Source organism: Dendropsophus ebraccatus, chromosome 10 (genome assembly GCF_027789765.1).
Source record: "Dendropsophus ebraccatus isolate aDenEbr1 chromosome 10, aDenEbr1.pat, whole genome shotgun sequence".
Classification (NCBI taxonomy): domain Eukaryota; kingdom Metazoa; phylum Chordata; class Amphibia; order Anura; family Hylidae; genus Dendropsophus; species Dendropsophus ebraccatus.
In genome coordinates, this window is record NC_091463.1 from 68,357,440 (window position 1) to 68,429,528 (window position 72,089).

The 72,089-nt window shown below is 43.5% G+C and overlaps 1 protein-coding gene across 1 annotated transcript; it reads right to left on the minus strand.

Annotated features, from left to right (window-relative positions):
* Positions 1-364: 364 nt before the first annotated feature.
* On the minus strand, positions 365-26,514 carry CD40LG (CD40 ligand). Its single transcript, XM_069986686.1, has 6 exons — positions 26,353-26,514; positions 23,886-24,023; positions 16,077-16,122; positions 13,172-13,243; positions 8,035-8,088; positions 365-1,250 (listed from the first exon to the last, which is right to left on the minus strand). The coding sequence occupies exons 1-6, from the start codon at positions 26,512-26,514 to the stop codon at positions 865-867; spliced, it is 858 nt and encodes a 285-aa protein (XP_069842787.1). The 3' UTR covers positions 365-864.
* Positions 26,515-72,089: the final 45,575 nt, after the last annotated feature.

Below are 72,089 nucleotides of genomic sequence, written 5' to 3' on the forward strand. Positions count from 1 at the left end.
ATATATTGTTGCACAAGTCACAGTGTTACCCCAGATATACTGTGTCCCAGTCCGCTGGCCTCCCACCTCACTCCAACGCCGTTTCGCACCGCTTCCTCAGGGAGATTCTGTTCAGTGTACTGAAGCAATATAGCATTGGCACTTTATTTCATATATGCATTTATGCTGAATGGGCTTATTATGTGGTTTACAAACATGCACATGCACTTTAATTGATTTTCTAAGTTACTTTAGTCCCAGTAGTGGGGTCTCCCACCTCCTAAGGTTTAGATTTTATGTTTTTGTTCTTTTGTGATGGTATAAATAAAGCTTTGTTATTTGAAATTAGAATTTTTGAGTAATTCATCATCATCTTCTTCGATACACAGTACGTTTATTGGTGTTTTCAACCATCTAATGTGATTAGGACCTCCCGACTCTCCTCCGATGGTAGATGTCAGGGAGGATAAGGATCGGGCTGTTGGCTTTCAACGGCCTCATCTTTTTTTTTCTCAGGTAGACAAGACAGCACAATTTACAGCAACTTTCTCCCCTCTCCTAATTGAGAACACAAGCTCAGTTGAGCCTAATGTATGGTTAAATACTCTGGGTCCTACCTCCACATGCCATATTATTGAGGTATTCTTGTATGGAAAAGCAACATGGATGACAGAACTGTAGGGACTTTTCCTGCTGCTATATAGGTGTCACCATGTAAATGTGGCCTAAAAAAATACATTTTATTGCAAGTAAAACTGCACTGAAAATGTTTTCATACTCAAAGTAATTGCCTTATGAAATTTGTTTATCTGGCAAGACCAAGAAATCGGTTTTTAACTAAAACTCACATACAACAAATGAACTTCTTACAATATAGCTTAAAAATCATGATGTTTCTCCGAGCTTGAACATACCGAAGTATGTATATTCAGGGCTGTAATCGATGCGTGAGGGATCTGTCACGTTGACAAATAAATAATCGTTTTTCTCCAATGTAAACACAGCTCCCACCCGGGATGAGTGCAGGCCAGAATTGACAGGTTGTGATGCAGGCGTATTCGCTCCTTTTACCAGTAACCTTTCTCTTTCATGCGGTTTCTGCATATAGAGGTACAGCACAAATGGAGCCTTCAGGGACTCGGCAGAATATACACTAAAAGTGACTTGAGAGTACACATAATATACTCCAGGCGTTTCCACTCGTAATTTTCCGTTTGCATATGATATCTCTGATTTTGATGTTAGATATCCTTTTTGTTGCCAACGAAGAGCTGAAAAGAGAGAAGTCGATACAGTTTAATTGGCAAGTTGCATTATTTCCATTAATTTAATGTATACTCTGCATAACTTCATGTATTATCCAAGCATGGGGGCAGCTACTGCCAAGAGCATCCTGGTTTATTATAACTTCTTAGATTCTCCTTGTACAGATTCAGTTGGTAGGACAATGCTCCCTGGGTAAATATTTCTCTCTAGTGCCACCTATAGGCAGCCACCCTGTCTACGGCTCCGTTCACAAAACTGGCGGAATCCTCCGCCGCGGAATCTGGCCAGCCTCCCTGTCATAAATAAAATCTATGGGAGGCTCGTGCACCTCCTTTCTTTGCGTCTCTTCGCGCTGAAGAATGGACATGCCCATTCTTCAGCACGGAGAGAGAAGGCACGTGAGCCTCCTATAGACTGTCATAATGACAGGGAGAGAATTCCTCCAGTTTTGCTCCGTGTGAACAGAGCCTAATTCATGATGAGTAATAGAAATATGTTCAGACAAATCAAAGACCTTACCATCTATTAAAAGCATACAGTACATTATTTTGGAGTTGCTAGTCAGATGTGAATGGTACTGTATGCTAGGACCTAAATGGGCACTGTCATTACTAATAAATAATCAGCAGAGGAACCATTTTTTATGACAGAAAAAAAAAAAAGACCAAATGCAGGAAGTGATGTCATTTTTCCTCCAACTCTGCACAGACTGGCCTATTGAAGATGAATGCTGATTGGCCGGCAGCTGTGCACACTCCTGTGCAGTACAGCAGCTGAGGAATCTAACTGATCTAAGGGCCCTATTCCACGGGACAATTGTCGTTCGCATAATGGTTAACGATAAATGATCCAAAGGACCGCTATTGCAAAAGACCTGAAATCGTTCACCCATGGAACGATAATCATTACTTATGATTAGAGATGAGCGAACTGGATTCTGGTTCGAGTCCAGCCGAACCCGAACGATCGGCATTTGATTAGTGGCGGCTGCTGAACTTGGATAAAGCTCTAAGGTTGTCTGGAAACATGGATATAGCCAATGACTATATCCATGTTTTCCACATAGCCTTAGGGCTTTATCCAAGTTCAGCAGCCACCGCTAATCAAATGCCGATCGTTCGGGTTCGGCTGGACTCGAACCCGAACCCGGTTCGCTCATCTCTACTTATGATCGTTCTTGCAATCATCTTGTCGTTGCTATTGCGTTCGTCACTACTGCGAACGACCGAATGACGTCTTATTCAATGCGGACGATTTGCGAATGAGCAACGATAAAAATAGGTCCAGGTCTTATTAAACGATCAACGATTTCTCGTTCAGTCGTTAATCGTTAACTGCTATTCAAACGAACGATTATCGTTTAGATTCGAATGATTTAACGATAATCTGAATGATAATCGTCCCGTGGAATAGGGCCCTAAGGGCCCGGCCACCAGCTTAGAGTGAAATGCAGAAGCAGAAGCAGCACAATGAGGCACTATATGGACCACTGGAGCAGCAAAATTCAAAACTGATTGCATACATAAGGCAAGCAATAACTATATATTTTATGTAGTTTCTATGTTTATCTTTTATATGTCTTGATTAGAGATGAGCGAACCTGGAGCATGCTCGAGTCCATCCGAACCCGAACGTTCGACATTTGATTAGCGGTGGCTGGAGAACTTGGATAAAGCCCTAAGGCTATGTGGAAAACATGGATATAGTCATTGGCTGTATCCATGTTTTCCAGACAACCTTAGAGCTTTATACAACTTCAGCAGCCCCCGCTAATCAAATACCGAACGTTCGGGTTCGGATGGACTCGAACCCGAACCCGGTTCGCTCATCTCTAATCTTGATGGATACACTTTAATTTTTCAGCATTGCTATAGACACAGGGACAACAGATGACGTTTATAACATCAACAACAACTAAAGATTTTTCTCTAAAGAAAAAAATCCAAAACTGGCCACTGTTCCTTATATAAGACTTTCACATACTCCACTCCTCGTTTCATGAAAAAAATAATGCATAGTAAGGATAACCTAGATATAACCCCTATGTATTGATAGGATGGAATACGTTATCACACAAATAGAATTAACCGCAAGTTGCAGTTTTGCATATGGTATATTTGTGAGTCAGTTTGGTGACATATCTAAGCTTTGACCTAGTTTTAAATTGTTTCCATTGTTTTGTTTTGTTTTTCTCTGTGTTTTTGTCCATTGTGCAAGGTCTACTTGCTGTTTTCAGCCCAATTGTTGACCATGGATTTTCTATATGCAAACTAAGGCTATGTTCACACTACGTAAAAACTACGGCCGTAGTTCTCCGGCCGCTTGCTTCACTGTGGGCTATGGGAAGCTCTGGTGCGGGCGCGCGCTGATGCGCCCGCATTAGAGCTCCGCGGGTGGACGGGTCATCTGGCCGGTAGTTAAGTACCGGCCGCGATGATCCGGGCACAGACCGGCCGTTCCGTAACCCGGCCGGGGTCACGGAACAGCCGATCTGATACGCCGTGTGAACATAGCCTAAAGCTGGCTAGCTTTTAGATTATCCCTCTCTATCCACATCCCAGTCCACCTATACAGCTTCTTGAATAAAGATGTCCATGGACACATTCATATAAATGTGCAGCTTCACTACAGGACGGGTTCTTGTCGGTTTCTGGCTTCACAATGTTTGTCAAATTGTTTCTGTCGTATAGTGGAATGCCTAAACTACTTTGACAGTGAAAGGTCTAAATGTGGCAAAACACCATCAATAAGTGACAGACGAACTATCGTTATTTCTTCCATCCGGCCCCTGTCCTCCCCATACACAGGAATGTTCACGAGTAGAGATGAGCTAACCCCAAGCATGCTAGAGTCCAGTGGTGGCTGCTGAAGTTGGATAAAGCCCTAAGGCTATGTGGAAATCATGGATATAGTCATTGGCTGTATCCATGTTATCCAGACAACCTTAGAGCCTTACCCAAGTTCAGCAGCCCCAGCTAATCAAATGCCGAACGTTCAGGTTCAGATGGACTCAAACCCGAACCCGGTTCGCTCATCTCTATTCATGAGTCCTACTTATGGGCGACAAGTATAAGTTGCAAGGGGACCTTTAGGTTCCTATTACAGAGAGCAATAATAAGCCGAATTGGCCCAATTCGGTTGATTATTGCTCTGTGTATTAGAGACAATGATCAGCCGAGGAAACAATCATTTCTTTAGGCCCAGACCTAAAACCATAGGCCGACAACCATGCATTGCTGCGTGAAATAGCAATGCGCGGCTGGTGGCTGATGATTGAACAGTTTACATTACCTTTCCACATTCCCTGTGTTCTCCTGCTCTCTGCTTCCTCCTGGGTTCAGCACGCTGAAGCTTCAGAGTGGCCTGTCTGACCTGACAGACAACTCAGCCAATCACTGGCCGCAGTGGTCCTGGCTAAGTGCCCTGTTCTGAAGCTGCATAGTGTTGGACCGGGGAGGAAGCAGAGCGCAGGAGAACACCGGGAGCATGGACAGGTAATATAAACTGTTTGGGCAAAGGCTGCACGGACATCGCTAACGATGTTTGGGCAGCCCTTGCTTAACAATTAAAGGCCCAGTAAACGAGCACTGATCTAGCAGATTGACGCTCGTTTACAATATTGATCGGGCCGTCATCTTAGCCTCAGTCAAAGGTACAGGTGATCATGGTGATGGGGGATAGGGCGCTGGCATAGCATACTCTCTAGGTTCTGGATGCCGGAATGAAGGAGATCAACAATAAGCCACTCTACTTTGTTGAGGTGATTTAGATACGGGGTACTGAATCTTTATCAGACCTGCCTCCTATTAACAACTACTAGAAGCCAGAAGTCATGAAAGAACATTGCCAGCCTTGACTAAATGATGCAACCTGCACTAATCATTTCATCTAAGATCATAGTTTGCTTATTGCATATATATATATATATATATATATATATATATATATATATATATATATATATTTGAGGCACATCTCAAGCCTGAGGCATCACATAACAAAGTTGCATCCTGTTTGATATATCATTTACAGAATGAGCTAAAAAAAAGTACCTATAACTACACAATGCATCGTACCGAGGAGCAGAGAAAATAATAACCATGTGTGAACAGTTGCCGAATCCTATTTACAGTCTATCTTACTTTCACAATTACTAGACGCTGCGGTCTCCGGTGTTATGGACATAGCACACGTGGTATATGTGGGCTTCGCCTCCCACTATTATATTTCCTAGTAACAAACAATCGTCAAAACCACATTGTTAACATTTTGAAGACCACCTACTGATAAGTTGTGAAATGAAAGTGTTTACATTTTATTGTGTGGGCCGATCAGTGTGTACTATAAATCTCCTCTACTTTATTCCTCTGACTCATGAGAATCATTTGGGTAGATTTTGATGGAGTGGTTGTGAAGATAAAAGTCAGCCATTACCCGAGATTTAGGAACTCACAAACAATAGCTTATGAATCATATACAAAACTAACCATGGGCTGTGTAGTATCACTGCATGGGGTCCATGCTTTATATAGAAACATTTATATAGAATTTTCCATTCATTAAAATATTAAGCAATTCACAACATCTTAATAGTATCTGATTTGTAACCAATCTCTGGCTGCTATGGACAAGTATTATGGGTTGTACTAAGAAACTGGTTGGTACCAGATACTCATGGAAAGCCAAACCACTTACTATTTATTAAAACCTAATAGAAAATTATTTCTATAAAAAAAAATCTCAATGCTTCCAGTACTTATCAGCTGCTTTATGTCCTGCAGGAAGTGGTGTATTCTTTCTAGTCTGACACAGTGCTCTCTGCTGCCACCTCTGTCTATGTTAGGGACTGTCGAGAGCAGTAACAAATCTCTATAGGAAACCTTACCTGCTCTGGACAGTTCCTGACATGGACAGAGGTGGAAGCAGAGAGCACTGTGTCAGACTGGAAAAAATACACCACTTCCTGCAGGACATACAGCAGATGATAAATACGGGAAGACTTGATATCTATTTAGTAGAAGTAATTTGCAAATCTGTATTCCATTCCGGAGTAGCCCTTGTCCCTGTCATTTGCAAAAACTTTCACGTGTCAAAATACAAGACATTCTGATTTATAAAACCTCATGTTTTTTTTTTATTCAGTCTCACATATTTTAGACTTTCTTATACAGAAATGGTGAGTGTATGATCACCAATAGAGGTGAGTGCAACTCGTGCATGCTCAAATCTGGTCTATCTGCATTTGAACAGCGGTGGCTAAAGAAGTTGGATGCAGGCTAAACTATGGCTCTAATTCTATGGTTATAACCTGTGCTACCGCCTTCTTGCCCATGGACGTCCTACTCGGACTCACCACACCATTGAAAGTGCCTCATTACCATGTAAGTATATAGGGGGAGAGTTATCAAACATGGTGTAAAGCAGGGGTGTCAAACTCAAATACACAGTGGGCCAAAATAAAAAAATTGGAGAAAGTTGCGGGCCAAGCTAGATAATTATTGACGAGCGAATGCCGCGGTGCTGGCACTGTCAGAGCAGCGTGCGGTATTGCTGCCACTATCAGTGGTGTGCGTCTCCCAGCACTGTGCACTATGATTAATGACATGATAAATTGCTATGAAATGATTAAACCCCAACCCATGTAATAGTAAACCTCCCCCAATATTACCCCATGTAGTAGCCAACACAACCAAAATTGCCTGATATAGTAGCAAGCCCTCCCCCATAGTCTCATACAATAGCCAGCCCTCCCCCATAGCCTCTTATATAGTAGCCAGCCCTCCCCAGTAGTCTCATATAGTAGCCAGCCCTCCCTAGTAGTCTCATATAGTAGCCAGCCCTCCCCGTAGTCTCATATAGTAGCCAGCCCTCCCTAGTAGTCTCATATAGTAGCCAGCCCTCCCCAGTAGTCTTATATAGTAGCCAGTCCTCCCCATACTCTCATATAGTAGCCAGCCCTCCCCCATAGTCTCATATAGTAGCCAGTCCTCCCCATACTCTCATATAGTAGCCAGCCCTCTCTAGTAGTCTCATATAGTAGCCAGCCCTTCCCCATAGTCTCATATAGTAGCCAGTCCTCTCCATACTCTCATATAGTAGCCAGCCCTCCCCAGTAGTCTCATATAGTAGCCAGCCCTCCCCCATAGTCTCTTATATTGTAGCCATGGTGGGCCAGATGTAATTCAAACTCTAAATTGCCTGAAGGGCCAAAAATAATAGGACCACGGGCCAGAGTTTGACATGACTGGTGTAAAGTGAAACTGGCTCAGTTGCCCCTAGCAACCAATCAGATTCCACCTTTCATTTTCCAAAGAGTCTGTGAGGAATAAAAAGTGGAATCTGATTGGTTGCTAGGGGTGACTGAGCCAATTTCACTTTACACCATGTTTGATAAATCACCCCAATAATGTACATATGAGTTTGCAATGTTCCACGTATTCCAGGGCTGTATTTACCACTAGGCACCCGTGGTCCGGTGCCTAGGGCAGCACCAGGAAGCAGGGGGACAGAAAAAAATAATTTTTTTGTTTTTATTTTTTTAGTTTCCCTCCTCCTGTTCAGACTTGCCAGTAAATCTGGTGTCTTTTCCAGGGGGGTGGGAGGTATGGTGGTATTGGTCAGGTTTGGTATCGCCAATAGGTGCGTGTAGATGGGGCGTCTTCAGGTTTAGTGCCTAGGGCAGCAACAGCTGTTAATACAGCCCTGACGTATTCCTATGGAGATATTCAAAATCTTCCTTTCATGGCACTGATATAACAATCTGCATTGATTTTCCATAGTGTCACTTACCATCTTTGGTGCTGTTGGGTTTGTCTCCCACTAGATGTATAGCAACTGCTTTTTCTGCAATAGAAAACATATTAATAACATTAAAATCAGCAAGGCAAAACACACGTCATGTATAACTGGAAGATTGCTATTGGATATCAACTGCTCAAAGTTATTATTTTTTTAAACCAACCAATAATTGATCAAAAAGCCAAGGACATATATGTTAAGTAATGAGGAGGACGAGATTGAAATTCTGGAAGTTTAATAGAATTGGCAACAGAATATATTTGGTAGCGGACACTAGAAACCAATTAAAGAGCTATCACAACGGCCTTTGAATATTGCAGATACAGATATAGTGTAATGCACACAATTATATTACCATTTCTTCAATTATCTGAAAGGCAGCAAGAGTTTTATTCCCAGAGAGTATAATACCAGAGCTATAAGACTGCATGATAGATAGACAGAGAGAATATACATACAAACATGAATTATGTATATATATATGTTGATGCCCTTAGAGATGGACGTCACACACAGCAGATGTGTTACAGAAATGTCTGTGACCGATAATGAGTTCCATGTTCAGGGACATAACTAGAAATGACTGGGCCCTATAGCAAACGTTTTATTAGGCCCTCCTAACTAATGTCAAGTGCCAGGTGTAGTCACAATTGCATGCACTAGTCAGGAGTGCTTGCAGTTAAAGGGACACTTGCTGAACCCAGGAGGCTTGTTCTGCCACCGGTTGCTGCAAATGATGACAGCTCAGGGGGCCCGGTATATTGCAGGAGCAGCACGCAGGGCCGCCTGATGCAGTGGGCCCTGTAGCAGCCGCTGCTGCACTGGTGGTTATGAACCTGATGAGGTTGTCTTATCTGTAAGCAAATAGGTTGTTGCACAGTCCATTACAATTAAATGATAGTTTCAGAAAATTGATGCGTGTCAATCTGCTAAATGTGAATTCTATCTTATAAGTTTCCACCCATTAGAATCAAAGGGATTTCAGATTTCAGGTAAAGCAAACCAAATTATAAAATACTGAGCTTACTGAGAAAACTTTAGACTTTTTTATGTTGTACTACCACTTCTCAATAAAACAATTTGACACAAAAAAAAGCTTTTGGCATGTCAGACATTGACTGATCAGCAGAACGAGCAGGGAGATGTCTGCACTGCCACATGCTCCTTTTTCTACTCTGTGACCTAGACAGACCCTATAGACTGAGGATCCTATTCCACGGGCGAGCAGGCCCTTATAAACGATGTAAACGAGCGCCGATCTGCTAGATCGTGCTCGTTTACTGGGCCTATTCCACGGCCCAACAATCGTTAGCGAGGGCTGCAGGGACATCATAACCGATGTCCTTGCAGCTCTTGCTTCATACATTACCTGTCCAGGCACAGGTCTTCTCCTTCTCTCGGTCCCGCATCGCAGAATCAGCTTTGGAGCGGCCTGACTGAACTTAAAAAAATGCTCAGCCAATCACTGGCCCTGGCAGTTATGGCCAGTGATTGGCTGAGCATTCTGTAAGTTCAGTCAGGCCGCTCCAAAGCTGATGCTGCGGCGCGGGACCGAGAGAAGACCTGCGCCTGGACAGGTAATGTATGATGTTTTCAAATCGTCCGTCACCCGCCGCGCCCGCTATTGGACGTAGCGATGCGCGGTTGGCGACCGATGATTTTAGGTTTGAACCTAAATCAACGATCAGCCGATGACACAATCATTGGCTGATAGTTCTCTCTATTCCACGGAGCAATAATCGGTCGAATCGGGCCGATTTTCGCTCCGTGGAATAGGCCACTTACATTGAAAGTCTGTCTAGGTCGTGTGACATGGAGCTGGGAGTTAACACTCTGTGCACAGACATCTCCCTATTTGTCCTCCTCATTGGTCGCACTCTGAACACTCAGACCCCAAACAATATGTTGCCGCCATTGTTGAGGTGATAACCAATAGCCAATTCTTACCTTTTCGCACTCCCCCGGTGTGCTCCCAAGTAATATTCACGTCCTGACTGAACGATCCCGCCTCCACTTCCGAGGCAGACTTGTCTGGCAGTGACAGCCCATTCAGCCAATCTGACCGAACAGCAACATGGCCAGTGATTGGCTAAGCAGGCTGTCACTGCCGAGACAAGTCCGTCCTAGACCTGAATATGACGTAGGATACCGTTGAGTCCATAGAGTTAATAATAGGCTGTTTGTTATGTTCTCACCACAGGCAGCAACATATTAAAAGGACATTTTGAGTGGAATACCCCTTTAATAATCATGTCAAACCAAAACCAATTTAGCTTTTATTAATAGAATATGTTAAGATTTTCCACATAGCTTCTCGGTTAAAACGTTCTGCAAACAGGATGTTTAGTCATGACACAGTGTTACTTTTGCATAAAATATAGTTGTATGTTAAGAAAGAAATGCTCATTTGCATGCTTACATAGATTACACTTCCAGTTAACGATATTCTTCTGCTTTAATAAAGGTGTTAAAAGAATACGGAAAATTTCTCCAGCTTGGAGTGACAGTAAGAAAAAGCACAAAACACATAGAGCAACGCAAGGGAGGCAAGACACCAAGGGCAATATCAAGGTCACTTGACCATAAGGAATGAATAGGTCTCTGGGCCAATGTAGGATACAAAGCCCGAGGATATCACAACATGACAGCATGGTTTAAAGGGAATCTTTCACATAGAAAATGCAGCTTGATCTGTAGCCATAATGTTATAGAGCAGGAATAGATGAGTAGATTTATACATATAGAGTTTTGTAGGTAAAATTCCAGGATAACTTGTCATGTATTTAGTTAATTCTCTCCTGATTCTGGGCTATGTAGTCATGTGGGCGGTCTTACCTAATGATTGACAGCTCTTATATGTACACTTAAAAATAGCTGTCAATCACTGAGTCAGACAACCCACAAGATTACTTAGTCCACCATAAGGAGAGATTTTCATTAATAAATTACTAGTTTTTTCCTGTAATTCTTCCCACTAAGATATATATAAGTCTGCTCAGCTCCTACCATGCTCTCTGCAGATTTAGCTGCCTGTTCCCAGTGGCGGATTATAATGTGGGCGGTTTGGGCGGCCGTCCGGGGCCCGAGGCTCCAGGGGGGCCCATGCCACGCCGCCCACATTATTACCAAGGATGTACTTACTACACATCAAGGGCATCCCTGGAGTCTGCCGCGGCGCCGCCCCCTCTCCTCGATTCCCTGCCTGGTGGCTGAACTATGGGAACTCCCCCTCTGTCCCAGGCGTCACTTATCTCTCTGAGTCTTCTTCTCCACGCTGCGCTGTCTCAAGGCCCGCCCACCTGGAGCAGCGTACAGCCGCAGTGTACGCACGCACGCAGGGCAGGGGTCAGAGTCTCTGACCCCTGCCCTGCGTGCGTACGCTGCGGCTGTATGCTGCTCCAGGTGGGCGGGCCTTGAGACAGCGCAGCGTGGAGAAGAAAAAGCACGTCTGTCTGGCGTCAGCTGTCTAAGCACCGTGCACCGCTGTCCGCCGCCCATGCCGAAGACGACGAGCAGAGGAGTGCTGTGCTGTGCCCGTCTAAATGTAAGTTAGCTTTCTCAGGCGCTGGGGTGGTGGGACCGGTCTGGAACATGGACCATTTAGGGCTGTGGGGAGGGGAGGCTGCAGTGGGACCAGCGGACAATGATTATTGGGGTAGGCTGCATAGGGGGGCCAGATGGCCCCATATTTTAATAAAGGTCAATAACAGAATACCAACATGTTAATTGGGGGTGGGGGGGGTGGAAGGTGGCTGTGACCTCCCTTATAAGATCGGCCCCCTCCTCTCCTGACATCCTCTGTGCTGCTGTGACCTCCCCTATAAGATCAGCCCCCTCCTCTCCTGACATCCTCTGTGCTGCTGTGACCTCCCCTATAAGATCAGCCCCCTACTCTCCTGACATCCTCTGTGCTGCTGTGACCTCCCCTATAAGATCATCCCCCTCTCTCCTGACATCCTCTGTGCTGCTGTGACACTGTGCCCTCTCCTATAGGATCAACACCCTCCTCTCCTGACATCCTCTGTGCTGCTGTGACACTGTGCCCTCTCCTATAGGATCAGCACCCTCCTCTCCTGACATCCTCTGTGCTGCTGTGACCCTGTGACCTCCTCTATGAGATCAGCAACCCCTGCCGGGGGGCCCAGGTTGGGTGGACAGCCCGGGGCCCAGGGTACATTTAATCCGCCACTGCCTGTTCCATGTTATCGGTTCCCTTTAAGGTGCTACATGATATAATAGCTTTGGTGCTGTTGGGTTGTAGAAGTACTTTGTAACACTAGCCTTCCTGAATTCTTTGCCATATAATCTAGATCAGCAACTTGCCTTCAGTTACAATGATCCAGTAATATGTACTAAATAACTTGTACATGATTGCACATAATATGTACTAAATAACTTGTACTAAAGAATATGTACTAAAGAACTCGTACAAGTTTGCACAGAACCTGTGAAAACTGAACAAAGCCTTCCAGGTCTCTGAAGCAAGCATATGTGATAATATGGATATATGGCACTTATCTGAGCCCCTGTATCCATGAGAGTTAGTAGTAGCCCTCCAATACCCATCCCTTCTTAGCCTGGTGACAAATTCTACAACTACATAGCTGCCAATAACACTAAGATGAGTGGGCTGGATTAACTGGCTGCAGATTGTCATATTTGGGACAACTATCGGGAAAATATCAGCACCCCTTACATCCACCATGTCCCTGTTTAAGAGGTATTCCTATCTCAGAATGTGAGGGGTATTATGGCAAAATTCTTTCAAACCAATCAGTTTCCAAAAATTATACAGAATTGTAATTTACTTTTATTTTAAAATGGCAAGTCTTCCAGTACTTATCAGCTGCTGTATGTCATGCAGGAAGTGGTATATTCTTTCCAGTCTGACACAGCGCTCTCTGCTGCCACCTCTGTCCTTGTCAGGAACTGTGCAGAGCAGCAGCAAATCCCCATAGAAAACCTTTTCTGCTCTGGGCAGTTCCTGACATGGACACAGGTGGCAGCAGAGAGCACTGTGTCAGACTGGAAAGAATACACCCCTTCCTGCAGGACATAAAGCATGGTGTGACCATATATAATAAGATTGTTTTAAAAAGAGTTAAGTAGAATTTAAACATCTCAATACCTTTCTTTAATGTAATGTCTTTTCCCCCTACGTAAGATGAAGGACTCGGCATCTCTTTTGTCTCTTTTATATCTAAAATTGAAAACAAAATCATTGTTATATTATCATCAGTCACTATAAATCATCACAAATTCTGCATACAGCTCAGGCCTTTCTGAGATGGAAAAATAATGTTGATTTTATTTCCTAATGGATCATATTTTTTTATACAATGGTTTTGTTCTATTTTTTAAGTGACCATTGAACCTTTGTATTGCATGTGAATTAATGGTTTCATATCACCATAGTAATAGCAATTAATATCATTTGTGCAAAAATCTACATTTGTTACAAATCATCCATCACTTATTGAGGAGTGAACACAGAATATGGTATCTTTTACCATTTGGACAGGGAGTTACTATTATACTGGTTTTAACCTGAAATTACTTTTCATATTAGTTTCTTTCATATTACTCCTATTATCTCAAGGATAATGTGTTTTTTTTTCTTACTTTTATTATTATTTTATTACTCAAAGCCATAACAATTGAGAAAGTATAAGTTAGGAACTCTTTGTTCAAGCATTTAACATTGCTTTCTTGTTGATATATATAGGTAGAGATGAGCGAATCACTCGGAAATTTGTTGCACGAAGTTCGCGAATCGCATACTAAAATTTTTTAATAAAACGGGCAAACTATAGTAGCAACAATAATGGTACTATTACAGAGTACCGATTTTTTTAACAGCTGTTGCTGTGACAGTGTCAAAATTGGAAAATAGAATTAAAAAAAATGTCAATCAGCCTCATTTCAATCATTCAATTTCTTCCATGGACAGTAGTGGACGTTGGTGGATCAGCGGCGTAATATTAATCTTTAGAGGACCCGGCCAATTTCAATTTTTGCTTTTTTGTTTTTTCCTCCTTGTCCATAGCACTTGCATTTTTTCACCTAGAAACCCACATGAGCCGTTATTTTTTGCGCCACTAATTGTACTTTGCAATGACAGGCAGAATTTTTTCATAAAGTACACTGCGAAACCAGAAAATTTTTATGTGTGTTGAAATTGAAACAAACAAACAAAACGCATCTCTTTTATTTGGGGGGTATTTGCTTTTACACCGTTTGCCCTGGGGTAAAACTTAATTTTTATATATGTGCCTCAAGTCATTACAATTACAACAATATGTAACATGTATAACTTTTCTTTTATCTGATGGCCTGTAAAATGTCTATGGGGCTGTGTGAGGTGTCGCATATGCGACTTTTTGATCGCTTTTTATTACAATTTTTCTGGATTTGCTGCGACCAAAAATGCGCAATTTTGCACTTTGGGATTTTTTTTACGCTTACGCCGTTTACTGTACGAGATCGGAAATGAAATAAATTTATATTTCGGCGATTACGCACGCGGCGATACCAAACGTGTGTTTGTTTATTTATTTTTATTTATAACATTTGAAAAGGGAAGTATTTCAAAGTTTTATTAGGGGAGGGGGCTTTTTATTAACAACAACAACCCTTTTTTTTCTTTTTACACTTATACTGGAAGCCCCCTGGGGGACTTCTAGTTTAAGCACACTGATCTCTCATTGAGATCTATGCAGTATAGCACAGAAAGCAATCGAGTGCCGAGCCGGGATCAGCGTCTTTACGGCATAGACCCCGGGCGGTGCCGAATGTGTGGATCGCTCCTCCGAGACAACGTCCAGGGATGCCTTACTGAAAGTAATCAGATGCAGCTGTCAACTTTGACAGCTGCATCTGATTACTTAATTAGCGGGCACGGCGAACGGACCGTGCCCGCTAATAGCCATGGTCCCGGGCTACATGCGGCACCCAGGACTGCAGCGGTTCACCCGTAGACGATCCTGGACGTACGGTAAGGGTGGTCTAAGGGTTAATGTTCTCCTAGGACAGCAGTGGACATTGGTAAATGAGCACCCAGTGAGGTATTAAGATGGACACTGTGTTCACTGTGACTTCCTATAATGCACACCCAGCACTTAGTGACTTGGCATAATGAACAACAGTCACCCAGTTACTTGGTATACAGGACAATGGCTTCACTGCTCCCACAGAAAACCACCCACAATCCTCCTTCCTCTCCTCTCTGTTCCCATGTCTCTGTATTTCCTTCGCTGCTCTAACTGCCTGATGCAACCTGCTCTCCACTATACACAGCCGACTGGCCACTTCCAGGAAGCCAATCACCTTATATAGAGGGGGAGGTGCTGACATCACAGTGGGGTTTGCAGCTGATTGGACGGGCGCAAGGGATTATGGATAGTCCCTTGCTCCCGCCAAAAGACAGTTCTGTAAGGTTGCCATTGCGGCCGCCATGTTAAGTGAATTTGCAAAGCGAATCTGGCAAATTTTGCGAGTGGCTACGAAGTGAATTTAGTGCCGTGATTGGCTGCGAATCGAAATTAGTCAGGGTCACTTCGCTCATCTGTACATATAGGTTTAAAGAAAGCCTGTGGTTAGAAAAAGATTTTTGTTTTTCTAGAAACAGGACAGGAACAATTAAACCATATACAAGTGAATGAGGCTAAACTGCAATACCAGACATAGCCTTTAGACCTACGTGACACTATTTATGGAAAAAAGCAGATAACCCCATTATTAATTAAAACCTTTCCACACATGTCCTGTATACACACTGGTTTGGGAAGATTCTTGTTCATTATATACCTGCTCTAAGCCTTTCAGCTCTTAATGTAATTTATGCGTGTGCTGCTTTTTATTTTTCATACACCAGCAATTGGTTCCCTGATGAATCCTTCTACTTTCTGGGGGAAATGTGTTGATTCTGAAGATGTTTGGGTGTCCAGTGATAACAAACGATTTCCTAGTTTGTCGATAGTGGAAATGCTCCTAAATAGAATTTTAAAAAAACAAGAAAATTAACCTTTAATTACCTGTTAACTTTTCATGTTTTCCTTCAGAAGGTTCTGTCTGTGTGATCTACAGAAAAAAACATCAATTAATACAAAGTCTGAATGCTACTGCTTAGTCAGTACAAAAAGAGGTAAAATCCACAGTAAAAATCCACAACAGAGATGAGCTCGCCATGGATTTTTATAATATGCAGGTCCTGCAGGTCAATTATTATATGAAGGTTTATAAAATCTTATCCAAGTGCCTGATCTGTTGGCGCCATACCGTGTCCTATCTTTCCACTACGGGTTTCTGAGAGGCCACCCTTTAAGGGTGGGTTCATACTGAGGAATTCTCGCAAATAAACTCTGCGGAATTCGGCGGATAGCGGAATACACCGGCCCATAGAATGGTGTCCATGGAGCCGGCGGAAAGGCGCGCGGCCGTGCGCGCGGATATACTGCGGAATTCCGCACACATTATCCGCGAGAATTCCTCAGTATGAACCCACCCTAACAGTCAATAGTAATGGGGGGGGGGGGCAGTCAGTAATTTGTGAAGCTGCAATCAACAGTAACTTCAAACAGTAAAGTCATGAATACTTGTCAGCTTACAAAGTACTATTCTTACTAGAATGGTTCCAGTTGCTCAGGTGGTGGAATGTTTGCTGGGACTAGCCATGTCCTGCCAGGCTACACAGCCAAAGGACCTTAGCAGAATGGTTTCGGAACAATAAATGAAGTCAGGTGTTCATTCTACAAACATTTTACCATCTGCCAATTTCCTCCTATCCAATGACAAGAATTACTAAGGGTCCATTTACACAGAATGATTATCTGACAGATTGTCTGCCAAAGATTTGAAGCCAAAGCCTGGAATGGATTTGAAAAGAGGAGAAATCCAGTCTTTCCTTTATGACCTGTTCTCTGTTTATAGTCTGTTCCTGGCTTTGGCTTGAAATCTTTGGCAGATAATCTTTCTGTGTAAATGGACCCTAATCCTTTCTCTTATATGCACCTGAATTGGATATATCATCATGTACTAGTGACCCAACCAAACAGCAATACAACATTCAAAAACCTACACATTCTATATCCCCCAAACTACCAACTCTAGCCTGCCATGTTGCCTTCCCTTTCACTTCTTCTATAACATTTTTCCTTTTGAAACTATTATACTGGGAGAAAACGTACATCGTTTCTCATATCTGTGCTGCCATTTTCCAAATGCTGTTTACAATTACAGATATACAGGCTCTGTGTCTATATTGTTTCAGAACAGAAAATCTTAACATTAATTATTCCACAGAATTAAAAATTTTTTTTAATCATTAACATCCTTTGTGGAAATGAGAATGGAAACTCTTTATCGACTTTAATTGTTCAATGGAATTATTTATTTTAATTAGATAATATTTTTGTGGAAAAATGGTTAGAAGAAACAAGCAGATCCATTTTAGACGGAAGTTCCATTCTGGATTACAGCGTTGTCATTAGAGCTAGTCTGATACTTTCCAAGCTTGTCATTTCCTTTGCTGACAGGTCTCTATAAGGTGACTTGCAGAATTATCAGCCTGTTCTAGAAGATGTCAGTACCTGTATCTCACATTGATATATATCAATGTATCCCACCTCTATAAAATGTGCTTGAAATAATTTTTTAATAATGAAGACAGGAGCTCCAAATGTTCAAGACCACCGTTTTAGAGTTATCAAAGAATGGGACAGCCTTTAAGCCTTAGACAACAATCCTTGTGCCCATCATCTCTGTCTAGGATAGAGGATATGCCACAAACCAACAACAATTATACATCAGGACAAAATAGAATTTAATAAGTCCAAGTTTAGCATAGAGATCACCAGGCAAGGTCTTTTCCATCATCATTCTCTATAAGGGAACATTTGTGGGGCCACCATAAAGATCACCATAAAGATTTGCTGTTGAATGGCAGCCCTTTCCTGTAGTAGGAACATATCCTCCATGTAGCAGATGCCGGGATGAATGGGTATCTGGGAGTTAATATGTAAAATATGAATACAAAAGCTATTTTCTGCAGTGATGCATGATTTATTGGGAAGGATATTGGCTTCTCTGCTTTTGGCTTAGCTTTATATATATATGAATATCTGCGGGTGACAGGTATAGTTTTTCTCCTAGGTTCCTGGACAAGTATTTATCTCTTTGATCATTTTGATTCATTTTGGACGTTATGCCATGGCGCTTTGCCAAACGTCCAGTAGAGACAATGGATTTACAATTTGTTGGCTCATTTGAACAATTATGTTACCCTGCTAAATGTATGTATCATATCCATGGATAAAAGTAATAAGTAATTCCATACTTTTGAAACTGGTTTAGGGTGGTATTGGGATAATTTTTTCGGAGATTAACGATCTCAAATGACCGCTATGACAGACGATCTTAAATCATTCACCCTATTACACAGGACGATGATCGTTCTTGCGCTCGTCCTTTTCTGGCTGATAGACCAGGGAACGACCGTACAACATGTTATTACATGTTATTAATTTGTAAACAATCAATGATGAAAATAGGTCCAGATTCTATCAAACGATCAACGATTTCTCGTTGGATGTTTAATTGTTGCCTGCTATTACACAAAACGATTATTGCTTAAATCGAACGATCTAACGATTTCCGAAAGATAATTTTCCCGTGTAGTACGGCCCTTACTAAGCCTTCCTTAGTGAATGCCGTATGTAATCAGCATCATTTGCATTACAGATTAGTGCAATAGGCAGGATACGCAGGGGAAGAGTTTTTAAATCTATAGGGGGTGCTGAGGGTGCAATTGCACCCAGACCTGGGTCCAGTCCTTGCAGCAACCCTTTTCTAAATGATATCCCTACTTCTAATGATGTCCCCATTGTTTATAAGGAGTGCCTGTCCTAAGAGCATCTCCTGTTCTAGAGACAGGAAGCGGCGGTTTATTCTTTAGTGATTGTCGGAGGAATAAGGAAGGGAGTACACCTACTTTGTGGTTACTTTACATTTTTCTGAATGGCCATAGTACAACAAACTGAAAACTGCACATAGAATGGAAGTATAAAACATTCAGAAACATCCAGAAATATTCAAAAGACCTACAGCCCACTGCTGATCCCATCAGGGCAAAAAGGGGTCTATCCTTACCTCCCAACATATCGGCGATGTAGGACTCATATATTTAGTAGCCACTGTGTGTGTGCGTGTATAGGGATAAAAAAAAATCTTAATGCTGGTAAATGACTATATTAGACTCCAGAGTGTTCACTAAAGCTAAACAATGGGGTTCAAGATGGACGGTGGAAGATTTGTTTCTATTTTGCTCCAGTGGCAACTTTGTTGTTTCAGCATTCCTATTGTTATAGACTGACAAATTATCTGCCATTTAAATTAGTATTTTTTGACCTCAGAATAAGTGAAGATGTTAATTTGCATAGTCATACTGGCTGACGGCTTGGTAATTGCGAAAACCGACGGTTACTTGTCTTCTGGGGTTAAAGCTGTGGCTTTCATTATTGCTTGGGAACCGGCTTACAGATGCAATTTCAGGGCTGTGGGAGGGATTTTGGTAAATCTTGCCATTTTTAGCACTTTAATTTTTTTTTTTAAATATCTCACTTTTAAAAAGACTCTAATACAACTGTTAAATAGGTTGTCTGGACTAATCTGAAAATATCCAATCAAGGAATTCTCACTTGATTGAGGAGGGTCACCGGTTAGAGACCCTCATCAGCTACTACACAGAACAGCTGCAAGCAGCATCTCTCAATCGAGTGTGCAATGATTCATTGGTCTTATAAACTTATCTTACGGAAAACTGAGATGAGAGAGATGATCGAACAGGGCCGAGGTTTAGGTTCGTACGAACCCGAACCATCGGCATGTGACTCCCGCTGCCTTCCTGTTCCGTTCTTATTACCTAGGCTGTATCCCTGTTTTCCAGGCGGTACTCGGGCTGTCTCCACCTTCCCCACGGAACGAGAAGGCAGCGGGAGTCAAATGCCAATGGTTGGGGTTTGTACGAACCTGAACCTCGGCCCTGTTCGATCCTCTCTAATAGTGACAGGAGCAGGTTCCTTCCATTGTCACAAGCATCATTTTGAAAATCAGCTAAAAGAAGAATCGTTTGGTTTAAATTATTTTTTACATCTTTTCTCTTGTTCTTCCATTAGTTATTACAGAAGTGTCTATTTGTTCTATGCTTTTTTATTTGCTAACCCTTATATCAATAATCAATATATAGATTTCTAACCAAAAGGAACAATAAATCACGAATAACTGATCATTAAAGGGGTTGTCCGGGGGGCAGTAGACAGCTCAAGCCTTCTGCTCCCGAGGTCTCTCCAAGTATTTCCACAATGTGGAATGTCTAATAGTTGCACAATATTGTTGGTGTTACAGCCAATGATGATCGGGATATACACCCATTTCCTCTGGGGCAGGGTGCAAAGGGCTTAAGCCATCTTCTGCTCCCCCAAATAGTCCTTTTAGATGCTTTTCATAAATTTCTTCAAATTAAGAATTTTGGGCAAAGATGGAAATATAACAAACAATCAGATAAACAAATAACAAACCATACAACATACCCTAATTTATTCATATGCTATTAATAACACTTTGGTCTCAAGTTCTGATCTCACAAGATTCCCTATAAAATGCACAAACATTTTCCCCCCTCAATATAAATGACTTGACTTTTACTGAATACAGTGGTACCAGGGTTTAAGAATAACCTGGATTGAGAGCATTTTGCAAGAAGAGCTCACAGTTTATCAAAATTATAACTTTAAGAGCATTGCTTTGGTTCAAGAGCTCCCTGTACTGGGTAGGAGCATGAGTGGGGGAGGGGCATGGTCTGCATAGCATGCAGCCCTGTACTCTGACCCAGGAAGTCTCCCTCACCTTCCAAATCATAGCACTTCAGGCTGGGGCTTGTATCAGGGAACCGGACTATGGAGGTAATCTCTTCATAGCTGTAACCCCTCTCCCCCCAGACAGAGTGCTGATATACTGTGCCCACATCTGCTTTGCTCATTGCTTCACGCTCTCTGCAGTTTCTGTCAGCCTTTGTTTTTCCCATTCTCTACATTCCTGCTATATTGTGCCTGCACTTACACTCAGCCATTCACACTGCTGCTATAATGTGCCTGCACTCATACTCAGCTATACACACTGCTGCTATAATCAGCCTGCACTCACACTCAGCATTCATACTGCTGTATAGAAAAGTTTCTGTCACTGTCCTCCTGCACAGCTCTGTGATTCTCACTTCCTGATTGGTCCAGGCTGAACACACACCCCTTGCCCATTGCTGTCATGTGACCACACAGACCTCTGGTAGCAGCTCTGCTTCTCTATTCTAGCCTGTTGTACTACACTACTGCATTATGGGCATCTGCACTTCCATCCTGTATTTACAAACTGCTGCTGTTTTTCTGGTTTATTCACTTACTATACATTATACTCCACATGCTGATTGCTATACTGTACAGTAACTTATAATATGACATATTCAGCTGTTTCTGAATGTTTGTTTTATTTGTTTTTTATGTTATTCAGAATAAAAAAAATCATTTTGGGGGGAAAGGGAACCAATTTTCTGCACTTTAATGATTTCTTATGGGAAAATCTGCTTTGGTTTAAGAGTGATTTGAATTACAAGCACGGTCCCGGAACGAATTATGCTCATAATCCAAGGCACCACTGTATATTTAATAACAGAGCATCATATAGAAAACCAAAATACAAAACAGTTACCAACTGGTTTATGCCTGTGTTTCTAACCATAGAATAAAGCTGAAATGGTCACTACCATGTGAAATCTGGCTCCTAACACTACTGGCACTAACCCCAACCCTAAAACAAGAACTGTTGGGGTATTTTTAATGACTTATTTTCTTGTTCTACCATTAGAACTATTATATCACAGAAGCCTTCTGCTCCCCCCAGCTCTCTCCCTGTATTTCCACATGCCTTCCAATACTGGATACATATGCCAATCATTATAGGTGGGTAAAATCATGCCCATATGCGATGTCCAATAGCTGTACAATGCTGCTGATGTTACAGCCAGGATATACACCCACCTCCTAACCCTAAAGCAAATATTGTTGGGTTTGGTTTTAACGGTGTTTAAAGAATTTGTCCCAATACTAGAAAACCAGAGTTCAATTATAAGATTCAACTGCCTCTAGCCACCACTAGAGCTTACTGCATACTTTTTATTATTACATTTATAGGAAAACCTTCATCCTCATTGCTATTTTCGTGTAGTCCTTTTGAATATTCATACAGCGCTCTGCTGTGATGTGGCCATAGTGATGCTACAGCGGAGTGCCATCTGAATATTCATGAAGAGGGAGCCAGCGAATCTGTGCACCAAGAGCTGTAACAACCCCCAGTGTACCAAACTGCCTAATTCACATATTAATAAAACAACCGAATGCAGGAAAATGGGGCTGAGGTGGACGGCAAGAAAAATACTTTGCTTCTCAGTGTCCCTGGCCCTATGGGGACATAACAGCATGTTAGAGTCTTCTAACCTGTTGTTAGTTTTTTCTTTATGTCTAAACAGTATGGGCTACGCTCTTTAGCTCCCTCTAGTGGGGGCTAAAGTCACATAGGGGAGATTTATCAAACTTGTGTAAAGTAGAATTGTCTTAGTTGCCCCTAGCAACCAATCAGATTCCACCTTTCATTTTTCAAAGAATCTGTAAGGAATGAAAAGTGGAATCTGATTGGTTGCTAGGGGCAACTAAGACAATACTACTTTTCACCAGTTTGATAAATCTCCCCCATAGTGTCTATGCATTTGTCTACGCAGGAGATTTGGAGCTATAAAAAAGTCTGAATACTATAAAGATATGTTAAGAAGCAAATCAAACAATTATTTTAAAACTATATTGTTTAAAAAATTTTGACATTTTAACTGATAATGGCTTGCCAAATATCGATTTATCGGTGTGCACTCAATGATAAAGACCGTAACAGAAGAAAAAACAAATTACCCCAGTTAATCTCAAGTTTGATGTTGTATTGGGTCAATTTGTATGTATCTATTGGTTTTGTTCAGTCAGAAAAGTGATGGGAATAAAGTTTCTGTGCAATATTTTTACCTAAAATGTGTTATCTAAAAATATATTTAACCATTTAAAGCTGCCCAAAGTGGCAGGAGTAAATAAAAAAACATGTACTCACCATAGATCCCCTACCTGTGTAGGTCTACAATTGCCAATCCCGCTGCTCAGATCTTCCTGTTCTCCAGCTTGATACATACAGCAAGAAGCACCCAATCAGCCAATTACTAGCAGGAGCAGTGACCTGCCTCCACCATTGACTGGCTGAGTGGGAACTTCTGGTGTGTCTGGATGGAGAACAGAAAGCTCTCTGCAGCACGACCGGTATGGTGAAACAGCCCTGATGGGGGAGTACATGCTGTTATATTAACTCCTGCAACATTGAGCAGTCTTAAATGTTAAAATATTTTTCTGGATAACTTCTTTATATATCATCTCAAATGGGAATGACTTCGCTTTAGACACCACTACAAATACATGCAAAATATTCAGTATTGAATGCATGTGGAATATTCTCATAAGTTACATGACCTACACAATAACATTTCCAATCCCACATTAAATGCTACCAATTAATACCGCCATAGAAAAGTATACTGCAGGTTCAGATTCAATAACTTTTTAACAATGGTCTGAGCTTGGCTTTTATTCCATCTGCAAGGGAAAAACTTGGCTTTTAATCTGTCTGCAGGGGAAAAACACACAAAAAAAGGCAAACCACATAAGACTCATTGTGCACACAACGCTGCTAACACCGACACAACTTACCTCTGAGATTAGGCTACGGAATTCATCTAAAACTGCTTTGCAGCTCAGTAAAGAAGTGTCTACGTCTCCTCCTTTCATACATTTCTGTACTTTTCGCAGGAATAAGTAATCATTGCTGAAGCTCATTTCTTCTTCAATCTTTGTTGAAACATACATATGAATATATTAGTGTTCTGTATTCACTGCTACCATGAACAGATCAGTAAATACAAAGTATACAGCGTTCAAAATTACCTGTACTTTAAAAACCATGTGTAAAAACCATGCTGATTTGCAAGCTGTAGAGATGAGCGCAACTCAAGCCTGCCCGAGTCCATTCGTTCGGTATTTAATACCGATAGCTGAAGAAATTGGATAGGCTGTTTCCATATTTTCCTAGACTCCCTAGGGCTTCATCCGACTTCTTCAGCCTCCGGTGCAAAGATTGGGCTCAAGCATGCTCGAATTCCGCTCATCTCTATCAAGCTGTTTTGGAAGCAGTTTTTTCCCCCCAGGTGATTATATGCACATACCTTAACTAGATGGCAAAATAAAATCTTGTTACTGGCCAATGTAGCATATACTAACTCAAACACAAACTACTCATAAGGTTAAAATATGGTTGTATTGTAAAAAGGCGGCCATACAATTTTAATAACTGTTGGCCAATAATCCGTTTGGCTGACACTTATTTTTCCTGACCTCCCCATACACATGAAAGTTTGACACATTTCTTCTATGGGGAGGGGGGAAGCCGCAGCCAGATGGTTCTCTCGCCGGCTAGGATGATAGGGCCAGGCAATGACAATCTTCTCTCCATCAACATCACCCACCATACATCGAAGGCACCTTTTTTGTCTGGCTCTAGCCTAAGGTGCATTTCTTTAGCGAGTAGACAAAAAGTGAGCGTCCTCGATTAATAGATGAGAAAAGGAATAGATCTAGACAGATGAGAAATAGCAAGCTAGGTAGTTTTGACAGTGAACACAAATTCCCAGATAATGTCAAAAATCAAATGTTTTGATGGATAATTTATGTGGATAATTTATAACGAAGAACTAGACCATATAGGAAAAAGTGGTCAATGTATCAAGTCTACAACCAGTTTAAAAATAATAGAATTATATTTGGCATTATATTATGGTTAAGAGAGCATAAAACATATCTGGGTGTGAAGAGAAAGGGGCCCCCAGCATAACCCCATATTGCTAAAGAGGGTCAACAGACCTCCCAGGTGGGTGCAAAATTAAGTTTCAATTCAAGGCTTGCAACAAAAAAAGAACACGAGAGAAACAGAATAGCAAGAGAAATAGAAGAGAAATTGAATCAAACCCAATGTGGTTAACTTTACTCAAGTCTACTATGCCTAGGGTGATCAATAAAGAGCTAAAGATCCCTATTACCCAGTGGATCTGATCACTTATAGTCTCTCAATGAATAGAACAGAGATAAGCCGGCACTCATATCCCTTCTACATTGTTGCTTAGCATGGTGATTTCATGATTTTTTTTCACATTAGAAATTTTATTGCATTGTCTTGAGTTATCTTGGTCGATTCTCAAGGAATAATAGATAAATAAATAAATACATAGATAGATGACTAGATGCAAATACCATTGTGAGATATGATACAAATATATATGTATAAGATAGAGTAATCTCAGGTTTACAGTACTTTTTTTGGTTCTTGAACATGTTTTGCCATGGAATTACATTATTACATACTTTTCTAAATTGCCCTTAATGCGATTGTCATTGAACTCGATTCTTAGGAACAAGAACTCGCATAATTTAATTGGTTTCCTCTTAAACTGCTAATAAGGTTTTTCCTAAAGCAGTAGATGAGATTAAGCAGCCTTGTCAAACACCACTCCATGTCCTATAATTGTCCTCTACAAAAAAAGGCAAGAGCTACGATACGCTTCTCCTTAATTAGTATATTCCTTATAAAAGCATTCAGCGAGGCTATGTTCACTTATAGTCAGCAGAACGGAATGCTACCAAATTCAATTACAGTTAAAGCTTAAGTCAAGACTGCAGAATTCACTTCATATTCATAGGGGTCCCGGAAGCTAAGATATAAGGTGTTCCTAACACCGGAGACCTGGTGGTCCTTTCCCTGCTCTTCAGAATAACCAAAAAATTTGATTTTCAATCAAAATCACTGGTGACCTCCCATGTTGAGAACTCATATCAGACCTGTTGTATCTCATCTTCTAGACATCTGTGATAATTTCAAGTAAAAAATGTAAGTAATAGAATATCTATAATTAACCTTTACGTTTACTGGTCATGAAATGTAAGGCTTTCCCCATAGAAATGTAATTTTTATTTCTACAAAGGAGTACTGACTCTCAAAATTTTAAAAAGTTTCTAAACTAAATAAAACTTCTAATAAATTCTCACCAGGCTCATGTTATCTTATCCATGGACATGGCCAGTAAAATAGCAAAAAAGTTAAAAAAAAAGTATACATTCACTAACTTACCTTATCTACTTTCTTGTGGAAGTATACACCAAAAATACAAGTGGCAACAATCTGTGCAAACACAGAAAAGGTAAAAATCCATAGAGAAATTTTCATGATGGATGAAGGAGACCTTAAGCGGGAGGGGTCTGCTGGGGGGCTTTGGTTGTAAGTGTTGATCATTGTGCAGCATATGAATGATGTCTCACTTCTGGCAGCTGGATAAAGCGTTATCTGCACATTTAAGACAGCTCAGGTATAACTCAGTCGTGAGACCTACACACTTCCTGGAATATTTATCGAGCAGTGTGAGGTATGATGCATGGTGTACTTGCTACATTTTACAACATTTGACTTGGGTTTCACGGTTTCTCAAAGAGCATGTTCCATTGACATTTCTTTCCTATGGAAATTAAGGGTTTGATCAATATTTTAAATAATCCAGATGATCCAATAAATTGTCTTTCCATTAAGGAACCCAAAATAGATTTTGCCCATTGACATAATCAGCTTTCAATACATTTTTTTTTTTTTTTTACAAAATCTGCATAGAAAAAACACAGTCCAAATCTACTTATTTTAGATAAGGCTTATTAATGGTATCCCATCACAAAGTCATCCATCTATATGGTGGATGATAGGAATTACTTGAGTTCTAACAGATTTCATGTGAGGCCCAACTCAGAAAGTGATCCCCTGGATTTCACCATTTATTTCCTATATAGAGATGTAGACTATGCTGCAGGAAGACTCCAGGCCTCTACTCCAAGAATAATCTCATGTTTATAACAGCTGAAGGATCCAGGCTTGATATCAAAGAGGACAAACAGCATAGTAAGACAATCAGAGGTCAGGGCAGGCAAAGTTCAGTCAAATTGGTTGAGGTCAGGCAAAGTTATCTAAATATATAAGGATTCTTTTACACAGGCTGTTTATTGGTAATGAGTAGAGATGAGCGAATCGCTGACCTCAAAAAAGAAAAGCGCTATGTTTGATCAGTGCTCCACTCATTAATCCCGCCAGCTCTCAGCGCTGCTCCGCTCCCTGCCACTCCTCCCAGGATGCCGGAAAAAGCTGGATCCAATGCTGGCAAACTTCTCCCAGTTTCTCAGGATTGGACCAATCTTTTCCCCGGCACCCGGGGTGGAGTGGCAGGGAGCGGAGCAGCGCTGAAAGCCGGCGATGATCAAACAAAGTGCTTTCCTTCTTTGAGATTAGCAATTTGCTCATGCCTAGTAATGAGTGTTCTTAGGAATGCTCATTTACCCAATATTCAGCCTTGTTTATTGACTGAATCTTTTGTGCCACGATATAATCCATCATTACCAGTCGCACAATTACCTGTCTATACAAGGGATAACAATGCATTTAAATGGACGAAATGAACAATCCAGCAAGATTCATTAGGCCTCGTGAAAGCTCTGCAAACAAGCACCAATCTCGCTGATCGAAAATCGTTTCCTGCCTTTCCATGACCGGTGCAAAGAAAAGGCAAAAAATTTCTATTTTTTTTTTATATCCCTGTGTCTTTATTATAAAGCCAATGTAGACACTTCAAAACCTTCCCCTGTTTTGGTGTTCTTGATAGCTGACCTTACTAAAGCTGGCCTTATACACTTTACATAGCTATCGGCTGGAGCCACATAGGGCATAACTGTTTTCAATGGTAGGAGAGAGCCCTGTTATAGATTTGTTTTGGGACCTAAGTGCTTTGAGTTGTTAAAGGGGTACTCCAGCAAAGAAAAAAAAGCAAAGAAAAAAAATCTTTCAAATCAACTGGTGTCAGAAAGTTATATAGATTTGTAATTTACTTCTACTTAAAGGGGAACTATTAGCAGGTGAGACGAATCTAACCTGCCGATAGCCCCCTATTATGCATTAGAATGAAGGGATGAAAGTATGTATCTTACCTTCATCCTCAACACCATTCTGGTGCAGTTAATCGTTTGCTCCACGGTGCGGTAAGACCGTTAGGCGCACTGTCCCGCCCCCATAGTGCTAATCCGCCCCCTTCCCCCTTTTTGATGATAATCAATGTAGTGGGCCAGGCAAGGTGAGTGCCGGATCGACTAACTGCACCAGAGCAGCACTGAGGATAAGAGACATACCATCATCCTTGGCGTCTCCTGCACAATAGGGACATATCAGCAGGTTAGATTTGTCTGATCTGCTGATAGTTCCCCTTTAAAATTGTTCATCAATATTTATTAGCTGCTTTATGTCCTGCAGGAAGTAGTAGATTATTTCCAGCCTGAGACAGTGCTCTCTGCTACCACCTTTTTCCATGACAGAAACTGTCCAGAGTAGTAGCAAATCCCCAGAGAAAACCTCTTCTGCTCTGGACAGTTCCTGTCACAGTCAGAGGTGGCAGCAGAGAGCACTATGTCAGACTGGAAATAATCCACCACTTCCTGCAGGACCTACAGCAATTGATAAGTACTGGAAGACTTGAGATTTCGAAATAGAAGAAAAGTACAAATTATACAACTTTTTGACACCAGTTAATTTGAGAATTTTTTTTTTACTGGAGTACCCTTTTAACCCCTTCAAGACAAAGCCCATTGATGCATGGATGTTAAGGTCAAATTAATGCAATGTTCCTCCTCGCCCTCTAAAAGCCATAGCGCTTTTTTTTTCCACCTACAGGACTGGTTGGGGGGGGGGGGGGGGGGGGTCATTTTTTGCGCCATTATCTCTAAATGTTATCATATTGGTGTAAAAGAAAAAATTTGATCGCTTTTAATTAATTTTTTTCTGATATTTGCCTTTAAAAAATTCTGCACGCTACGATATATAATATGTTCATTTATTTATTTTACATATTTAGATTTTTATAATGGGCAAGGGGGTATTTTAAACTTTTATTGGGGGGTATATACGTTGTTTTTTTAATACCTTTAAAAACTTTTATTTTTTTAATTACACTTCTTTTTTTACACTTTTATTTTACAATTAAACATGCAATCATTTGATTGCATGTACTGATCTATGCTATGCCATAGCATAGATCAGTGTTATCGGTGATCAGTGCATAGAGCCTGCCTGAGAGCAGACTCTATGCATAGACTGCCGATCCGACAGGACGGAGGTAAGTGGCTTAACCCCGCCCATTGGTACAAGCGATCTAGTCCTGTCACTGACTACCTTAAATGCTGTGCAACAAAGATCAGAATGGATAAGCATGATGCCCAGCTGACATATAAGCATCATAAGATCATCACATACTGGTGTAACCCTGGAAAGAAACCAGCTCGGAGACCAAGATTGAAAGCCCTATATAGAACCAATGTTTAATTTTTGGTGGTAGATCGATGTCGCTGCACAAATCCTTTGGTCTCCTCATATAATCCCAGACTCAATGATGATGAGATCAGGGCTCTGTAGGGGCCATTTCATTATACCCAGGACTCCTAAAGATAGTTCTCAATGGCAATGGTGCGGGTGGGAAGGGGGAGAGATTGTGGGAGAAGGCAAGGGTGCTGGTGGCAGCTGGTGCAGAGATTTCTGTTCATCCTTTATATGTATTTATTTACTTATGTTCAACTTTTGTGGTGTCCAAGAAAAAACTTCAGAATGTCCCTCCTCCCAAAACATGGCCCCTATCAGTTACATGTAGGAATGCTGTTGGATGATTCAGCCTTTAGCCCTGATTCACCTGATAACATGCATGCATGCACATTATATTTGTGCTCAGTCACAATGACTAATGGGCTCTCGCCTACATGTTGCCCTTGCCTCTGTCATAATGGTATACCATCAATGTGTATCATAGGAAAACCCCTTGATGGTGCTCTTACACGTTTAGGTTTTGTGATGCAGCTTTCAAAGCAAAACCAGGTGTGAATCATAATGAGAGAGAAAGTAGGAAAGACACATATTGCTTAAAAACTACAAAAAACTTAATGTGTAAGGGTATCCTTAGGGGGCATTCACACGTTCCATAATTATGGTCCATGCAAGGACGAAGTTCTACAGAACAGACTTCAGAAAGCACTGCATCATCATTTATTATGGTGCTGTGAGCACCGAAACTGTTTAAATCTTCATGCCCCTGTACTGACACAGTGGGGCCAATTTATGTGTTCCCCGCAGCAAATTGTCGGGTTTTTGTCCATTTTCCTGTTCCAACATGTTTACTATATGCTGTATACTATACAGCTTAAAGGGAACCTGCCTGCCCGACCCCCGGGTGGAGCCGGGATACTTACCTTGTCCTGCAAGTCCCGCTCCAGATGCCAGTCCCGCCATGGAGAAATCGCTGCCCGGCGGTCTGCGCGCGCGATATGTAAGTAATTAGAGTTGAGTCTGACATCCATAGGAAATCACTGCTCCAGTACACTGGGCCCCCTGAGCCATCATCATTTGCAGCACCTGGTGGCCGAGCAAGCCTTTAGGGTGCTGCAAATGTCCCTTTAACTGCAAGTTCTCCTGAGGAGCGCTTGCTGTTAAAATGTTAAAGGTTGTGACTACACTTGACAGGTTTGTGGGCAGTTGGGGGGTAGTTTCTACCATTTATGCCAATGAGGTACCCGGTGCGAGCCTCGTCCTATGGAAAAGATTTATTGATGATGTTTTTATTTGGAAAGGGAGTGAAAAGTCGTTAGAGGAATTTTTAATTGATATTAAAAATGATTTTTATTAAAATTTTACACCAACTTATAGTCGCGTATCAGTTAATTTTTTAGATTTAAAAATATTTATTGAGGATGGTGCAATTTGCAAATTGATGTATAGAAAAACTGGAATAACAGAAATATCTAATCCAGAAAAAACACATAGGGTAAAAATCAATGACCACATCACATGCCATTCCAAGGGTGTCATATATTATATAAATAAGATGCCCATGTGAGAAGATGTACATAGGGAGGACAAAAAGAGCCCTATGTACACGTATCATTGAACACATATATAACATCCAAAGGCAATATGATGGACACCCTCTATCCAAGCATTATAGAGAAATTCACAAAGGAGAGGTGAAAGGCTCAGAGTTTGGTGCAATTGAGAAAGTGAAGAGTGACTGGAGAAAAGGCAATTATATAAAAAGGATGTCAAAAGCGGAAAGCAAACATATTTTTAACTTTAATACAATCATGCCAACAGGATTGAACTCAGAAGTTGAATTGTTTGCATTTAACTGAAATATGCATACAGTGGCGGATTAAATGTACCCTGGGCCCCGGGCTGTACACCCAACCTGCCCCCCCCCAGTCAATCCACCCAAACCGCCCACATTATAACCCGCTACTGCCCCCCCCACCCCCCCACGCTGTCCCCAATAAACACTGCCTGCCTCCCCTCCCTGCTGGCCCCAATAAACATAATGTTTGGTCCCTTGCTGCTACCCCCAGTAAGCATTGTCCACCCCACCTCCACTGCCCTCAATAAACATATTGCCACTTGTTCACCAGCTGTTGCCCCCAATAAATATATTGCCACCTGGTTTCCTGCTCTTGCCCCCCCCCCCCCCTAAGGTCACAGCAGCACAAAGATTGTCAGGAGAGGAGGGTGCTGATCTTATAGGAGAGGTCCGAGCAGCACAGAGGATGTCAGGAGAGGAGGGTGCTGATCTTATAGGAGAGGTCCGAGCAGCACAGAGGATGTCAGGAGAGGAGGGTGCTGATCTTATAGGGGAGGTCACAGCAGCACAGTGGATGTCAGGAGAGGAGGGTGCTGATCTTATAGGGGAGGTCACAGCAGCACAGAGGATCTCAGGAGAGGAGGGTGCTAATCCTATAAGAGAGGTCCCAGCAGCACAGAGGATGTCAGGAGAGGAGGGTGCTGATCTATAGGGGAGGTCACAGCAGCACAGAGGATGTCAGGAGAGGAGGGGGCTGATCTTATAAGGGAGGTCACAGGGTCACAGCAGCACAGAGGATGTCAGGAGAGGAGGGCGCTGATCTTATAGGGGAAATCGCAGGGTCCCAGCAGCTCAGAGGATGTCAGGAGAGGAGGGTACTGATCTTATAGGGGAGGTCGCAGGGTCCCAGCAGCACAAAGGATGTCAGGAGAGGAGGGTGCTGATCTATTGGGGAGGTCACAGCAGCACAGAGGATGTAAGGAGAGGAGGGTGCTAATCTTATAGGGGAGGTCACAGCAGCACAGAGGATCTCAGGAGAGGAGGGTGCTAATCCTATAGGAGAGGTCCCAGCAGCACAGGGGATGTCAGGAGAGGAGGGTGCTGATCTATAGGGGAGGTCACAGCAGCACAGAGGATGTCAGGAGAGGAGGGTGCTGATCTTATAGGGGAGGTCACAGCAGCACAGAGGATCTCAGGAGAGGAGGGTGCTAATCTTATAGGAGAGGTCCCAGCAGCACAGAGGATATCAGGAGAGGATGGTGCTGATCTATAGGGGAGGTCACAGCAGCACAGAGGATGTCAGGAGAGGAGGGCACTGATCTTATAGGGGAGGTCACAGGGTCACAGCAGCACAGAGGATGTCAGGAGAGGCGGGCGCTGATCTTATAGGGGAAGTCGCAGGGTCCCAGCAGCATAGAGGATGTCAGGAGAGGAGGGTGCTGATTTTATAGGGGAGGTCGCAGGGTCCCAGCAGCACATAGGATGTCAGGAGAGGAGGGTGCTGATCTATAGGGGAGGTCACAGCAGCACAGAGGATTTCAGCTGGTCCCCTCTTCCCCCCTTATAGATGGTCCCCCTCTTCCCCCCTGGTATTACTCCGGCAACACCTCCGTGCATTTTCCTTACAATACTCCCACAACACCTACTGGACCACACTGAGTCCTACACCTGCTCTGTCGCTGCTCGAGCAAGTCTCCCTGTCAGCTAACAGACCACAAGTAAATCGAGCATCATCTTATGCTGCCAGCCAATCACTGCTATGCTTGCAGCTAACATGGCCGTTCACTGGAGCACCACGCGGTACTATCACTGTACTACACGGTCACTGTACTACTCGAGTGAATAGTGAGCTCGAATTTGCATGTTTCTCTGGTAATGCAGCATGTGCATGGATTTATGCAATCACTATTGAGGTAATTTTGACAGTCACAGAAATGTCTACAATAACCCTAAGGTGAACCCTAATGTGTATAGATTCATCTTGGTGCTCATCTTGGTACTTATCTTCTTTATTCCCATAATTTTGTGCATCCTTATATATCCTGTCATTTATCATGTAAATTATTTATACTGTTTTATGATTTATACTGTTATCATGGCTTGTAACGCAGGTTAGGCTAGGTTCACACTGCGTTTTCAGCATCCGTTTAACGGATCCGGTTTTTTTAACGTCCACAAAAATAGGGTCAGCAACGTTTTTTGGTCCGTTTTGGTCCGCCCAAAAAAACGGATCCGTTTTTTTTTATAATGGAAGTCAATGGAAAAACGGATGCACACAAATGAATCAGTTTTTTGCAATCCGTTTTTCATGCGTTTTTTGCAAAAAACTGATGCGTTAAACGGATGCTGAAAACGCAGTGTGAACCTAGCCTTAATCCTTAGGGGCTGGTTGTCAAACTTTAGCATAGTTGGCAGCACTAATAGGATATAGTGGTTAGGTCCCCTATGTGCCCCCAAATAGTGGTTAGGCCACTTTGTGGCCTCAAATAGTGTTAGCCCCCTTTTGGCTTCTGTATAGTAGTACACCCATCCATAATATAAGACTCCTTCTTTGTTATAAATATTTTTAAAACAACTTAACTGTGACAGTGTCAGGAATCTGCAGTAGCCTTGTCTCAACTGGGCCTGGTGTTTTGCTTTTGTGTGCCACACCCGATTGCTTCTCAGCTTCCGGCAATGCAGGAGTTAAGCTGAGAAGCTTCTGGACTTGATTTTACACCTGTCTGGTCTCTGTGATTGACTGGTTTCTCTGCCTGTCTGCAGCCTGGAGAATCAGAGCACCAGTCCAATGAGGATCCGGACCGGGCTCTTGCTCAGTATAAAGCAAAGCTAAGGCAGAGTACCAGTGCTGGTTAATTAGGTTCACTCCTGGTCCCAGCTCCCCTTGTCCTACTCCTGCGAACCCCGTCCTATTCATTCTGCCTGACGTACACGTGTTCTGACCTCCGCCTGTCTTTTGACCAATCTCTTGTGTTGCTGATTTTGTACTTCGTTGCCCGTGTGGTTTGACCTGGCTTGTTCCATTACTCTTTATTGTGTTCGTCTGTCTGTACTGTTCTGTGTGTTCACTTACGTAGCGTAGAGAACGTCTTCGTGGTTGTCCGCGACCGCCTAGGGTCGACTGAGGCAAGTAGGTAGGTGACAGTGGGTGGGTTCAGATCTAGGGCCCACTGTCTCTTGTCTTGTCTTCACCTGCCAGTCCTGACACAGCATTGCCCCTGAGCTTCTCTCAGCTCTCCAATATTCCACAGAGATGCAGCACTCAAAGCTTCCGTGTTGCATCCGTCTTTCAACTGTGTGTGCATCATAAAGGCACACACAAAGTTGAAACCTGCACTTATTCGGGGATCCAGGATATCCAGGAGTCCATGATTCCTGTCACATGTGTAGGACTGGTATCAACCACTGTATGCTGACTGTATGGTGAAAAGGTTAATCTGTGTACCGTGTATTTTATTTAGTAATAGTATAGTAGTAATTTGTGGTTATTTTGTGGTGGTATTATTTAGTAGCAGTATGGTTCCATTATCCAGTGACTGAAGTTGTGGTTTGGTGGCATTTTTATTTTTTGACTGCGCCATCTCCTTGGGAAAATTTTGCATACATACCTGATTGTTCTGTTTTATATGTGTTGTATCTCATAGAGGCCATGTACTTGCCTAGTGTGTTGCCTAAAAGAGTGTGAATCTTTACTTTTTTTAGGGTCACCTTCTAACTTTATCGCTGTTAATAATTCTTTTCTTCTCCTCCGCATTGTGTAGATATTCCCTAATTGCCCCTATGCTAAACAGGGGCTAAGAAGCATTTAGGGGGGGGGGCATCGCCTGTCAGCTCGGAGCCCCCGCCCAGCCTGCCACCCTCCTGTCCCACCAGTGCGCCCCCCTGCTGTCCCAACCACCCTGCCCCCTCCTGTCCTGCCCCCTTCCACTATGCATATTAATATATGCATAGTGGCCTCTATTTACCGTGCATGTGCAGGGAAGATGTCCCGTTGGAGATAATAACTGTTCTGTTAGTTGGTTCTTTATCCAGAGGCTCAAACAGTGTTGTGAGTAGCAGATATATCACAGTACAGTTGACCAATATGAACAATATAAGTAGTGAGACCCCTAGAGGCCATACACAGCATGTACATATTGCTACAATAACTGCTCTTCAATAGGACTGGTTCTAAATAAATATAAAATACTGTACTCTCACCCCCTAAGAACAATTACTGTAAAGCAAATGGATTTATATATATAAAAAAATATTGTACTAATTAACCAGCACATTTAGTACTGATTTTCTGCTTCATGATGTGATTTTAGCCTGGTGGGAGGGTGTTTTGTCATACCTTCATTTTCCAAATAGTAACTATAATGAGGACAGCTAACCCATCACCTTTCCTTAAAAGCATGGATTCGATGTTATACCTGTTCAGAAATTACATATTTAAGTCAATGGTTCATCATGTTCATTGTTTCTATTCCCCACGTTCTGTTTATACTAATTAATATAATATAGGGAGTTATTAATGCCTAATTATGCTAAATCGCCTTATTGCCATGGTGAAGTATTTTTTGATTTATAGCACATTAATTCTACTACAATTCATTGAATATGACTGGCAGCTAGCTGTAATTAAAAGATCACTGACTTCTGCAGAAACTCCTATAATACTGATCGGACAACTTTTTTTTTTTTTTAGCTAATACTGTGTTTGGAATTATTGAAGCTGTATAGAAGTATTGTTGTGTTTTAGCTCGATATAAGAAGCTCATATTTATAATAAACTAACTAAAAAACAACTTTTAAATTTGTAGCCCTGTGTCAAACTGGCGTGGCCTAGAGTGTCTGTGCATTAGGCTGGCACAACCTCTCTGTCAGCAGACACAGGATAATAGTTATCAGCTCACCATAGATAGTTCACTTTTAGTCTAATAGAGGCTCTCCGAGTTGGAAGCACGCAAGATCTTTATTGCGGGCCGCTCCCCGTTAGTCCATAATGTAGAAAAGAGGTGGCGATCTCCAGCTTCATGAAACGTAACTTCTTTATTTAGGCATCAACATATAAAACAAAACATTTAAAAACACACAGACGCGTTGCGAGGTAGACCCTCTCAATCATGGCACATATTACAAGTATACAAGGAAATAAATACCTTTTGCATGATGTGACGCCTCCTGTGGGAGCTACCCACAGGCGTGGGAACCACCTGACTCCTGGAAACCGATTTCTTTGGTTATCCCGGTGTTTCATGCTTTACTGAAAACCCACAAAAATATTTTTCCTCCACCTCTCCCCCCTATTGTCTCTGGAATTGGGTCTCTCCAGGAACGTCTCTGCATCTGGCTGGACAATTTATTGCAGCCGTTAGCTAAAAGAACCATCGTCTATATTAGAGACAGCAAGAGTCTATTGTCCAATATAGAAAAATTGCCCTGTTTTGCTCTGGTGCCTGGCTATCATGTGATGTGGTAGCTTTGTACCCCAGCATACCCCATGAATATGCTTTACAAGTGTTAAAATTTCATTTACAAAAGTATAGCAATTATGACAATGCACTACAAAATTTCCTTTTGTTGGTTACACAGTTTTTGTTGTCCCATAATTTTTTTCAGTTTCAGGACTCATTTTATTTACAGCAAGTCGGTTGCCCGATGGGGGCTAGTTTTTCCCCATCATTAGCATACATCTACATGGCTTACTGGGAGGAGGTCATCCTATACAGCACCCATAACCCCTATTTGGGGGTTATTGGGTGGTACGGAAGGTATATAGATGAACTCCTCCTGGTTTAGCTGGGTACTGAGACTCAAGCAGAGGACTTTTTATGTTCTATTAACCCTTAGACGACCCAGGGCGTATAGTTACGCCTTGGAAGTCTGTCCCCAGACGACCTAGGGCGTAACTGTACGCCCTGGGTGTTTCTCCCGCTATGAAGCGTGCTCCGGAGCGGAGCGCGCTTCATAGCAGGTGGGGGCCGGCTGCAATCAGCAGCCGGGACCTCACCGGTAATGACACGCTGCAACGATCGCGCTGCCGCGTGTCATTAACTCCTTAAACGCCGCGATCGCGGCACGACCGCGGCGTTTAAGTGTAAGTGACAGGGGGAGTCCCCTGTCACTTACCGATCGGGACCCCCGCAGTGTGACTGCGGGGGTCCCGATCGTTGAAACGGACTGCCGGAGGTCTCTCACCTGCCTCCGTGTGGTCCGATCGGCGATCTGCTACACTGAGCCTGCACAGGCAGGCTCAATGAGCAGATCGCCGATAACACTGATCAATGCTATGCCTATGGCATAGCATTCATCAGTGTAGAAATCAAACTAATGTATGTACAAGTCCCCCAAAGGGACTTCAAATGTGTAAAAAAAAAAAAGTTAAAAACACTAACACACAACCCCAAAACCCCTCCCCCAATAAAAGTTGAAATCACCCCCCTTTCCCATTATATAAATAAAACATATAAAAATAAATAAACAAATAAACATATAATATACCGTAGCGTGCGTAATTGTCCGATCTATTAAAATATAACAAGCGTCATTGCGAACGGTAAACGGCGTACACGAAAAGAGGGAAAAAAGTGCGCGGATTACCGATTTTATGTTACATTATATATAAAAAAAAAATAATAAAAAGTGATCAAAACGTCCGATCTTCACAAATATGGTATTAATAAAAACTAGAGATCATGGCGGAAAAAATGACACCCCATACAGCCCGTAGGTGAAAAAATAAAACCGTTAGAAGCGTCACAATAGTCCCATTTTATTTATAATTAATTGCCAAAAAAAAGGATTTCATTTAAAAAAAATATATAACATTAGAGAATCTGCTTAAACCTGCATATGGTTGTGTTCGGGCTGACCTATAGAATAATAGTATCATGTCGCTGTTACCATATAGTGCATTACGTAGACACAGGAACCCCCCAAACGTTACCATATTGCATTCTTTTTTGCGATTTCACCAATTTATATCTTCATAAATAATATATTTGGAATTCCATCATACATGTTATGGTAAAATGAATGACGCCATTACAAAGTACAACTATTCCTGTAACAAACAAGCACTTACATGGCTTGTAGATAAAAAACTGAAAGTGCTAGAGCTCTTAGAAGGGGAGGAGGGAAAAACGGAAACACTAAGATCAAAATTTGCGCGGTCCACTGGGTCATTTTGGGCCTGGTCCTCAAAGGGTTAATGCAAACACACTAAATCTTAAGTTTACACACCAATTTGAACCCCATACTATTTCATTTCTGGATCTGACTCTAAATTTGGTTGAAGGCTCTGTTCACACTAGTTTGTTCAGAAAACCTAGTGCCAGTAACGGCATTCTACACGCTAGCAGTAGCCACCCCACACATGTGACACGCAACCTCCCCATTGGGAAATTTATTTGCATACGACTGAATTGTTCGGATGTGGATACTTACCAAAATATGGCACGCAATTTAGAGACTAGACTAAAAACTAGAGGCTATGACAAACACGTAATCAGCCGTGCCAGAAAAATATCTGAGAGACAAAATCGCACCTATCATCTTACTGATAGGGACAGTCAAAGTAGAAGTGGGGAAATAGATAGCTCTACTAACACTCAGAAAGTGCCCCTTACTTTTTCTACCACATGCAGTCCCCAATAAAACAACATTTGTAACATCATACAGAAATATTTACCCATACTGTATCAAGATCATAAGTGTGAGCAGTTACTTGCTTCTGGTATTAGATGTGTATCCCATAGAGGCCAGACTATAGGTAACTTGCTATCCCCGAGTACACTGCACCAAAAACGGGACAATAACAATCAACATAACTGGCTTTCAGTGTCGGGTGTGTTCAAATGTGCACAGCCAAGATGCGGTTTGTGCGCGTTGTGGCTTCCAGGAGTCAGGTGGTTCCCACATCTGTGGGTGGTTCCCACAGGAGGCGTCACATCATGCAAAAGGTATTTATTTCCTTGTATACTTGTAATATGTGCTATGATTAAGAGGGTCTACCTCGCAACAAGTCAGCGTGTTTTTAAATGTTTTGTTTTATATATTGATGCCTAAATAAAGAAGTTACGTTTTATGAAGCTGGAGATCGCCACCTCTTTTCTACATTACAACCTCTCTGTCTCTTCTCCCCGCCCTCTTCATCATTAGGAATGCCCCAGGCAGATTTTCTCCTATTCATCACCTGTGTGAGCACGGCACAAGGACTGGATCATTAAGGCTCCTGTGCAGTGTTCACTGCAGAGGAATAGGAAAAATCCTGCCAGTGGCATTCCTAATGATGAAGAGGGTGGGGAGGAGGGACAGAGGGGTGGTGCAAAGTTAAGGCACAGATACTTTAGGCCACGGCCGTTTGACACTGGGCTGCAAGTTTAAAAGTTTTTTTTTAGGGCAATAACTGCATCACCTGCCGAACGGACCCCAGGACAGATCTTGGATTAAAAGCAGCTATGTGAAGGTACAAGTGGTTTGGGGGGACAGATTGTGGGTACAGAGTCGCTTTAAAGGGAATCAGTAAAAAAAACACATATAAAGCTAAGTAAATGTGCTGATAGATCACTCAGCTCACATCCCTAACATATGCTTATAACCTCCATCCCTGCCTGCAATAATCTGCAAATTTAGTTTAGTAAATGATCCCCCAACTAGTTATCTGGGCGTCGCCATTTTTCCAAATAGTCACTGTCCCGGGCGGTGTCAGCAGCGCTGCAATCACTTCCCTCTAGGCTGCTCTAAAGTGCTGTTATCCCCAGTACATCATTGAAAGATGGGCCTTTCCTAGCATCGGAGCTCCGAAGTTTTCATTCGGGCAGACATGCGCAGTAGAGCAACATTATATCCATGCTGTACTGCGTGTGTCCACAAGCATGAAGACTTTGTTGCTCTGATACTAGGGAAGGCCCGCCTCTCAATAATGTACTGAGGATAACATCGCTTTGAATCACGCCTAGAAGGGAAGTGATTACAGTACTGATGCTGCCTGGGACCGTGACTACTTGGAAGAATGACAACGCCCAGATGACTAGTTGGGGGATCATTTACATGTAACTGATTATTGCAGGGAGGGATGGAGGCTAAAGGCATATGTTAGGGAAGTGAGCTGGGTGATACAGTATATCAGCATGTTTACTAAGCTTTATATGTGTGTTTTTTTTTTTTTACTTATTGGTTCCCTTTAAAGTAATGATCCAAGACCAACCGACACTACGGTGGCGTCTGTGGTACGGTGCACGAAGCAATCATAATAGCAACAATGAATAAATCCTGACACTCGCTATTATAATGCTTATGGTGAGCTTTATTGCATGAAGCTGCACGCGTTCCAGTTTGTTCCAGGTCGGAACACGTCCAGCTTCATGCAATAAAGCTCACCATAAGCATTATAATAGCGAGTGCCAGGATTTCTTCATTGTTGGTTCCCATAGGTAACCATACCCCTGTCCCCTCCGTCCCCTGTACATAGAGCCCGCAAAGTTAGTTTATTAGTCTCCCGGGCTCTATGCAAATTACCATGTAAGTAGTCACGGTGGGCGGGCGGCTTCTTCAAGTAGTCACGGTGGGCTGGTGTCTTCTTCAAGTAGTCTGTGTCCTGGGCCGGCTCCGGCGCTGTAATCACTCCCCTCTGGGCGTGTGTAGAAAGCGCCGGATGGTGATGTCATTAGGGGGGGCCGGCATTGCACGTCAGCCTGGCCGACGTCCTTACTAAGCTGCTCATGCGCAGTACTGTGGGTAAAGCCGCTGCTGTACTACGCCGCACATGCTCAGTACCGCAGCGTCTTCTCCGGCTGCACTGCGCATGCGCAGCTTAGTAAAGACGTCAGCCAGGCCGACGTGCAATGCCGGCCCCCCCTAATGACGTCACCATCCGGCGCTTTCTACACACACCCAGAGGGGCGTGATTACAGTGCCGGAGCCGGCCCAGGACACGGACTACTTGAAGAAGACACCCGCCCACCGTGACTACTTGAAGAAGCCGCCCGCCCACCGTGACTACTTACATGGTTATTTGCATAGAGCCCGGGAGACTAATAAACTAACTTTGCGGGCTCTATGTACAGGGGACGGAGGGGACAGGGGGATGGTTAGGAAGAGTGCTGGCCGACCCACCCTTAGTGGGAGGAAACCCTAGCCCCTCTATGATAGGGTTCCATTGATTCTAATGGAGTCATGTCATGGAGGGGATTGGGTTTCTTCCCACTAAGGGTGAGTCGGCCCGCCTCCAGTGCTTCTGCCTGGGCCTGGTGGTACAGTCACCATGTATCTAACGTACATAATAGTAGACCAGAGACCAGAAAATGTAATTTACAGTGTTTAATCCTTCATTCATAGATAGATCTGGTGGCTTATCTAATGCTAATGTGGACCAGATAGGAAGAAGGTTTTGTAGGTTTTATAGAAACGAATCCTATACAATATACTTCAGCCTTGTAAAATGTAGAAACTGGTTCCCAGCTTGGATCCCCAGGATAGTAGCCATTTACTGTCGCACAGACATGCCAAAAGTTTGGGTTGGGGTCTTAGTCCAGAAACCTCCAATCTCTTGATATAGCCGTATTCCTCTGAGATTCTTATTGAACGCAGTGATAGAGTAAAGCGCACAGCTGCATGCTTCTCCTTGGCTATATCTAGAAATCAAATTAAAACTTGATATACCTGAGTGGCCTGCCAAAAGCTTTTCAAAATGACAGTAACATTTTAATTTCAATATACAATATATTATATTCATGTTTGTATATAAAACATATAGGATAACGCTACTGCCACCTCTGATGTCAAATATAAATAAGCAGTTCCGACAATACCATATTTACACACAAATTACTATTTCTGCTGTTAATTTCCATATCAAACAAGTTAAAATTAATTTACTGTTGGATTTTGGTGTATTAGAAATTGTGGCTTCTCTATATTTGCTATAATGGTTGGATCCTAAGCTAGTCCTTTTAACTACTTAAGCTGATAAAGGATTAATTAAGATATACATATATATATATATATATATATATATATATATATATATATATATATATATGAAAAGTAAAGTTTGGATTTTGTCAGTTGTGTTGTTCACATTGTGGAAATTTCTGTCGCGGATATGCTTTCTGCCTCAAGAATTAAAATGTCAATTCTATGGGCAGATTCAACTAGAGAAATCCTATAGAGGTCAATGGGACTTGAAATCTGCTCCTATTCTGCCAGAGCTGAATAGACGAGGAATTTAAAGTAGAAAACCTTTCTCTTTAATTCTTCGCTTAATACTTGCCTATTCCTCAGTGTGAACATAGCCTAATGTGGCAGAGCGCTTAGCACTGTCTGCATTATTCTGCTCAGACTGATGGAGGCCAAAGCAGCTAAGTATGGTGCATCCTGGGACAGGTGAGTATTCTAAGGGGGGGCAGTTGGAGAAAGTTGCACAGGGGAACAGTTAATTTGGGGGCACCATGTTGGCACAGTGAAATAGTCTATGGAGTCAGTGTTACAGTTTATACAGGGGGCAGAAATAGAGTTCATAAAGGGGCAGTGGCACAGTCCCTTTATATCCTGTTATTAACATTTAACATTGGGTGACAGCATGAATGTGCATAACTAGTTAAACCGAATTTTCCACCAATTCTTACTGAATCATCTAAACGTTTCCTAGATATTTATCAGATCAGATATTTCTCTGGACCATTGATGTCTTTGTTCAACGGTTTCATGAAAACATATATTTTTCAGTGAATTATATTGGGGGTTGTCAGGGGTCGAAAACTCAATGCTAAAGTTTTCTACTTACTCTCAGAAACTTGTGCTGATTCTAATGTTTTTTGACCTTTATGATTTATTTTATGTAAATATTATTCATTTGATGGAACTGAGTTATTAAAAAAACAAAAAAAATGGATCGGCAGACAACCAATATCTAAAAGACTTTCTTGGTTATCTACACGCTTGTCAAGGGTCAATTGAAAAAGATTTGAATGCTACAGCTTCATATATTCAGAAATGTATGCAGTTGCTAAGATGGATTCTGACCTTCATGATCCGTTTTATGCAAATATTATTCATTTGATGCCGTTAAATTATTTAAAGACTACATCTGGATCGGTAGACAAGCAACATCTATACGGCTGTCTTGGGGTTTGCTCTATATTTAGTCACTATTATTTGTAAGCAGGCAGTAACAGGGAGTGGAAAGAACATAGAACGCAAAGATTCTCTTATGGCCCTCATACACATTAGTCAGAATTTGCCTGAACCCTACATTAGTTGATGGGGTCGTTCGACTGTCCAATGTATTATTATTATTATTATTATTATTATTATTATTATTATTATTATTATTATCACTGTTCAAGTGATGTTGATGTACATAAGAGAAGGGGTTAAAATACATATAATAACATAAAATGAAGTACAATAGACATGAATTAGGTAAATGACAGGCCTATACAGAGGAAGAAGGGACCTTGCCCTTGAGGGCTTACAATCTACGAGGAGAAAGGGACAGTGGGTGAGGAAAGCGGTCATTCACAGAACTGGACAGTGGCAGCAGGGTTATCGTAGTTTCTAGTCTATTTTGAAGAGCTGGGTTTTCAAGTTGCTTACAAAACGTTTTAATAGAGGGTGAGAGCCAGAGATTTAAGAGTTTATATTGAATGCATTGAGCGATAGGTAGCCAATAAAGGGATTGGCAGAGGGGGAGGTAGTGGAGGAGCAAGGTAGAAATGGATTAGTTAGGCAATGAAGTTAACGATTAATCGGAAATGTGCAACAGAGTCCACAACGTAAGATGTGTATTAGTCACGGCCGTTGTTGCCGATGTGCAACAACGGCCCTGATTAATACACTACCTATGTGCAGTGCAGTTAGAGGGAATCCTGGCCAGTGCATATACACATAGTATACACTCCGTCTGGGATCGCCAGCGGGGCCGCAAAATACTGGCATGTCAGTTTTTTGTGGCCGATATTCATTGAATAGTGGCCACAGAAAAATTGTGTGCAGCGGCGAATTGGGATGCGGGCGCACACTGATGCTGGATCCAGATCTGTCTGGCAGTGGCTTACCTCTTCTTTTCACATTTGAGTGTATGGGGAGGTGAGACAGCTGTCAACCACATGAGCGTATTATGAATAAACTTTTAAAAGTGTATGTGTACCTGTGAATTTGATGGATTCTTGTCTTTTTACTTCTATAACTATGTAACTATCTGCCCTGGGTTTCCTGCTGCTGATATATGGATACTAGAGATCTTCTGTGAGTAGAACAACTAATGGCGTCTCCTAAAGTTCCCTAGCAAGTAGTTTCCTAATCCATTAAAAGGAAGACAGACTTTAACAAAAAAGCATTGATAATGTCTAAATGAATATTCCACAGCAACAAAGGTAATTGTAACAGACAGAGAGTGTGGACCCGCTGTGCTACTCAACCACTTTGGACCACACCAGGGGGCAGAGTCTAAGTGCAGAGTCTAAGTCCAGGATATGGAAGCTGGACTTCTACAGCTAAAGGGCACCAGGTCAATCCTAAAGTGTAGTCCAGGTGTGAGCAGCAGCTGGTTCTTAAAGGAGAAGTCCGGCCAAAATTAATTTTTGATATGTTATTACTTACAGAAAGTTATACAAATTTCTAATGTACATTAATTATGGGAAATGCACATATAGGGCTATTTCCCTTAATTTAGTAGATCAGGAAGTGTTAGAATTCTCTCAGATACAGTGACGTCACGACGAAAGGTGTAATTCCTATGGAGTGTCCAGCAGGGGGCGCTCTATATGTAGAAGTCTATGGGACTTTATTGTTTCTATGGATTTCTATGTAAAGTAATATAATGTAGTGTACAGTATGCTTTATTGAATGAATACATCTATGGAATACTTTGGGGGAGCAAGTGTCCTTGCTCCCCAAAGTATTGCATAAATGTATTCAATTAGTACATTAGGGTACCACAGTAAGCCTGCCGATCTGCCGCACTCCCGCCCCCCGCCAAACCGCACGCTGATCCGCCGCACTCTTGCTGATTCGGACTATATACACTGAACTACTGCTCCCATCATCTGCTCATAGTATGAGCAGGTAATGGGAGTAGTAGCTGGCTTATGGCTATCACTTGCCTGCTGCCGGGCACAGGGGGGAGATGCTCATCTTACAGGAGCGCTCCCCCCCTTCTCCTCCTTCCGGGATCCGGGGAACCTCCCCCCTATCCCAGGGCTGACTCCCCGCCTGGCCGCTGCTCCCCCACCACACATACCAGCTCCCGATGCATCCTGGTGTCCGCACTGACTGTCCTCTCCCACACGTGCTGGCCAGGAAGCATCGGGAGCCGGTATGTGTGGGGGGAGATCGGCGGCCAGGTGGGGAGTCAGCCCTGGGATACCGGGGAGGTTGAGTATACATAGTCAGCAAGTCGAGTCATCAGGAGAGTCAGCTCAGTACAAGGGATAAGGCAGGTATCATAGTCAGACAGACAAAAGATCAGGGCAGCCGTCTTTAGAGATAGGTCAGGCTATCCAAGTCAGCAACAGGAGAGGTACACAGTACAAACTAGACCCAGGCAATAAGCATAATCAGAAGAACAGGTACAGGTCCGAATTCACAGAGAGTGAACAGAATAGCATAAACACACCTTCACATATGCAAGATTCCAACAATGCCCAGGCAGGGAGGGACAGGTGGAGCTAGTTTAAATAGTGGCTCTGTATTGGCAGACAGCAGTAGCAGGTGGAGACAAGATGCCTCTATAAATCCAGAGCAGTTGGCCAGAGGTGTCATTGCAGCAGAAAGAGAAAAAAAACACCGGAAGACATGAGCAGCCCTGGGACGAGCATAGAGTACAGCAGAGAAGCGGGCAGGACGGCCCCGCTGCCGGTGAGTCTCGTCCGGCAGCATTACAGTGATCATACAAAAATTACATAGACTGTATAGCTAAACATAGACATATGCATGTACAATTCAATTCATTGAAAAATATAGGATTACTCACAGATAGTCTGCTGGTCAAATGGGCAAGAAATTTAGACAATTTGTCATATAATGGTACATAAGTACTTAAATAAACGTCACAAATATACTACTCTATCTATCTATCTATCTATCTATCTATCCCGATCTCACAATTAAAGGTCAGGATGCCCTTGGATAGACATAGCAATAACCCCCAAAGTGCATAAATATAGCAAAAATAAATAAGTAAGCATATAGTTATAGAAATAATGAAAAATAAATAATGCAGTAACCGGTGTCTAATCAGAGATCCTACAGATCGCTATAAGCCCTATAGCCAGGGGCCCACTCTTTTCGCCCCCACCCACAGCTTTGCATTTTTTTGAATTCTTTTGTGCTTCAGTAAAGTTTATTATATGCAATATATTTAAATGTGCTATCTAGTGGCTTTTTTCATGATTGCTTGTGTTGCCGCATATCTGGTTTTGTCTTGGTTTGGCCTATTTTTAGCTAATAATATAGCAGCAAGCTTGTTATCAGCTTTAATAGTGTCGCGGGTCAACAACTCCATAGCACTTAAAGCTCTCCATGCTTTTTCTTTACATTATCAATATATAAAGCTTGAGCCTATACATTGCTCTTTTTTTGAATGTCGCCACAATGTCACACTTATGTGCTATTCTTCACAATAGGTGACCTATAATGGTGAATGGAGGAGATATGCCAGCGATATGCCTTAATTGTTTCCATTATTGATAGTGACTTACATTATTCATGGAAGTAAATGGTCTCTTTTATTGTAGTGATTTTTTGACACTTCTTTTCAGAAACATGGAGCCTGTGACCTTGTAAAGGTATAGGTTTTGATGTGTTTGTAACACGCCTTTCTCTTTCAGACCTTATAAGTGGCTTATGGTTCAATTTGCTACATGTGTTATTACAACCCATCAGAGAAGAAAATGGAAGATGCTGTCCAGAGTTCATGGTATAGCAAACCGAGTGAATTGTACTGTGTACTGATTCAGCTTCACAACTTAAAGGGAACGTGCCATCAGAAAAAGTTTTTTTTTTTTTTCCATTTTACTATTTGTACTATAAAATCAAATAAAAAATTAGCTGTTTTTATTTTGGCCACTAGTGGTAAAACTAAGCCTAGACTTCCTGTTCTGTACAGATCATTTCCCTGCAATGCTCTTCTTATCAACACAGACAAAGGACAGTTGACACCAGCATATATAGATGAAAGAGATACATACTGAGAACACAGAGACTAGGGTTTGGAAATGGGTGGGTGGGTCAGTTGGGGGATTTATCATCGTGTGCTCAGGCGTATGCCAGGGAAAAAGCACAGTTTTTTGTACAAACCACCTGATTAGCCCCCAAATCATCACCTTTTCCCCTAACGTACATCCTGATGGGAGGGCATGGGGGCGCAGCAAGGCAAGAAGGAGGAGGTGTGGTCTCCTCCCACACCTGATTTATCATGATTTAGGCATAAATCATGGCAAAGATCTACACCTGCTCAGGAGTTCCACCGAATTTACTAAGAGGAAGGTACATGGGGGTAAGGCTTTCTTCAAGACCGGTATACAGGTATGCTGTCTTGATAAACCCCACCCATTGTGTCTATGTACAATGAGGCTTGCTGTAAAGCATGTCACTAAATGCTGTTAAAAACAGCTCAGGCAATATGGCAGACCTCATAATAATGTACTACAAATAAAATAAAATAAAAAATACAATCAGAAAATATAAACAGATTAGAAAAAAAAATTAGTAAGATCAGTAAAACTAAATCTAGGCCATACATTGACTTTAAATGTGTTTATGTAGAAGGTGAGCTGCAGCCATGGTATCAACATTACAACAGGACGCTATGGCTCTCCTCTTCTGGGGATGTACAGATGCACGTTCAAAAACGGAGAATCCAACATAGAAGATGACTCCTTATTGTAAAGGTTGCTTTATACTTAAAGGGGTTATCTAGCGCTACAAAAACATGGCCACTTACCCCCTACTGTTGTCTCCAGTTTGGGTGGGGTTTTGAAACTCAGTCACTCCATGTAAACTACTTCCTTCCTGTCTGTAGCTTCCTGTGTGCACTGTTGGCAAGACAGACAGGATTCACCTAGATTTGTCTTACTGATTAGAGCCACATACAAAAATGTGTTGTTGTTTTTTCTAATCTGTCTCTATTTCCTGAAGAAAAAAAAAGTTTAAAAAAGTAACATCTTTTCATGGAAGTGTCCCTTTAAAATAACTAAATATACAAATAGCAGAATGGACGGCTATAATAGTGCTGCCCCTTAACAATACCTAGACTTTTAAGATAACTAAATGTACGGCTATAATAGTGCTGCCCCTTAACAATATCTTTAAGATAACCGTCAGTCATCAGCTATAGCCCCATACACATTTGTCGGCAGTTTTGGCCAAAGGTAACCCAGTGTGTATGAACACACAGAAGCTATAGAAATCTATGCCAAAGGAAGTTGCTAAGGTTAATTTTTAATTTAATACTTTAAAGTGTGTCTGTCACTTTAAATCACTTTTGACACGTTGTAGAGACATATCAAACACCTCTCCCTCTCTCCACTCTCTGTGTGCATGACTTTGCTCTCATAGACATTCTAGGTAGGGATAGTCCGAACCTGCCGAGGTTCGGGTTCGTATGAACCCGAACGCTCAGCAGCAGATTCCCGCTGTCTGCCCGCTCCGTGGAGTGGGCGGATACAGTGGGAGGAACGCCTGGAAAACTGTGATACAGCCTATGGTTATGGCTGTATCCCAGTTTTCCAGGCGGTCCTCCCGCTGGATCCGCCTGCTCCACGGACCGGGAAGACAGAGGGAATCTCGGTTCAGACCATCCCTAATTCTAGGAGTCTGCCTCGGTCCTGTGGCACAGAGCTGGGAGAGAACATGCTTTTTTTTTAATGGCAAATAGCTGCTGTTATTTTAAAACAACACCCATTATCATACGAATAATGGCGATTGTTATAAATTAATTTTAATTTAATTTGCCTTCTACTAGATTCACATTGCAGGATAATAGATTAAACTGGATGGACTCTTTTATCCTTATGCTACCAATATCTATTGAAGCTATCATACCCTCAATGCTTAGAAAAGCCACAACAATAACTACGTTTCATCATGTTATAGTCATTAGACAAAGAAATACTTTCTTCTTTTCTGTTCGAATGGTTTTGTGCATCACGTAAAGAGCACTGGCAGAGTGACACCAAGTGCTCAGATGTTAGATAGCAGCAAAGTGGCCAGCTTTATCATCCCTGTCTGGTAGATTACATTCTAGCTGCATGCTTCTCAATGAGACTATGTTTTAAAGGCAAAATTGAGTTCAATTGAAAGAAAAATGGCTGTTTTACATCCTACAAAATGTCACAAAAATACCCCATATGTAAGAGTTTCACGACGTTTATAGGAGGAGATGAGTCGGGTTAGTAACGTAGACTTTTTGCATGTTAAAGGCTAATTTGTGTCAACTATACTTTTGCATGGTCACTAATGCTAGCCAATAGCTTTACTCATGATTGGTTAGATGAAAGCTATTTCTCCTATTAGTCCATGTTTTATTTAGCTAGGGAGAGAGGAATAAGGTGTTGCTGGAAGTTGGTTCCAAAGTTCATTTTCATTTTATTGAGCCAATGGCACAAATGTTAATTCCATGGATGCATGAACTGGCTTTTTATCATAGCGTACAGAAATTAAATTATGACCCCACTGGGGACAGGCAATTATAGAAGGTGCAGAAGATGCACTTGTATTTGGCCCTTCAGCCTTAGGGAACCCATCTTTTCCATAAGAAAACCTAATACTGAAAATGACATGTAATAATTGGGAGCTTCGGGTTATGCCTCTATTGTGAACGATTGTATGAAGTGTATAGCATAGCAGGACAAGTGCTTAACTATTGGGGGTGCAGAGGTTGTCATCGCATCCAGGCCTTGGAAACTAACAAGTTAAAAGTGTTTCTGTACCATGTAAAGAGGCCAGTATTCTGAATGGCGTGTAACAGATGGGATCCCTGTTACAAGCTTTATATCGGAGCTCAGGAACTTCACGTTACACGTCTGCTTCGGAGTATGTTACCGTTTTATAAACAACACAGAATGAATAAATTGTGTTTTGTTAGAAAATCCATTAGAAATTTAAAAGGAAGAAAAGAAGCCCCCCATGTGATATAGATTGTAAGGAAACATTGCTTATGAAGACAATAGGATCTGGAGCATGCCGGCTACCTATAGATATTTATGTCTATACTCAACTCCTTGGTATCAAACCGTGTATTGACTACAGAATTGATCATGAAGTCCCCATGTGAACATGCATTAGTAGAAACCTAGCTTAGCTCATGCTTTACACATGAAGGGGATGAATAAGTCTGATAGGGAACCTGAAATAAACAACTTGGTTTGAAGGTTAATAATAATAATAATTTTTATTTATATAGCGCCAACAGATTCCACAGCACTTTACAATTCTGGGGGTACATACATAGACAGAAATTAGACATTACAGAGCTATACATATAGTTATCCATACAAGAGGAGTGAGGTCCCTGCTCACATGCATGAGCTTACACACTATCAGGAGGGGGTTTGAGACAGTATGGCAGAGGGGCAGAGTGCATCATTGTTCTTATGGTCCGGCCATCTTTATAAATAAGGCACTGCAAGTAAGGGTGGGTGAACCTGTCACCAGCCAATGCCTGCATGCACAGGTCTAAGTGCTTAAATGCTTGGTGTGTGTGTGTGTTTGTGGGGGGGATGGGGGGTTGGGTTTTAGGGTAGCAGTCAAAATAAGGGAACCTGGTAAGCCTGCTTGAACAGATGAGTTTTGAGGGCACGTTTGAAGCTTTGTGTATTGGAGGTGAGCCTGAGCCTGAACCTGTCTTGGGTAATGCATTTCATAGAACTGGTGCAGCTCGGGTGAAGTCCTGGAGACCGAAGTGAGAGGTGCGGATTAAGGTGGATGTTAGCCTTAAGTCGTTAGAGGGGCGTAAGGCACGGGTAGGACGGTAGACAGAGATGAGGGAGGAGATATAGGGAGGTGCAGCACTGTGGAGAGCCTTATGGGTAAGCAGGAGGACTTTATATTGTATCCTGTGTTTAATAGGGAGCCAGTGTAGTGACTGGCACAGAGGGGAGGCATCAGTATAGCGGCTGGACATGGAGATGAGCCTGGCCGCTGTATTAAGAATGGACTGGAGAGAGGAGAAGAGGAAGGAAGGCCGATTAGTAGGGAATTGCAGAGTTTTAGCAGATTCAACAGTAAGGAAGGGACGGATTTTAGAGATGTTTTTTAGATGCAGATTACAGGAACGTGAAAGAGATTTAATATGAGGAGTGAAGGACAGATCCGAGTCAAACATAACCCCAAGGCAGCAGGCTTGCTGTGTAGGGGTTATGGTCGCACCACAGACAGAGATGGAGATGTCAGGTGGAGGGTGTTTAGCAGAGGGAGGGAATACAAGAAGCTCAGTCTTAGCCAGGTTTAGTTTTAGGAATAGGGAGGACAAAGCGTTAGAGACGGCAGACAGACAGTTACTGGTCTTCTGAAGAAGAGCGGGGGAGATATCACGGGAGGAGGTATAGAGCTGGGTATCATCAGCATAGAGATGGTACTGAAAACCAAACTTGCTGATGATTTGTCCGATGGGTAAGGTGTAAAGTGAGAAAAGGAGAGGGCCCAGGACTGATCCCTGAGGAACCCCGACTGTAAGGGGGAGGGAAGATGAGGTGGAGCCAGAAAGTGATATGCTAAAGGAGCGGTCAGAGAGATAGGAGGAAAACCAGGAAACAGCAGAGTCCTTGAGGCCGATAGAGCGGAGCGTGGAGAGAATGAGCTGGTGGTCTACAGTGTCAAAAGCTGCAGATAGATCCAGGAGAATGAGCAGAGAATGGTCACCTTTAGATTTGGCGGAGAGGAGATCATTACAGACTTTAGTAAGGGCAGTTTCTGTAGAGTGGTGAGGATGGAAACCCGACTGAATTGGGTCAAGAAGAGAGTTTTTAGAGAGGTAACGGGTTAGGCGGGAATAGACCAAACGTTCCAAGAGTTTAGAGATAAAAGGGAGATTAGAGACAGGTCGATAGTTGGCAGCACAGGAGGGGTCTAGAGAGGGTTTTTTCAGTAATGGAGTGATAATGAAGTGTTTGAAAGTCGAGGGGAAGATGCCAGAGGAGAGGGAGAGGTTGAAGATTTTAGTAAGGTAAGTAGTGACAACAGGAGAGAGAGACTGGACAAGGTGTGAGGGAATAGGGTCACTAGGGCAGGTGGTGGGACGAGAGGAGGAGAGGAGTCTGGAGACTTCCTCCTCTGTCACTGGCTCAAAGGCTGAGAGGGATGAGGAGGAACAGTGAGAGGGAATAGGATTAATATTACCTGGGGACTGGGAGATGATCTCCTGGCGGATTGTGTCTATTTTGTCCTCGAAGTAGTTGGCTAAGTCTTCAGCACAGAGGTTAGTTATGGGTGTCTGAGGTTTGGGTTTAAGGAGAGAGTTGAGGGTATCAAAGAGGCGTTTTGGGTTATGGGAAAGAGAAGAGATAAGAGTGGTGAAGTAGGATTGCTTAGCAGAATGAAGAGCCGAGTAGTAGCTTCTAAGCATAAACTTGTAATGTAGAAGGTTGGCTGTTGTCTTGGATTTCCTCCACAGACGTTCAGCACACCTAGAACACCGTCTAAGAAAACGAGTTCTGGATGTGTGCCAGGGTTGTGGCCGTCTGTGTCGGGCTGTTTGGGGTATAGGGGGTGCAAGTTTGTCCAGGGGGGTTTTGAGGGTGTCTTGGTATTGTTTGGCAGCAAAATTAGGACAGGAGAGGGAAGAGGTGGGTGGCAATGATGACTGTACGGTATCTAGCAGTTGTTGGGTGTCTATAGCACGTAAGTTCCTATATGTGAGTGAGGTCGGGGTGTCAAGAGGAGGTTGAGAATTTGTTATGATAAAGGAGAGGAAGTTGTGGTCTGAGAGTTCAGTGGTAAAGTTAGAAAAGTGGGAAACTGGGCAAAATCTGGAGAAGACCAGGTCCAGGGTATTCCCATCCTTGTGGGTTGGAGAGTTAGAATGCTGAGAGAGGCCAAGGGAAAAGGTTAGAGAGAGAAACTGAGCGGCTGATGGGGAGATTGGGTTGTTAATTGGGATGTTAAAATCGCCCATGATTAGAACAGGAATATCAGAAGATAGAAAGTAAGGAAGCCAGGTAGAGAAGTGATCAAGAAACTTAGTAGGTGAACCAGGAGGGCGGTAGATGACTGTGACTCTCAGGGAAAATGGACGGAAAAGTCGTACGGTGTGAACTTCAAAAGAGGAGAATGAGAGGGAGGGCACAGGGGGAATGACCTGGTAGGTGCAGTCTGGGGAGAGAAGGAGGAGGACCAGGGTTAGGAGAAATGTTTCCTGCTGCAAGAAGGAGGAGAATTGTGAGAGATAGTAGATGATTTAGTGACTTATGAGGACGGTTTCTGTGCTGCACCTTGGAGAAACAAAGGTGATGGGGGTTCAGAACGGTAAAGAGTGAGTGTGAACAGTACATGGGTGACGGAAGGAGAGAGGGGCTGATGTGGACAGAGTCCACAGGGGGAATGGGTGGGGGATAGGTATGTAGACACAAGATTAGCAGATATAGAGAGATAAAAAGCATGATGAAAATAGTAAAAATGTATTAAGTGGAGCAATGACTGACATACCAAAATACTCAGAGGTCTCTCTGTTGAGCTATATGGACATTATAAACAGGTGACCAGCTTGGGGCCCCTCTTTTATCAGGGAAGGAGATACTGTATGCAGCTAAAGCCCCTATTCCATGGGGCGATGTGGAGAGCAAGCAAGCAGCGACCTGTCAGGTCAGCGTTCACTTGTGCCTCGTTTCCTCGTCCACTGCGGTGCTATTACAAGTGCCGACAGCGAGTGAGGGGGAGCGAGTAAGAGCTGGGGGAGGAAGGGGCGTAGGGACCTGCGGGGGGGGGGGGGGGGGGGGGGGGGGGGGGGGGGGGGGGGGGGGGGGGGTCATCGTCCGGGCAGCCCATAGGAGACAGCAGCCGTCTGCTGCTGCGGCCCCTATTACACAGCAAATCATTGCCAGGCTGATCATTGGCGTTTCAGCCTGCTAAAAGACAACGATTCTGCATGTCGACTGATCGTTGTCTTATATTACACAAAAACAATTATCGGCCGTAACAGCCGATTTTGGACTATAATTGCTTTGTGTAATAGGGCCTTAAGAGTCTACATGATCGTTCATCCTGTAGTGATCGTGCAAGAGGAAAGAGAAAAACGGCCTGCAGTATCCACAGTTGGTAACATCTCACTGTCTGAAGTTTAATCTACATAATCCATGACGATCAACTGATTGCCAGCGGATCACAATATATTTCATGTTTTGGTATCCAGTAGCCTTCATGCCCTCTGGCAGGTTTCTTTCTGGCTTTGGATGCTTGCCTATATCACTAGTCCATCCACTCTCTTTAAAATTCTGATTGGAGACATGGCTGCATTCATAATGTATATGAATATGAGTAAACGCAAGCAATTTTTAAAATCCATGATAAAGTAACTCTATATCAACCTGTAGAGTTTCTGTTCAGTTACTTATAAGTTTGTTAAAGTATCATTGGTAAAGATTGTTAAAGTATCATTGGTGACTTCAAGTTAAACAGCGCCATCATTAACCTATAACACTATGATCACTGATACCCCTACATAGCTGTTTAGTTCTATGGCCCATCATGTTTAGTGCTGACCTGTGGCCCATCATAATTAGCCCTGACCTGTAGCTCACCATACTTGACACTGACATGCAGCTCTCATACTTATCACTGACCCATGGGCCATCATACTTTAGCACTGATGAGAGGCCTTTCATACTTAACCTTGACCTCCATGCGCTTCAAATAAAAATGCTGATTTAGATAACTCAGACTTCTAAAGTAGTCCTATGATAGGAAGGTGTTAACCACTTCACAATAAAGCGCTGACTCCTAAAGTTTTGTTCTGTGAGTCAGGGACAGGAAACCATCAGTCTTATTCATGAAGGCGGTGTTGTAACACCTATTTAGGTCATGTTTGTAAAGGAAACAAAAGCTTTGTCTTCTTAGCATATAATATTTCCTAAAATGTTGATAACTAAAGCCTGTGTAGGTGTGATGACCTGGTGGCCATGTCCTCTTTTATTGGGTGTCACCTGTAAGGAAAGCTAACCAGTCACTTGGCTTGGGAGCAGTGGTGTATCTAGGGGTTGGGTCTAGGGGGGCGAGTGAGGGTACTATTAGACGGGCCGATAATCGTTCAACAAGGGCTGCAGGGACATTGTTACCGATGTCCTTGCAGCCCTTGTTTATGGTGCGTTCACACGTACAGGATCCGCAGCAGATCTGCAGCAGATCCGCAGCAGATTTGATGGTGCAGATTTGATGCTGTGTTCAATTATTTAGATGAAAATCCGCTGCAGATCCGATACGTGTGAACGTACCCTTAAACTTTATACATTACCTGTCCAGGCTGTAGGGTTCCCCTTGTTCTGTGCTTCTCCCCGGGTCCGCGGGCTCCAGCTTCAGAGCGGCCTGTCTTAGCTGACAGGCCGCTCAGCCAAACACTGGCCGCGACGGTCAGCTGAGACAGGCCGTTCTGAATCTGGAGCGCGGGACCCGGGGAGAAGCTCAGTGCAAGAGGAACCCTGCAGCCTGGATAGGTAATGTATTTTTCTTTGCTAATCATCAGCTCAATTATCAGCAGCGACAATTATAGGTCAGAACCTATATCAACGATCAACCGATGACAACGATAATCGGCTTATCGTTGTCTTTATTACACGGAACAATAATCGGCCGGATAGGCCCGATTTGGCCGATTATCGTTCTGTGTATTAGTACCCTGAGTCTGAGTGGGTCCCCAACCAATGTTACCCATAGGGAACCTCAGCAGACAACAATGCTTTCTGAGTAAAAGGCTTCCTCTATTTCACATATAGAACCGTGTAAAAATTAAATAGGTTACTCAAGATTAGAAAAACATAGCTGCCTTCTTCCAGACACAGCACCACTCTCCTGAAGGGAATGGACCAAATTTGTAATCCCCCATACAACCTAGGGTCAGGTATGGTGCTGTTTTGGAAGAAAGCAGTACGCTCCCTCTATGTCCTCATATAATAGAAATGCCCCCCCCCCCCTCCCCAGTGCCTCCATATAAGGGATTTGCCCCCCTATATAATAGTCAGGCCCTTTGTGTCTCCACAAAGGGGTATTCCCCCTGACTATTTTGAGCTGTCTCACGTCTTTCAAGCTGCCACCGTTTTTGAGTTAAAAGTTTTCTATATAGCTGTACAGTGGTGCTGTATTCGTAGGGGAAGTGGAGGCTATACCCAGTGTTTAAGTACTATAGAACAACATGCTCCAGCAGTTGTGAAACTACAACTCCCAGCATGCCCCCAAGAGCATGCTTGGCGTTAGAGTTTCACGGCTGCTGGAGAGCCACAGGTTTGGGGACACTGCTATACATCACCACAGCAGGATGAGACAGAAGCAGTAGCTTTTTGAATTTGTTGCCAGCTAAGGCTGGATCAGTGGCTGGCACTGGTACTACTCTGCTGTGCTGTATGTACGGCGTTTGTACAGGATGTACAACATTTTACTCCAAGGAATTAGTCCTTTATCCGCAGCACTCCACTCAGCTGTATGATCTTTCATCAGCTAGGGTATGTGCACACTGATGAATTCAGCTGCTCGCCCCTGCTCGCTCCCTCTTGACTCTCCGCCAATGCCATAGGCTCCATTATATTTGCAGGCAGATTTAGTAGTCTGCCCAAAGAATTGACATGACAATTCTTTAGGTGGATGGGGGAATCTGGCTGTGCATAGAATGGAGCCTATGGGACCAGCGGAACTTCAAGTGTGAGCGCAGGGAATGCGAGCAATAGAACCCTGTGGAAGTTGTCTGCGTGCATTCCGTAATGTGCACATACCCTTATACCGGATTAGACATTACCAGTTATAGTCACAACAGGGCTGCAGAATTACAAGGCTCACAGCCTTGCTATGATGTTTAGCATAGACCTGCAGACCTGTGACAACCATCCTGTATCTCCCTGTTTACAGTTCTGAAGAGCAAAAACCTCAAACTTCCTCTCTGCTGCACCATGTGGCAAACTCCTCATTGCTGCTTCCAGCTTCCCGCCCCCCAAAATAAATAAACTATGCCATGATCTATACAGATGGCAGCTTACTGTAGGCGACTTAGCACAGACCCCTTCTCTCTCCTGGCTGTATTGCTCAGCATCCTCCTCTCTTGCGCACGTGATGATCACTAGAGGATGCAGTGCAGAGGAAGATGCAAGACCCTAGAGACAGGACCGGGGAGGGCTAAGTATCAGAGTGTATTCCCACATTGTGTTTGTGTTAATAAGGCAATGTGAGAACACAGCACTTTCTGTGCGTTGTTGTTTGATATCCTGGGTAAGCAGCACCGTTCTGCTAGGGTTCCAGCTGGTGGGGGGCCCCTAAGTGGTGCCCCGGGTGCCCTCCCTTTAATCTGGCCCTAGTGGCAGCCTCCAGTAAGATTAAGTTGCCCATATTGTTATGCTACCAGAATCGAGTTAAATTTGTGTGCTATGACCCCACCACCACTACCACCTTTTCGCGCCTATCTGCAGGTTTCTTAGGGTTTTGAGCCGATTAGAGGTGCTGGCATGTACCACAGGGCTGTGGTTATAATGCTATTTTGCATACTATCTTTTTTTTTAAGGAGAATATGAGAATGATGCATGAGTAATTTAGTTTATAACAGATACTATGTTAAGTCACAGCAGGCATTGGGAGCACGTCGGACAATTGCACACTGTCGCTACCCTTAAGAGTATGAGTAGGTAACGTTTGTGCCAGTCGGTTTCCAAGTTATAGTTAATCAATAAATGCTGTGGCCGACCAGTCACCCAGCAAATTTTAAAGGGCGTGTGTTGTGTTATTCCTGGCGGTGTCTTTAGTATGCTTATGAGCAGTTTGCTATTGAGCCTATATGCAGTCGGACCGCAAACAGGTGTCCCAGGGGCCTCTTTCACCTTTGACCTCCTCCTTTCTCAGGCTCTAGCTGTCTCTACAAGGCCTCACTGTACATGGCCAGGTCTTCCCCTTTAAATGTCCTTCCTGCAGATAACCTCCTGACCCACTGCACATTGCTTCCACAGACATCAGACTCCTGGAGGACACAGAGCAGAGCCAAGCAGGGAATCAGCTCAGCTATGCCGGTTGAGACGGTGCAGCCGCCTCATGTGACGTACGCATGTCTGCTTACATGACCTGTGTCAAGCCAAACCCAAGTCAGCTATATAACTGTATGTACTCTGAGGAGTACATACAGTTATATGGCCAGGTGCAGCACCTGGGGCCTGAGTGGGCCTCTCCGGAGTGGGGGGAATCCAACTGCTGGGGACTTCAGTGGACCCCCTGCCTTTTTGGGCCCATAATCCCCCCTCCTGTGTCCCCCTGTAATCATAATCCCCCATAATGTTCCTTTATTTAGTCCAAATTTCCTTCTGTGTCTTAATGTAGTCACAATTCCCCCTCTTGTGCCCCCATGTAGTTATAATTCCTCCTCCTGTAGTTAAGAAAGTAGTAAGAAATCCATTTTTTCAACATGGACCGACCCCACCCTAAATTCAAGGCAGGGGGGGTCATATACCGTACGTCCCCTTGGGCAAAGTGGGCTGAGTCTGCTCCCGTGACATTAACTGGACACTGGAGCAGTAGGGGACATACCTCTAAACCTGAAAAGAACATGGCATCAATAAAATTAGCAGAGGACCCAGAATCAATCTGGGCATAACCAGAAACACCTCTCTCCCCCAACCTCAGAGAAATTGGCAAAAGTAATTTATTCTTTTGAGTGAAGGTTACCTGTGTGCCTGAGTGACCCCCTCGATAGTCACTCAGGTGCTGAAGTTTTCGGGCGGTGGCCCTGGCCTGGAAGGACATTGCTGAATTCGATGTCCTGCTTTAACACAATAAAGACATAGATTGTTCTGCAGGCGATGCGCTCGTCTAACCTTGGCGTCAGTGGAGTCCACCTGCATAGGCTCCTCTGGTGTGGGTATAACAGAAGGGGGAAGGTTTAGGGTAGGAGGCTGGAGACAGTGAAGTTCTGGGATGGTCTGGGGTACTTCTCTCCCGCTGCCTGTCCCTCAAACGTCGGTTGACTCGGATGGCTAAAGTCATACTCTCCTCGAGTGAGTCAGGGGTGGGGTAGGCCACCAGCATATCCTTTAACCGGTCACAAAGCCGTGCATGGAACTGAAAGCGGAGGGCAGAATCAGTCCAAGTGGAGAGGCCACTCCACTGCCTAAATTCTGAACAGTACTCCTCCACTGGACGTCTGCCCTGTTAAATCCTGTCAACTGACGCCCAGCATTGGCTGAACTGTCAGGGTCATTGTAAAGCAGCTCTAATGCCAAAAAGAATTGATCTACAGTCAGCAGCTCAGGATAGTCAGGCGGTAAGGTGAAGGCCCATTCCTGTGGTGGCCCTTAGAGAAGGGATATAACTATGCCTACCTTCTGGGCCTCATCACCAGATGATCGGGGACGTAATTTGAAGAATAACTTACATCCCTCCCGGAAGGCACAAAATTTTCGCCTGTACCCCGTGAATTTATCTGGGTGCTGGACGCACGGCTCAGGAGGTGCTGGGGAGGTCACAGTAAGTTGTCGTGGGGCCGTCTCCCGCTCCTGGACAATTACAGCTAGCTCCTGAACCAAGGTATTGAGCCGCTGCATTTGGTCCACAATATTAGTCATGGCAGTCCTGTTGTCCATGAGGCAAAACGACAGTTTGGGCTGGCTATTCTGTCAGGGATGGGGAGGCAGGGACAAGACACGACAGTGAGCCCTAATACTAAATCCACCAACTGTCACTACCTACTTGCCTCAAACGGCCCTAGGTAGCAGTGGACAACCACAAAGATGTTCCCTGTACTGGATACATGCACACAGAACAAGACAGACAAACAAACACAATAAAGGACAGTCAAACAAGCAAGGTCAGAACCAAACAGTCCAAAATCAGGTAACATTCGGATAGTCAAAAAAGTCAAGCCAGAGGTCAGGTAACAAAGTCAAGCAAGCATTAGAGGAAGATCAGGTACGGGAATTGCAGGAAAAGACATGGGGAAGCTGGGATCAGGGTGTTAATTTAATAGCCAGCTCTGAGAAATTCCTTCAGCTAAGGCTGGGTTCACACTGCGTTTTCAGCATACGTTTAACGGATCCGTTTTTTCCAACGGAAAGAAAAAATAGTTTTAGCAACGTTTTTGTGTCCGTCAAAAAAAACGGATCTGTTTTGATCCGATTTTTTTTATAATAAAAGTCAATGGAAAAACGGATCAAAACGGATGCACCCAAATGCATCAGTTTTTTGCAATCTGTTTTTAATCCGTTTTTTGCAAAAAAGGATGAAAAAATCGGATTGCAAAAACGCAGTGTGAACCCAGCCTTACTTTTATGCTGACCAAGAGCCCGGTCCGGATCCTCATTGGACCGGCGCTCTAATCTCCCAGTCTCCAGACAGGCAGAGGAACAAGTCAGTCAGGAAGCCCGCTCAGCTGCAGTAATCAGATCTTTGCAGGGCTCTGGCTAACTCCTGCATTACCGGATGCAGAGAATCAGTCGGGTGTGTCACATAAATGCAAAAACCAGGCCCAGTTCACACCAGGTTACTGCATGATCCTGATAGACAGTTTCCCTTTTTGTTCTTTTTCACCAATTTGGCCATTAATTTTGAATTCCTTGCGGATGGTTATCTCTGGGGTTCAACTAGTCGTCTTTACTGGTAGTTCTGTCTTGGGGACCATGGAAATTTGTCAGCACTAATCATCTTCTCAAATTTCTTTGCTGATTCCTGTACTGTCTTTTGTAAGGCAATGAATTGTTCTTTTAACTCCTGCAGCTGAGTCTGTTGGGGAGATCACTTTCTGTCCCATGTTCTGATTCTGGTTCCACACCCCTCAAACTGTCAATAAACTGAGTTAGGGAGCGTTTACACAGGAAGATTTATCTGACAGATTTTGGAAGCCAAAGCCAGGAATGGATTTCAAAAGAGGAAAAATCTCAGTCTTTCCTTTATGGCCTGTTCCCTGTTTATAGTCTGTTCCTGTCTTTGGCTTCAAAGATCTGTCAGATAAGTCTGTCTGTGTAAACGCACCATATGTCTCTGAAGAAACACCAACACAGTGTCCTTCTCCTGACTGTCCTCCAACTCATCCAATAATTGGGTCAGGGCTGCCAAGAGCTGTCGGCGATTATGCCCCTGAGCAAGATGCTCCTCTGGTAGCTTCATGAATCTTGCAACTGTCCCCAGTAGGGATGGTCCGAACCTGGTTCAGACAGGGTTCATACGAACCCAAACCATCCGCAATGATTACCCCTGTCTGCCCGCTCCGTGCAGCGGGCGGATCCAGCGGGAGGAACGCCTGGAAAACTGGGATACAGCCATAGCCATAGGCTGTTTCCCAGTTTTCCAGGCGGTCCTCCCATTGTATCCGCCCGCTGCACGGAGCGGGCAGACAGCGGGAATCCGATGGCGAGCGTTCGGGTTCAGCCGAACCTGAACCTCGGCGGGTGCTGACCATCCCTAGTCCCCAGTTCTGCATAGGACAACTGCAGCAGCAACTCACTGACCTTATTTATGTGTCCATCCACATCCATGGTTGCAGATCTATTTGTTTATTTATTTTTGACACAGTTCTCCTGTATTGATGGACAGTGTACTGTCTCTTCAAGACTGAGTCAACATGCTTAAAGGGAACCAATCAGCCCAATTGGGCTGATATGGTTCCCAGGAGCGCTGTATAAATCCCTGCAGCAGCCGCGGCACATACCAGTAGCAGCTGCAGGAGGAGCTTTATGCCGGAGAAAAAATAGTTTTATTCTCCGGGCACATGACAGACACAGGCGGGGAAGTAGTCATCTGGGCGGCTTCCCACTCACGTCTAGTCACCGCGCTCTGCCTGTCACCGCACTCAGAGGGGATGATTGACAGGCAAAGAGGTCTGTTACTGGCCTCTCTGCCTGTCAATCATCCTGCAGAGCACGCTGACAGGCAGAGCACAGTGACTAGACATGGGCGGGGAGCCGCCCAGATGACTACTTCCCCGCCCGTGTCTGTCACGCGTCCGGAGAATAAAACTTTTTTTCTCCGGTATAAAGCTCCTGGCAAGTACTGGCTGCGGCTGCTGCAGGAGCTTTATACAGCGCTCCTGGGAACTATATCAGCCCAATTGGGCTTTTCAATTTTTGCGCTTTCGTTTTTTATTCCTTGTGCCTAAAAGGCCATAGCACTTGCATCTTTTCACCTAGAAACCCACATAAGCCCTTATTTTTTGCGCCACTAATTGTACTTTGCATAAAGTACGCTGCAAAACCAGAAAAAAATTCAATGTGTGGTAAAATTGAAAGACAAAAAACACATTTTTTTACTTTGTTTCTTTTTTTTTTGTTGTTGTTTTTACGCTGTTCCCCCCGGGGTAAAAGTGTCTTGTTATATATGTTCCTAAAGTCGTTACGATTACAATGATATGTAACATGTATAACTTTTATTTTATTTGATGGCTTGTAAAAAATTCAAACCATTGTTAACAAATATACGTTCCTTAAAATCGCTCTATTCCCAGGCTTATAGCGCTTTTATCCTTTGGTCTATGGGGCTGTGTGAGGTGTCATTTTTTGCGCCATGATGTGTACTTTCTATTGTTACCTTAATTGCGTATATGCGACTTTTTGATCGCTTTTTATTACAATTTTTCTGGATTTGATGCGACCAAAAATGCGAAATTTTTCACTTTGGGATTTTTTTTGCGTTTACGCTGTTTATCGTGCGAAATGTGATATATTAATATTTTGGGCGATTACGCATGCGGCGATACCAAACATGTTTGTTTATTTATTTTTATATATAACATGGGAAAAGGGGGGTGATTCAAACTTTTATTAGGGGAGGGGGCTTTTCACTAATAACACTTTTTTTTACACTTATACTAGAAGCCCCCCTGTGGGACTTCTAGTATAAGTACACTGATCTCTCATTGAGATCTCTGCAGTATAGTTATGCTGCATAGATCCATGAGATTGGCACTCGATTGCTTTCAGCTGCTGCAGCTGAAAACAATCGAGTGTCAAGCCGGGATCAGCACCATAATGGCGCAGACCCCAGCCTAGGTGAGAAGCAAGGATTGCCCCTCCGCAATCATGGCGCGGGGGGGAAGGGGGGGGGCGGACCGCCCCACTGGACACCAGGCTGTGTCTGAAAACGTAATTAGCCTCAGTCCCGGGCTACATGCGGCACCTGGGACCGCGGCGGTTGTAGGGATTACAGTGCAGTTACTAATGACTCACAGGTGAGGTCTTCTTCGATTGCCGTCTCTTACTTTTTGCTTTCTTCTCCATCTGGTGCAGCCATCATGAAGACTTCTCTGACCAGGGTGGGGGTGACTGGGGAAGGGAGGCAGCTGGGGATGGCAGGGGGAGCCGCTGGGGTGTCTGGGAGCATCTGGGGGTGACTATGGCAGGAGGGCAGCTAGGGTAACAGGGGCAGAGGAGCAGCTATGGTGACAAGGAGGGGGAGCAGCTAGGGGTGGAAGGGGCAAAAGCTGGGGGGGCAGGGGGAGCAGCTGGGGGGCAGGGGGCAGCTGGGGTGGCAGGGGGAGTAGATGGGGGCAGGAGGAGCAGTTGAGGTAAAAGGGGCAGGGGGAGCAGCTGGGGGCGACCGGCAGGGGCAGCACATGGGGGCAGCTGAGGTGACAGGGGCAGGGGGAGTAGCTGGGGTGGCAGGGGAAAAGCTGGGGTGACAGGGGAGAAGCTGGGGGCAGAGGGAGCAGCTGGGGTGGCAGGGGGAGAGGATGGGGGCAGTGTTGGACTGGGGTACCTTGAGCCCACCAGGGAATTTAATTCCAGGGGCCCACACTACTTACACCAGATATAACCAGCGTCATACCTTTCACATTACTATAGCGACTTTGCACAGCACTGTGTATGTGACCAATGTTGGACTTAGATACTTGGGGCCTGCCACAGGAAATTATCCTTGGGCCCACCTATAAAGAACCAGTGAGAAATGATATGTCAGTCAGTGTTACTGCAAGTTCGGAGCTGGGGGCCCACCGAAGGATCCTCTGGTCCAACACTGTATGTGACCAGTAATGCTAGCTCACTGCTAGTAACTTGTCACTCACTCTATGCAAACAGCATAATGTGCCACATAAGTATCCTGAAAGGAGAAGTCCCATGAAACTAACAAATCTCAGGCAGGGGTGTGTGGGAACATAATAACAAAAGTATACAGTACACACCCATCCTCGTGCCCTCGTAGCGCTTCCTTAACCCCTTAAGGACCAAACCTTCCTCATGTTTAAAAGGCCATAGCTCTTGCATTTTGTCACCTACATTTTTTCACCTATTTCTTACATAAAATATGCCGTGAAATCCGTGTACGCCCGCATCCCAATTCACCATAGCACACAATGCAGTGTGTGGCTGTAGCTGCACCTTCCATTGTGTATCCTGTGGATTTTGCAGGGGGGGGGAGCTACCTAGGCCACACCTGGATGTATGTGTGTGGAAGGGTAATACTTTGCCTTGCCCCTGATGCTGCCCACACACACAAGAGCCACTGGGTTGTGTATATACACTATGATGTAAATTTATGGTGGTGTCCATGTTGAAATAATGTGCTACCTTTTGTCCTTGCAGCCTTGCAGACATAGGTATAAACCTTGCAATGCATGTTTTTTCTTCAAGATTTGAGTGACCCTTTAATCCAGGGATCCGCACATACATGCTCCATCCTACTTGCGCTTATTGTGCAAATGATAGATCTGTGTAGCAGACAGAGGTTCAGCTCTATCACTTTGCAATATGTGACGGATCCTCAACTCCCAAGAATAAGAAGTTCAAACAAAAACACAAAATAAAGACACATTGTAATCAGGTGTCAAAGGGTGCCAATTTTATTTAGAATTACATGACACTGAAAATGGCAAACCCCCGACTCATGAAGAGTCACTCTCCAGCACTCAGGCGAGGAAAAAACCCCTGTGGGGGAAACCTTGAGGGAGCCATGGCTGGAGAGTTGCCCCTCCCCTGGGCTTAGAGGGTAATATCTATAAATATAATATAGTGGATCTGAGAGAGATCTGGCTGAAATATGTCACCTTATTGATGGCTAGGCAGGCGGATGTATCTCTTCTAGGTGTAGACTCGATGAAGGGGTAGTCTAAAGCAGACCACCCCTTTTCCCCTGCTAGAACCTCCAAATTTCATCAAGGGTAGGGGGCAGTACAGTAGTCAAGCTCATGGTCCTCTGGCGCATCCAAGATGGCACTGATCAGGGCGCGGTGCATTGCTTTATAGAAGCTTCATTATGACATAAGCACTTGTACGCACAGTGCACGGTTGCTATGGTTACTACGGGTAAACACATCTGAAGCATTAACCCATTAATGACTGGCAATGCACTTTACTGCAGAGGTCATTAAACACACTTGTGACCAAGCAAAGAGTTTATGGTTAGGCCACACTAAGAACAGTAAATAATATGGTTTCATGTGGCTCATAGAAACCAATCACAGCTCAGCTTTTGTTTTTCAAATTATTCTGGCAAAATAAAAGCTGAACTGTGATTGGTTGCAATGTGCAACTTAGTCTGACTTGCCCATAGCAACCAATCAAAGCTCGGCTTTAATTTTATAAGAGCTTGTTAAGATAGGTGAACTGTGATTGGTTGCTATGGGCGAATTAGACCATGTTTTGTCTGTGGCAGATAGGTAAAGCTGCTCCATTGCTGTAAAGCTTATGATTATGATGATGACTGAAAACACAAGACATCAAGCTTCCCCATAATGCTTTGCAGCCAGCCCTTCCTCCATATCTCCCATCTTTTTGGAGGGACACTTGTGGTTCACAGACATTTCTATACACTACAATTCCCAGCATTTCCTGCCACTCAGTTTAGAATCCACTGGCATATGGTTATATATGGCGAATTTCTTTACATGAAGGAGACAGCTGACAATCTGATGTAATTGTATGTGGAAAGGGCTGCCAAAGAGTATATAAAGCTGCTGAAATGAATAGAGAAGGAGGGGATCCCTGCCTGGAAATCCCCCAGAGTAAAGACAAGCAGTATGGGTGCCATGTAAAACATTTCCTGGGCTTTCATAGGAAATCAGTGATCACCCGATTAGTTGATCACTGGAAAATGGAACTGACTGTACGAAAGGGGTTGTCAAGTTGTTTAAAAGTAAAATAGTCCACAGTATTAATGGGGTACTCCACAAAAAAAATCATTAAAAAAAACCTGGTGCCAGAAATTTGTAATTTGAAGTGGTGTATTCTTTCCAGTCTGACACAGTGATCTCTTCTGCCACCTCTGTCCATGTCAGCAACTGTCCAAAGTAAGTTCCTGACATGGACAGAGGTGGCAGCATAGAGCAATGTGTCACACTGGAAAGAATACACCACTTTCTGCAGAACATACAGCAGCTGATAAGTACTGGAAGGCTTTCTGACACCAGTTGATTTGAAAGATTTTTTTTTTTTAGCTTGTTATCCCCTATCCTATGGATTTTAGGGGGAGCACCGGCCCAGCCAGTGTCAGACTGGGGTACCTTGGGCCCACCTGGGAATTTGATTCTTGGGCCCACCTTACTTACACCAGATATACCAAGCACCAAACCTTTCACATTACTATAGAAACTTTGCACAGAGCTGTGTATGTGACCAGCAATGCTAACTCACTACTAGTAACTCTTCAGTCACTCTATGCAAACAGCATAACCCGCCACTTAATAAAGTAAATATAGTTACCCATCGCTGTGCCCCCAAAGATCTCCCTTAATGATATCCAATAGCCACCGGCCTCCTGCAGTTCCTCCAGCTGCAACATCACATACTCGGCTGATGGATCACCCGCTCAGCCAATCACTAACTGAATCTGGTTGAAAATGACTGAAAATGACTTTCAGCGGCTGTGGGGGAGAGAGCAGTGCAGGGGCACAGGGACCGGCGAGTATAGTTTCCTTATTACCTTTCCGCCTGCCTGTTATTTGTTACAAGACTTCTGTCAATGCGTGTTCCAAACTACTGACACTGTTAGATGCTGTTAGGTCAAGAAGACACATGGTACCTTAAATATATTTGTCTGTGCTTGTATAGCATAGAATATGTTTTTATTCTCTAGTAGTCAGAGTCAGGGAGGCCCACCTCCTGCCAGGTGCCCACCAAGGGGTAGGGCCCACCGGGGGATTCCCCTGCTCCGAGCCTGGATGGGGGGCAGGGGGGAGCAGCCGGGGGGCAGGGGGAGAAGATGGGGCAGGAGGAGCAGCTGGAGGGCAGTTGGGGTGCCACGGGCAGGGGGGGCAGGGAGTGCAGCTGGGGGGCAAGGGAGAAGCTGGGAGATGCAGGGGAGAAGCTGGGAGGTGGAGGGGGAGAGCCTGGGGGGCAGAGGGAGCAGCCAGGGAGCATCCAGGGGCAGAGGGCAGGTCCCCCCTCCCCAATGCAGCTTCAGGTCCGGGGTGAGCTTGCGGCACAGACAGCCTGTATGACAGACCGGAAGTTCACAGCTGCAGCCCCGCAGTCCCAAAATTCTCTCCTGCTTTGCAGCACACATGTGAGTACATCACGCCGAGCAGGAGAGAAGTTCTGGCACTGCAGGGTTGCAGCTGTGAGCTTCAGGCTGTGATACAGGCTGTCTGTGCCGGAAGCTGCACCCCGGCCCCGAAGCTGCACCCCGACCCCCCCCCCCCCACACACACACTCCCCCGGGCGCTGACTAGGCATCCATGGTCTGGTGTCTATGGCGGCGGGGGTTAAAAAAAAATAAAAAAAAGATAAAATTTGTTCCCCGCTGGGAGCCGCCCTAGGCACCAGCAAATATGGCCCTGCATCTATGTTTGAGTAGAATAAAGCTAGTCATTTACATAAAATGACTTCCAGCCGAAAGGGTTGTGAAATTGAAATCTAACATGGTTCATTCTTTTCTCCCCCAGGAAAAAACTGCGAGGCCACTATATACATTAGATGGTCAACCGGTCAGTAATGCAGTAAAAGTCTCCGTGCAGGGTCAGATTTCATTTACAGAGTTTGTACCTATTATCGAAGACATCCCTTAAGGCGTATTACATGGCTCATGCTGCGGTGTAAATGAGCACTGATCTGCTAGATCAGCACTTGCTTACTTGACTAACTTGATTACACGGCTCTTTCCTTTAATCAGTTCTCCCATTACATAGAGAGATGCGTGGCTGATGGTGGATTATTTTTTGACAGGTTTAAAGGGAAACAATAGAAGTATCTATCCTGCTGATATGTCCCTATAGCACATGGGGTGCTGAGGATGAAGGTACGTTTCTTACCTTCATCCATGGCAGTTTTCATGTACTTTATAGTTTAATCCATATGCTAAAGAGGTAGTTTGGTGCACTGACTGACTACCAACCTCCATGCACTGATCCACCTCTGCTGCATCGCTTTTTTAAGTAGAGTACCAGGTCAGTGTTATGCAATGATGTCACTCTAGCGCTCATCACTACAGAGCGCACAATAATTATGTATTAGAAGGGGCGGATTGGTGCACTGAAGGGGTGGTCTAGACAACAAAGCAGACCAAAATGGCGCTATAGGGACATATCAATAGGTTAGATGCTGATTAATATATAGAAACCTAGAAGAGTGTTGGCAGAAAAAGACCACTTAGTCCATCTAGTCTGCCCTTTTAGTATTTAGTATTTCCCCAAGCCGCTATTACACGGGGGCGACCATGAGGAGCAAACGAGGGATGTCAGTGCTTGTTTGCTCCTCGCTCCCTGCTAGATGCCGCCGCTATTGCACGTGGCAGCAGCAAGTGGGTAAAAGCCGGGGGGGGGGGGGGGGGGAGGGGGTGGCTGCAGATCGCTAGATCGTCCAGGCAGCCTATAGCATATAGCAGTGGTCTGCTGCTGCCACTCCTGTTCCACAGAGTGACGGCAGCAGATCCTTGCTGTATGAGTCATTTGTCTTTCAACAATGTTGAAAGACAAATGACTGCAATGATCAGCCAACATCGTTCATGTCGGCTGATCGTTGCCTTCTATTACACGGAACAATTATTGCCCGTAACGGCCGATATGGGCCAGATACAGCCGATAATCGTTCCGTGTAATAGGGCCTTAAGAAATCACTGCCCCTCAATCCTTTTCTTCTAAAGTCTTTGCCAACGCAGAACTGCCGATACGATACTCGGATACGGGATACCTTTCCTCCAAGTGCATTATTTTTCATTTGTAAACATTGCACTGCTGTTTTTTATTGTTTTGACCTCTTATCTAGTAAATCTAAATTGTTTTCTATATTACTGACACTTCTAGTAATGATGGTTTCCCTTTAAAGTGAAGCAGCATATCCCATGGGACTTGAACCCGGACAGAGTTCAGACTAGTAAACCTTTACCAGTCATACTTTTTTGACATTTATGACTGACATGATTGTTATGATTGTTAGCTGGAAACCAGGTAAACAGATTAATAGTGAATGCTCCAGGTTGAAAGGTGCTTTGAGGTAAACTTCATCCCTTTTAATAAGTAAAACATGATTTGCTCAACTTCTGGTGCTGGATCAATAAAGATTAAGGGCTCATTCACACAGCTGATTTGGTTGGCATTACAGGCATCACAATGATTCAAGAATAGAGGTAGGGAATATGGCTGAATGCTTGCGCTGCTAAAAAAAAACAAAGCTGCCAAGCACTAGATTAACCCCATAAATCCACAAAGCCACCCCATAAATCCTCAAGGTCCTTTATGATATCTATAAAGGAAGCTTTACCAAAACTAATTTGCAAGGAGCATTTGCTTCAATGTGTCGTTTGTTAGTTCCGATACTGGTGTATGTGCAAGATATCACTCTCACTAACAAAAAATATTGTTTTCTCTGCCCATAATATAAAATATATCAAACTTGATTTATTACCCTCATCTAGATTGTAGTCCTCTGAATATACACAATAACCCTCTATGGTCGCAATTTATTATTAGCTATTATTAGTGGCTTATCATAAAGGAAGGGCAATATTTTACTCTGAAGGTGAATAATCGTGCAATTATTTCCTTCTAGTAATTGCATCGGAGTTCATTTTTCAGAAATGTGTAACACCCCTTTGTGCCAGCCTCGCTAAACAGGGTTCCGTGTAGACTTCACTATGGCAAGGCGCCACTACCTGGATATCACTGAACCTCTGTAAGAAGGCACAGTGGCTTTTTCTTTTGCCAGGAGAGGTTTTCTATGGGGATTTGCTACTGATCTGGACAGTTTCTTGCACGTATAAAGGTGGCAGAGCTACCTCTACCTGCAGGGCACGCAGCATCTGATAAGTACTGGAAGACTTGAGATTTTTAAATAGAAGTAATTACAAATCTGTATAACTTTCTGACACTAGTTGATTTAAAAACTTTTTTTTCTCCACAGTGCTCAAAGTGAACCATTCACGTTAAGAATGGCTATTAAGCTGAGGAAGTGTGCTGATAAATCGCTCATCACACATGTCCTTATATTCCCCACCCCTGCAAATAAAAACTTATAATCTTACTTTTATAGATTGGAGCGCTGTATAGTAATCACCCCCAAGTAGTCATCTGGGCGGTGGGCTGTGGGAAGGTGGACTCCAGTGAAGCTGTGACACCCTCCAGAGACGTGGCGTAGCGTTCGGCGGCGCGCCAACGTTCTCATTACGCCGCACATGAGCAGTACAGCAAGTCCCATTCTGTGCTGCAGGCGGCATGATGAGAACGTCGGCAACAGTAAATACATAACAATAATCATAATAGCCACATGGATATAATTTAAGGTCAAAACTGGCCAATAAAAAGAAAATATCTACCATGAAATGAATCTGTATGTTGATACATTTATACACTTACATTACCATGGTTTAGTTCATACAGTGAAAATCTGGAGAAGTTGCTACTTTCCCGCTCTGGTCAAAAATAGGTTATCTTTTTTTTTTTTGAACAGGGTACAATGGAACCCATGCAGCTATTCCACTTACACGTTACACATTAGATTTTTGCTGATGGATCCTGCTGCTTTTGGAAAACTAATATCTGTGAGTGCTGCCAGACATTTGTTCGACCTCCACTCTCGGGGCAAACATGGATTAAGGTCACTTCTCTTTCCTTAAGTGGCAAATAGTGCTGATGTGTCTGGCAGCTGCTCATCTTCTACCGCGCAATTGAAATGACAGACAATTATAGTATGCACTCTATAAGAAGTGAATTTAAAGGGAGTTTCCCCACTGCTATTTTTTATGACTCAACAGAGACGTTGATTTTTAAGGGAATGGTTACATTTTTCAATATACTGTGGTGCCTTGGATTATGAGCATAATTTATTCCGGGACCGCGCTTGTAATCCAAATCCACTCCTAAACCAAAGCAAATTTTACCATAAGAAATAATTGAAATGCAGACAATTGGTTCCACCCCAAAAATAATGATTTTTTTTTTTATTTTGAATAACATGTAAAACAAATGAAACAAACATTTAGAAACAGCAGAATATGTGATATTATAAGTTACTGTACAGTAATGGAGAGGATGGGAAAAACAAGGGCTGGTAGAGACTGCAGGAGCATGAAGGAATGAGCAGGGCTGATGTGGGCACATACAGGCAGCGCTCTCTGTCCGGGGAGAGAGGGGTTACAGCTATGAAGAGATTACAGAAAAAGAGGA

What these genes read in the sequence shown, in the direction of transcription:
- CD40LG (XM_069986686.1), bottom strand. Translation starts at nt 26,514, where the DNA reads ATGATCAACACTTACAACCAAAGCCCCCCAGCAGACCCCTCCCGCTTA. An exon ending in TCCGTAGCCTAATCTCAGAG is followed by an intron (nt 16,123 to 23,885) that starts GTAAGTTGTGTC and finishes TTTTTTCTGTAG; the next exon opens with ATCACACAGACAGAACCTTC. An exon ending in AAAACATGAAAAGTTAACAG is followed by an intron (nt 13,244 to 16,076) that starts GTAATTAAAGGT and finishes TTTCAATTTTAG; the next exon opens with ATATAAAAGAGACAAAAGAG.